The 72089-nt window shown below is 44.8% G+C and overlaps 1 protein-coding gene, 1 long non-coding RNA gene and 1 pseudogene across 2 annotated transcripts in view; 2 read left to right on the top strand and 1 right to left on the bottom strand.

Annotated features, from left to right (window-relative positions):
* Positions 1-972, top strand: part of LOC123064507 (uncharacterized) — a 1104-nt gene extending 132 nt beyond the window's left edge. Inside the window, exons 1-3 of the long non-coding RNA XR_006430719.1 lie at positions 1-94; positions 271-388; positions 495-972. The exon at positions 1-94 is cut by the window's left edge and continues 132 nt beyond it. This is a non-coding gene — a long non-coding RNA (uncharacterized lncRNA). The remainder of the gene's footprint in view (positions 95-270; positions 389-494) is intronic.
* An 8086-nt stretch (positions 973-9058) lies between these two features.
* Positions 9059-10945, bottom strand: LOC123064508 (uncharacterized). The gene has a single exon (XM_044487978.1). The coding sequence runs from the start codon at positions 10700-10702 to the stop codon at positions 9212-9214; it is 1491 nt and encodes a 496-aa protein (XP_044343913.1). The 5' UTR covers positions 10703-10945; the 3' UTR covers positions 9059-9211.
* A 7140-nt stretch (positions 10946-18085) lies between these two features.
* LOC123064509 (receptor like protein 22-like) lies at positions 18086-43745 on the top strand (annotated as a pseudogene).
* Positions 43746-72089: the final 28344 nt, after the last annotated feature.

The following is a 72089-nucleotide window of genomic DNA, read 5'->3' on the forward strand; positions in this document are numbered from 1 at the left end:
CCCCTCATGGTGTACTTCATGGCCAACAACGCTTGCTTGCCTGACCACTTATAGGCACACCAGGACAAGCCCCTCGAGGAGACAGCAGTACCAGGTCTTGCCTTGATCTGATTTCGTTGGCCTGTAGTCAACTTTCTAGCCCAACGATAGATTATTTTTTTCCATTACATTGTTGGTGTTCATATTGTTAACTTCTGCCTCGGTTCGTTGTTGAATTCAGAAATATGGCTTTGGTTCGGATGTTCTTCTGATTGTATGTCTTTCATGCAGGAATAGCAGAGGCCAGCCACTATTTCCTTCGATTGCAGCATCCCTGTACGAGGTTCAGCCATGGCTCCGGGATATATTAGCATCTTTCATGGAGATTCATTGTGCCCCTTCCTTTCATGTATGCATCGAGTACATCTATGCCCTTCTCTCCATATTTTATTGTTTCTGGCCCAATATATTACAACTTAATACTAAACGAGTAACTGTGTTGGTCTGGTACACAGACTCTATTCCAGCAACAAAACCAGTGGAAAAACTTGCAGGGCTGCAAAGCTTGCACACGTATTTTGGTTGGATTCATGGCTGGCCTTTTTACAGTGGATTCAGGGCAGGTAAGTGCATATGGAAGGAAAAAAATGGTACCAAATGTATGCGTTCAAATCATATATCTCTTTTCAATGTTTAATAATCTGCTTCATGATTATTTTTCCAAGAGACATGACTGAACTCAAGCGTTCATTATCTCTGCTGACATGAAGTGACACCTTTTAAGAACACGGTACATATGGAAATGAAGCAAATAGCAGAAATTCTTTGTTGACAAAAGTCCGTATTAATGGCAGCCATCCTTTTGAATAACACTGTTTGCATGTATTAAGCTAAAAAGAAAAGATATACATTATATGTCTTGTTTGTTGGGTTACCCGTTAACATGATGTATCAGGGGTTACTTTTCACAATCATTGTTGTTGCTTTCTTCAATTGTACAGTTTGGGTGTATGTTGTCACTTTTTTGCTATATTTTACAGCTTTGAGAAATCATCATCCCATAATTTGATGCTTCAACTCCAATTCCGATGCCTCGATTAAAATTAAAACATTTTCATTTAGTTTATTAAGTTTCATCCTAAACAATCCCAAATATTATTAATGAAAGTTAATTGCAAGAGTTACATCCTATGCCGTGCTTATTTCTTTACTGCTCATTCTGCATCAACATGCCATGAAGAAATCGTCTGATTGTCCCAATCCCGAAGAAATAAACTCGAGTGCAAGGTTTTGGAAAGATGTTACATAGCCGTCTCCAGATTCAGAACTGCTCATTCTCCATCAAGCAGTGTTACTTCAATTTGTATGTCATTTTTACCCCAATTTCATTCTCTTGAACTATGGCATCCCCGCACCGATTTGCCGCCGCCTCGTGCAAAAAGGAACATTCTGTCTGACCCCTCTACATTTCTACCTTGAAAATGTGATCGGACATTATGAAAAATTATTATTATTCATGATGTAAAGTCCTATCATTTTATTGATAAACTTGATGGGCGCGGCAACGCGCGCCAACAACGATCTAGCACCGATAACGAGTGAGCTTCCTCGTAGTGTTGGGGGCTTTGGGTTTAAGAGTTTAGTTAGGGGAAAGGGGGCTCTCGGCTAAAGTGAATGTAACAATTATTTGTACACTATTGGGATACAACCAGCAAGTGGGCATGCTAAATTTATTTATGGATAGCCAAGTGCATATAGATCAAACCATGGGTGCGCTTGGAGTAGAACTTATTGTTTGAGAACATAACTTCTGCTGCTAATTGTTTATGTTAATCCAATGTGTACAAACATATGGCCACCTTGTTTGTTAGACAATATTGATCTGTGCAATTTATATTACTCATGGTAACTTGAAAGGGATGTGATACTTCGTCACGTGTTGTGTGGAAGGTTTTAACCGCACGAGGCCACTCGAGCTTTCAGGCTTTGAGGATTTTTACCATCGTCACATATGGCCACCAGGCTTTGAGGCTTTTTAGGGCATCTTCAATAGTCATATGATCAGCGTTGGTAATTTAGCCACGTAGGCTATTTTGATGACATGGCATGTAATAATAGTAAAGACTTTTAGACTTGAGCCCGCACCTAAAAACTAGCCCAGATATTGGCAAAAAATGCTCTAGACTTGTCATTTTCGAACTTTTTCCATTTTTGCTTCTTTTTTCGGGCCACGCCTCATATCAGGCTAGAGTTTGGCCCTTTTTTCTCGCCCGTTTACCTAGTTTGAGGTCAACTTCTAGGCACTTTTCCCACGCTGATTTCCCTTTTTCATTCGGACGCGTCTAGCGAGCGGCAGGGCGCTCGTTAGTGCTTCGTAGCGGCTGTCATTTTTATCAAGTTTATGTCCCCATTAAACAAAAAAGGAAAGATTCTTTCTCATCATAAAAAAGGTAGAAAGGACATGCAACGTGTTTTTAATTACGGATTGAAAGACACCCACGTGTAAACACATTAATTTAGAGTTCCTTTTCATTTTAAAATCCATAACTTTTGAACCAAATATCGAAATTAAGATCCGCTTTCATCTTTGAAACCCTTACGACGTGCTCTTCGAAACTAGATCCCGCATGGATATGTTTCGACGAACTAGTCTTTCTGCCAACTAAACATCAATGTATATGCAACTAGACTACATTGCCGCGCCAACTGAGCATATGTGTGTGCCAAATAATCCTGCCAACTAAATATCAATGTATGTGCAACTAGACTACATTGCCGCGCCAACTGAGCATATGTGTGTGTTAATAGTCCTGTCAACTAAACATCAGTATCAGTATGTGTGCAGCTAGACTAGATTGCCGCGCCAACTGAGTATATGTGTGTGTAACTAGTCCTGCCAACTAAATATCAATGTGTGTGCAACTAGACTACGTTGCCGCATCAACTGAGCATATGTGTGTGCCAATAGTCCTGCCAACTAAACGTCAAAATTGCCATGGTTGCTAGACTGCAATATCATAGGAAGTTGAATCATGCAGATCCAGTTGGTTTTGCAAAAAGTTGCATGGTGTAGTACTAAAGTTGCACAATACAGTAGTAAAATTGCATCATATAGCATCAAACTTGGCATAAAAAAAATTCGTTGAAACATACTCGTGCAGCATCTAGTTTCAAAGATCTCGTCGCAAGAGTTCCAACAGTAAAAACAGATCTGAATTCGGACGCGCAGTTTGAAAGATAGAACTTTTTAAAATTTATAACTCCAAAATGAATATGCGTGAATCTGTTCTGTTCGAAATGAAGTAATCAATGTGAACACATTTAATGATAACAGTCACATGCACTAAAAGAAAAGAAAAATTAACAGCCACATGCATGCGAGACGCGGCCGCTCCATTCAATCAAATAGTGCGTATGCACTTTTTAGATTTTAGGTATTCATTTTGGGCCCCATCCTCTGTTTCCCGTTCATGGGCTCCTGAAATGTCCGTTGAGCGGAGGCCGATTTCCAAGCCAGTCGGCCGTCTGTGGGAATACGTTCAAGTTGCAGTCATCCTGGCTCTACTCGCAGGCATTTCCTATTTAGGGCTGAGGCGCCTGTTTGTGTGCATTTTCGCAAACCGGCGCTTGTAGCGCCCCGTGCTGGGCCGGTCCATGTAGGGGTGCCTGAGGTATTTTTTCTATGTTTTCCGAACGCAAATTAATGGAACCAGGGTTCGAACTAGCGAGCACTTGGTTGCGAGGGGATTGCTTAAACCACAAGGCCACGCCCCCGCTAGTCTATAGATTTGTCCTTTTTCTCCTTTTAGTTACGTTCGTCACGTTTGCAAAAGCCCCAGATTTGGGAAGCTTCTACAAGCTTCCCGCAATGGTTTTTTCCGGTTTGCGATTTGCTTTAGGGCGGTTTTATTTTTATTATTTTCTTTTTAAATTTCTTAATTTTTTTCAAAACCGATGAACTTTTGTTAAAACTGATGAACTCTTTTAGTATTCGATGAACTTTTTCTTAAAATAGATGAATTTTTTCAAATTAGATTAATTTTTTTCAGATTTAATGAATATTTTTAACAAAAATCAATGAACTTTTTTCAAATTTCATGAACATTTAAAAAAATTCAATGGACTTTTTTCAAATTCAATGACATTTGTTCAAATTTGATTAACCTTTTAAAAATTCGGTGAACTTTTTTTCAACTTCCTTGAACTATTTTCTATTTCATGAACTTTTTCAAATCCGTGAACTTTTCTTAAATCGGTGACCTTTTGAAAATTCCATGAACTTTCAACTCCGTGAACTTTTTCCTCAAATGAGTAAACTTTTTTCAATTTTACGTGAACCCTTTTGATGACGTGTACATTTTTTTAAGAAACTCGTGAACTTCTTTCTTATTGTTCGTGAGCTTTTCTTTTTCTAGAACAGCGCATCATCAATTGTTTCTTCTGCTTTCTGCGGCACAATTGTTTAGTTCTACCTCGTAGCTCTACTTGTTAGCCCGCTCGTGCGGCAATACCAAGGCGCGAGTTTGAATCCTTGTTGTAGCAATTTTTGTTAGTCTTTTTATCGCTGGCGCATCGCCGTACTGGCCGGCTATAGATAGTAGGGTAGATGGTCCTGCCGGTGCTGTTTGAGTGGTGCAGGCTTTCTTCTCCATCTCGTCGAGGCCCCTTGGGTCTAAGCCGATGAGCGTCCGACATTCAATCATCGCTGATCCGTCGATTCTGTGTATGGTCGTGGATGCGAGAGCTACGGCCTTGCTATGGAGCTTTCGTCCTTCCTTTCTGTCTTCACTTCGATGAGGTTGTTATGTCCTCGTTGTGTCGTTCGAGGTGGTGTTGCGTTGCTCCGATGGTTTTCTGCTGGGTGGTGTTGCGACCTATAAGGGGTGTAAGGTGTTCATTTCTGGTGATGGTCCTGCCGGCAATGGCTTTCTCGCTGGTCCTTTGGACTGACGTTCTTTGACTTCCGGTCTGCTATGATGGTTCGCCAACAAACATGTGGAACGGCAAGGGCAGCGGCGTGCCAGTGACGTGGCTAGAGAGTGCATCAGTATTTCCCCAAAGAGGAAGGGATGATGCAGTACAACTATGGTAAGTATTTCTCTCAGTTGTGAAAACCAAGGTATCAATCCAGTAGGAGAACCAAGCAACACTATGTAGATGGTACCTGCACACAAAGAACAAATACTTGCAACCCAACGTGTAAGAGGGGTTGTCAATCCCTCCACGGTAAAAAGATAGATACATTTGTATGAGTTTGGATAAATAGATCTTGATAAAACGCAAAATAAAATAAGTAAAGAAAAAGTGCAAGAAGATATTTTTGGGTTTTTGGAAATATAGATCTGAAAACAAATATGGCAAATGATAGATCGGAGTAATGCAATAAGTACGATGACATGATGTAGACAAGATCTATTCATGTAAGAATAGACCCCATCTTTTTATCCTTAACGATACATGTGTGCCTCACTACCCCTTCTGTCACTAGGTGAAGACACCGCAAGATCGAACCCATCACGAAGCACCTCTTCCCATTGCAAGAAAAATCAATCTAGTTGGCCTAACTGGGAAGAAATAAGAGGCTATAAATAATCATGCATATAAGAGATCAAAGAAGACTCAAATAATATTCATGGATAAAAAATATGATCATAAACTCGAACTTCATCGAATCCCAACAAACACACCGCAAAAAGTCATTACATCAAAGATCTCCAAGAGACCATTGTATTGAGAATCAAAAAAAGAGAAGAAGCGTCTAGCTACTGCCTACAGACCCGTAGGTCTATGGTGAACTACTCACGCATCATCGGAGGAGCACCAATGAGGACGATGAACCCCTATGTGATTGTGTTCCTCTCCAGCGGAGTGCCGAAATAGGGCTCTAGATTGGATCTCGTGGTTCTGGAACTTGCGGCGGCTGGAATTGTGTTTCATTGACTTCCTTAGGGTTTATGGAAATATGGGTATTTATAGAGCTGAGAGCCAGTGTAGGAGACCCCCGTGGGCCCTACAACCCATTAGGGCGCGTCGTGATGTCTTGTGGGCCCCACAGGCCTCACCCCAGGTGCTTCCTTGGCTCCCAAGTTGTCTTCTGGTCCAAAAAAATCTCCAAAAAATTTTGTTGTGTTTAGACTCTGTTTGGTAGGGATATTCTGCTAAGTAAAAAAAAACTGGCACTGGGCACTATGTCAATAGGTTAGTCTCAAAACATGATATAAATTTGCTATAAAATGAATATAAAATATCCAAGATTGATAATATAACATCATGGAACAAGCAAAAATTATAGATACGTTGAAGACGTATTAGCCAGCGACTCACTCCGGCGATGGCGAGGGTATTTTCTGTTCTTTGTAAGGTGCTGCTTATAACTGGCTAGAGTTATTAATAGATATGAGGGTCTTTTCGCAAGAACACATAAGAAGACATTGTTAGAGCATCAACATGCGCGGTCACCAAATTTGGCCTTTCAAACGCCCGTCACGAAAAGATCACCAACGGATCTTCAAAACTTTGAAAAAGTTCACATATCGACACGAAACGACGGGCAATTTTAAATTAGATTGCCCGACGCCTCGCCGACATGTCGATTGTCACCAACCTCTCTCTCGCCCCTTGCCGCTCGTACCTCTGACGCAGGTGTCCTCGACCGGCCCGGCGCTTGCATGGGCACGAGCACCCAACCATGCCGTGGATGCCCTCCGGAGATGGATGAGTAGTGGCGGGTGGGGTGGGGGTACTTGGACTAAAGCAGAGTGGGTGGCGCCGGTGTTGCATGCCGGACGGGAGGGCCTGACAACATCGCCTGCACTGCAACGGCGGGAGAAGGTGGACGGGGCGTCGCTCCGCGAGTTGCAGACGTGATCTAGCCCGAACCGGCTCAATGCGATGTGACCGTGTCGATATCGCTTTCACCGCCGCAGAAGCTGGAGCTGCTACGGTCATCCGCCATGGATTAGATTAGGAGAGGCGACGGATTGGGAAGATGAGTGGACGGAGAAAGTGGAGTGGACTGATCGGACTGTGGATATATGTGAGGTCGGTGCTGAGCCGGGCTAACGTGACGGACGCGCCCGAGCCGCTTCATATCAGCCCTACATTAGGGTTGGATATGAGGGGTGTCAGACAGCCCAGGCGTTTCAGGACAGTATTGAGGCGCCTGGGTCGGTTGGTTTTTGTTTACCGTTCGGGCCATCTGGCTGTTTGAGAGGGGTTTGAGGCGCTTGATTGTAGATGCTCTTATGGTAGCAGCTATGCTAAGCATCGTCTGTGTTTTCTTACTGAGACCTGATATCTACTCCCTCGCTCTTAAAATATGTGTTGTGAGTATTGTTATGATAGTCGGACGGTGGGCGCTAGCCCCTGACGCAGCCCACCACCACCACGAGATCTAGCGCGCGGCGCGGGGCGTGCAGGGGGGAGAGGGCTGGCAAGCAGAGGCCTAAGCGCGAGGAAACAGATTCGGCCGCCGGCGGGCTTTGCCCGGCTATGTCTACCGCAAGGGAAGTGGCGAGGGGTGGTGGTGGAGGCGGCGGCTGCAGGGTCCTGGTGAAATGAAATTCATTCTTCTCGAAGAAAGAAATGACTTGCGACTAGTTTGGAACAAAGTATGAGAACATGTAAACTGTATTTATTGCTAGTGGTATGGAAAGAAACAAATGGAAGAAGAGGGCGACTAAACAGGAACCGTAAAAGAGAACTGAAATACAGGTAGCCAAACGACACAAATGCCCCTTGAGTCATTTTAGCACCTTTCTATTCAATCTATCAGTAAAGCAGGAAGGTGGTTACACTGCACAAGCGTCATATTACAAGATCCGTAAGATCACTATCTAAAGTGAAAGCAAATGTTATAATAGCATATAAGATCAGATAGGCACTCGGCTTTCCTTCCTCCCGGGCGAGTTAAAAGTTCATGAATTGTTTAAAAAATTGTTCACGTATGTAAAAAAGGTTTGCAAACTAAAAAAATATATTTGTGAATTTATGAATGTTAAACAATATTTTGGGAACTCACAAATTTTTACAAATGCATATTGTGAATTTCCAAAATTATTACACAATTTATTAATATTTATGAAATTTTAAGAATATTTTTAGAATTTTAAAAATATTCATGAATTCTCAAAAGTATTATAGAATTTGTTTTCTAGAGATTTAATAAGGCATTAGAGAAGTTAAATTTGAAAAAAATGTAAAATAATTTGAAGTAACGATAATTAAATTTTCAAAAATTTAAAACATTGGATGTTAGTCGATTTTAAAAATATTTCTCAGTTTTAAATATTCAGGAATTGTAAAATATGAGCAGGATTTTAAAATTGTTAATGAGTTTTAAAATGTTCAAATTTTAAAAAATGTCCATGAGATTAAATATTCTCTATAACTATAATCTTATTGATTTTTTTCTTGTAATTTAGGTATAAGTAATACTTATAAAATATTACAAAATTTGAAAAATATTATGGAATTTTAAAATGTTCACAAATCTTAGAAAAAATCTAGACTGTTAAATAAAGAAACAGAAAATGAAATGTAAATAAAAGAGATAAAATAAAAAATAAAAATTGTTTAAACTGACAAAGACAAACAAGGAAGAAGAAAAACCGGGTGAAAAAAAAACAGTTTTCTGTATACTTGGGACAAGGCAGTCCGATGTGGCCTGGCGCTTCTCCTGCTCTGCGCTCCACACCGACATCTCAGGGTTGCTGCGGTGTGGCTGTGCTGCTCCTCTCTCCCGTCCCCTCAGGGAACTTGCCCTGCTCTCACCGCTTCCCCATAGCTCACGCACATTTTAAAATTCATGGATTTTACTCATTTTTTTTTCATTTCATGTACTCTACTTTAATAAATTATTTCCTCAAGAAAATACTTGAAATAAGTTATGGTTGGGCCCATTGTCTAGATGCAAAGTCCTGGTGAAATGAAATTCTTTCTTCTCAAAGAAATAAATGCCTTGTGACTAGTTTGGAACAAAGTATGAGAGCAGCATGTATTTATCGATTGTAGGAAAAGAAACAAATCGAAGAAGAGGGCGAGTAAACAGGAACCGGAAAACAGAACTGAAATACAGGTAGCCAAACGCCACAAATGCCCCTTGAGTCATTTTAGCACCTTTCTATTCAATATATCTTAAAAGCAGGAAGGTGGTTACACTGTACAAGCGTCATATTACAAGATCAGTATGATCACTATCTAAAGTGGAAGCAAAATGTTAAAGTATATAAGATCAGATAGGCACTCGACGTTTCTTCCTCCCGGACAAGTTAGCACTTTCAGGTAGATTTTGAACAGAACTTGCAACAAAGTGCTCAAACCTTGTGTAAGGGGGTATCCTTGATTCCCATGACAACAGACTGAACTCCCCTTTTGGTCTGTTATTCGGGTTTACCAACAGTTCTCCAAGTGTCACGGTTTCCTTCTTCATCGGAATATTATTAGTCAATCTGTTGCCGGTATCAGTACAGTTTGCGATGCGAACCGCAGATGACGGATGCAAAGCAAAGTCGGTTATGTCCACCGGATGACCTTGTTCAAACAGCAGATATGGATATACACCATGCTCGGATAGGTTCTTCTGAATCACTCGTCTTGTTTTGCCCAACACGCAAAGCCAGAACTGAACATCGAGATTCCTTCTCAACACATCCGCGAACGCATTTGTCGTGACGAGTGACCCTCCTGGCTGAAAGATCTTCGCAAATTCTTCCGCGATTCGCCCTAGCTGCGGGTGATCTGACGGGTCTGCACTGCCAAACGTGAGTGTCTTGAAGAGGTACCAAAACTCCTCATAGGAGAGGTTACTGAGATAAATTGGCTTAACTGTTCCAAATCTGGCTAGCCTTTGAAGCTTACTTATGATGATCACCCTGCTTCCCTTGCCCATTCTTTTTACAAAGGAGTAAAACTTTGTCCAGTCCTCCTCATCTACATCTGAAACAAACTCAACGACCACCAAAAATCTACTCCCTGACATGGTCCTTCCATGCTCAATGATTCTCAGGAGACTATCTCCATTCAAGTGCAAAATTGAAGCGAAATGCGAGCGGACCGTCTCGTTGTCGCAGGCATGAGCAACCAGCGTTTTCTTTCCGACTGCGACGCCACCAATGATCGGTAGCACGGCCGGAGAATCACCGGGAGGGTCATGTTGCAGTAAGAAGCTCAAGAGGTGCTGCTTCTCTACGTGTCGGCCAAACATGAAGTGGTCCGTGTAAAGGTAGGCATCATAAGGCCTGCGAGACATCCGTTCACATCCGCCCAGAAGCACAACAAATTCTGCCATGTTTGCCACAACAATCTCTAAGCTTCTCAAGGCACCGTGTAACTCCAGGTGAATGGATCTGCCCTTCCCTCTAAACTCGGTTCTTCGAGGACGCTTGAAAGGGAAGGATAAATATGAGACGCTGGATGAGTCGCTAACCTCGTCGATGGTACCGCTGTCAAGTAGTTGTTGGAAATTGAAGGCGTCCAGCACATGATGGCCTTGGTACATGGCCTCTGTGAGCATCTTGAGCTGCATCAGCATCCCGGAGCTGGAGATGCATCGTCGATCCGCCTCCTCGATGACGGTGCGAGCCCTAATCAGGAGATGTTGCAGCTTCTCCACCAGGTTCTCCTCCTCTAATTGTGTGTGGCTATGGGACTGATACTTGTTCATCAGGAAGGAGATGAACCGGCTCACAAGCTCACTTGTAACCGCAGAAATGGCGACCTCCATGGCGATGGAGTTGATTGTTGACGCGGAAAGCGATGGGGAAGCTCGGCTTTTCGATCAGTTTGGTCGTGATGAGTGCACAAGCTGCTTGCTTCCTCAAATTGGCCTCTGCCACTGGACACACAAGTCTCCATCCGTGACATCAAGGGTCACACCGGACGGCACTTTTTTCAACACTAAAGGAATCCTAGTATATTTGACGTGGGCACGCCAACTACGACGATATATATCCATAGAATTCAGCGTTGTTCAAACACACTCGTTCTCCCTCTGTTTAACAACATGCCTTTCTCATATGCAAATATTAGTGGTAACATTTTATTTATACTAATTAGAGGCTATTTCAAATCACCATGGTAACTCGTTAATTTAGAAAAGGCTTGATGATTCAGATGCGGCGATTTGGCTCTCGGGTCCTGGTGCTCTAGTGGATGATGAACAGTAAAATTTTAAAAAAAATGAATCCGAATTTTTTGAACATGCAAGATGCTTGAATGTGTGATGCACATGCCAATTTTTGGCGGCGTTTGGACATTTGAGTAGCTCTCAGAAAAAAATCAGACATGTATGAAAGTTTTAAAAAATGCACTGTTTGGAGCTCATTTTGTCTTTTTTGCCTCGAACTCCTCGAATGTCATTTATCCACGAAATTTAGCACGCACCTGGTGCACTCAATTTTTTCTTGGCAGAAAATTATGGTAAATCTTGTTTGCCGCTATAAGCGTGGAGGCGCACACACCCACAGCAAACAGATTTAGGTAGTGGTCTGGCCCGTGTCGGAGGGTACGGTTGAACTCCCCACCTGATTTTTTAAAGATTCTAGAATGTTGTGCGTGCGGTTTTCCTTTTCTGTTCTATGTTTTTCTTCCTGTTCTTTCTGGTTTTTCCTTCTTTTTTTCCTTTTTCCTTTTTTGTTTCCTCTTTAATTTTTCATGTTAAAACATTAGTTTTTAAAAAAATTGCAGCATTTTTTGAAAGTCATGAACATTTTCAATCCACAAATTTCTAAAATCTATAAAAAATTATGTTCACTGGGATTTTTTGGATTCATTATTTTTTTTAAACTCATGAGTATTTTTTAAAATACTTGATTTTTTTATATTTCACGAAGGCAACATAGCAATAGCAGCCAAACCTGGTCAGAAAACAAATGAGCGCTAGATCGACAGATGAGCGAGTGAACCAGACCGACCGACTGAATGGACTTTATAGCGAACCAGTGTGATACAGCGACAGTTGGGCGTCTAAAGCATCGAATAGGAGCTCCCTAAAACTAGCTCCCTAAAGCATCGAATAGGAGCTCCCTAGCGTCAGTGACTAGGTTTGTAATTCCTGCTATTTCCCCTCGCATTCGTTATCGTTTTCGGCTTCTAGAGGCGGTGGTAACTATAGATCAACGTTCAGAGTTCAATTTAGTTTTCATCTATGTTTAATTCTTGTGTTTTGGCGGCAAAATCTTGATGGTTGAGATGGTGTCGTACAGAATAAAGTCGCATGGTTCTTTCCCCGTCCTGGTATGGTTGTTATGGAGGATGCGACCTACACACGGGAGTTTGTAGTGTTTTGGTCTCGCATATCAATGGTCCCCTTGTGGATATTTATTCAGTGCTTCGACCTATCTTGATCGTGGTGGCGGCAATAGTATTGTCAAGCATGCTCTTGTCACTGGGTATGTTGAATCGTTCTTTTGTGCTCCTAGTCTTCTCCCCCGACATTATGGAAACAAAGCAGCAGTTCGACAATTTGTCTTGGGTGTGTCCCTGGCCACAATGTGTTCAACGATTTTAGGTTCTCATCTGCTGGGTGGGCGTCTCATGTGTCTCTTTGAAACCTTTGATGTTAGCCCAGGTTGTGCAGTGTTGGTCTTTTGCAGTTTCTTTACTAGATGGATGAAGAGAAGTCAAAGATGTAAGAGATGGATAAACTTGACAATATTTTCACATCCAAAGGAAAGCTAGCCTAGTCCGTATGATTGCGTGCCCAGGATCCAAACCAAACGGATCAAACAAGATCAGCAAGATCAAAAACATTATGCATGATTTTTCCCTCTAGACTTTTAGATTCGAAGACCTAGACAAAAGGGACGCTACCTGATCCTGGCGGTTGTATCTAACATCTTGTCTCTCTCATGTAATATGGTGCTACAATGGTTTGAGTGGTAATATATTTTGGTGGGGAAAGTCCCCCCTCCCCTTTGACCGTTAAAAATGCCTAGTGGTTTTCTTTTTTCATATTTTCCAACAAGTTCAAAATATTTTATTGAACATTTTTTCATTTCAAAACTCTTTTTAAAAATTCAGATTTTTTATTTTGTAAACTTTTTAAAAGTCTTGCTGGAGTCGGTTCTTGAAAACAAAAATGGTCGGCCCAACATAATATATGGGCAACCATAGCTGGCCAAGCAAGTCATGCTTTGCCTTTCGACCCAGAAGCATGCGTGTCCAGCACGTTACATGCCCGACCCAGCACAGGTTACCATGTCTGGCCCGCGACATGCCTGGGGTCGTGCTTGGGCCTCAAGGTGGGGCACGTGTGAAATATTTTTGATACGTTGACCCAGAAATAGCCCAAAAGCCTCAAAATAGCCCGAATTGGCCCAAAAGCAAGCGGACCGGTGGCACACTTGCCAGCCGTTTAGACCATGTGTCGTGCCTAGGCCTTAAGGCGAGGCCTGTTTAGCTCATGCCTCTGGTGTCATGTCGTTCCTGGCCCGTTTAAGGGTGGCTCGTGCTAGCCCATGGGCATATTTCACACTCCCTCTGATCCATAAAATGCCTTGTTTGAACTAACCTTAGTTTAAAATTGCGACGCTTATTTTGGATCAGAGGGAGTACTTTAGTTTGAAATTGTATCGAGAAAATCAAACCTTTTTTTATGGTACCCAAAAACTCAACTAAGCTCACCTCTTTATGGATTTTGATATATATTTTTTAGAATACTTTAGGGATTTTGATGTGGGGCTTAAAGATCCCAGTACCCAAAAGGTCGTACCGCCCGTTCAGCCTGCTCTTCTTCCCTGTTTCTCGAGTCTCGAACCCTCAGGATTCGATCATGGGACCTCCGGGATAACACAACGCGTCTACCAACTAGGTTAGCTATCATTTCGTTACAAACAACAGGGGCACGCCACAAGAGTAAAAAAAATATTTCGGTTTTCGATCATGGGACCCCCGGGATAACACAACGCGTCTACCAACTAGGTTAGCTATCTTCCGGTTTTCAATGGTTTCCTTTTTTCGTTTTTTACTCTTTTCTTTCACCATTTTCTTCTGTTTTATTCAATTTTCTTCAGGTGTTTTTATTTTTATTTTCGTTTTTTTCTTGTCTATTTTTTATCATTCTTTTTCATTTGTTTCTTCGGTTTTATTTTTCATTTTATTTGTTCTTTTGGTTTATTTTGTTTCTTTTTCACTTTCATTTATTTTGGTTTTCTTTGTTTCTTTTGCTTTTCATTCTACATTTTTTATATGTCAACAACATTTTTCTATTACACGTTTAACCTTTTTCAATACGAATTTAAAATTTTCTAATACATGGTCAACATTTTTCTATACATATTTAAAAAAAATCAATGCTTGATTAACATTTTCAAAATACACAATTACCATATTTTGAATACATGGTCAACATTTTTCCTATGCACACTTATAATATTTTTCAAATCCTTGATTAACATTTTCTGATACATGGTCAACATTTTTTGTATGCACATTTTTACATTTTTTAAATGCAACATTAACATTTTTATAACACATGGTCAAAAAAAATTATAAAAACATTTAACGTTTTTCAAATACTAGTTGAACACTTTTCAAAATGCTTGATTAACATTTATATATATATATGATAAAAGAGAATCATCATTGTTTTTGTTACATGGTCACCATTTTTTCTATATATATTTAACATTTTTCAAGTACTTTTTCAAATGCTTGACTAACATTTTTATATACGTGAGCAAATTTGTTTCATCATCTTTGTAATATATGGTCAACATTTTCTCTATCAACATTTAACATTTTCGAAACGTTTGCTTAACATTTTTCAAACACTGGTTTAACATTTTTTCAAATGCTTGTTTATTTTTTAAATAAATAATCAAATTGTGCACAGTGCGCCATTTGCCATAACCTATCTGGGAAAGGCGGAGTGATCTTTGGAAGGAGTAATACTTAATTAGTGATTTTTGATGTTGTTTGGCCTAGATGGTTTGACATATCCTAAAAAAAGAGAGTTGTGAACTGGTGAGCTACTTACAGCCCAGTGACCACTATTACCCCGTTGGGTAGTAAAGGCCCCATTGGCTGGGCCTCCTCGGCCTCCCTGCGGCACGGTGCGTGTGCTGTTCTGAGCTCTGACGCCGCTCAGCCTTGCTGCGGTGCGGCGGGGCAGATCCTCACTACCGTCTCCCGAGCCGCCAGCTGCTTCGCCACATGCAGCTCAGCGCACTCGCTATCTGAGCTTCCGTCCTAGGCGAGGCCGTTGCTTCGCGACGGCGGCGTTGCGCGTTGCGTCGCCGAAGTATAAGTAGCAATTTCACGGATTTGATGCTATCTGAATGACTGAATGTGTCTACATAGAGATAGAGCAGAGTCCCAATTATGCAGAACCCATCCAACACACACCCAATGGTGACTATTCTGCATAATCTGATGCCTGTGACACACGTACTTCAATAGGGATATGACTAGTCTCGTGCTCGTTTGCCGGAGCCTGTATCAATCAACGATATTTATAGTTACGGCAGCAAGCTGCTGCCCCTGCAATTAATCTATTCCGAATCATGCATCCAGATGGTAATCTTCCGAAGAATAATACCGAATCAAGATTACCTAGAGGTGGCACTCCCTTCACACTTCTGATAAAATAATCTCTACTCCCTCCGTTCCTAAATATTAGTATTTTTAGAGATTCAAATATGGACTATATATGGAGCAAAATGAGTGAGGACTACATTATCTTGGACGACACTGACATAGACAGTGATGCAAATGATGACAGTGATGACGAATACGTAGACGAAGCTAGAGTAGATATTATGGAGTCTTTCACCGATCAAAATTTCTAGACGACCACCATGTTACTAGTAGTATTCTTCCCAGTAGTTAGCACTGATCGATTTTTAATTGGAGTTTAGATCGTTTGTGTGAATCTTGTTTGATATTGAATGAAGTGAATTGATTGCATTTGCCTCATGTGCATATGGGTAGTGAAATCTCTCTTAGACCTTATTCTATTCTATTTTCTCACTCATCTAACCCATCAGATGCCTCCGAGACGTGACACCGGATTCGTGTTCCCACCGGAGCTCACTCAGCTGATCCATCAGCAGAATGCCTTAATGCAAATGTTAGTCCGGAATCAAAATCAGAACCAAGGCAAAAAAACAACAACAACCCACCGCCACCACCTCCTGTTGACAACCTAGCCCATTTTCTGAGGTTGAATCCGCCGATGTTCTCTAGCAGCACCGAGCCAATTGTTGCAGATGATTGGCTCTGCAAAATTGGGAGAGAGCTGACCACTGCAGGATGCACAGATGCGGAGAGAGTGCGCTTTGCCGCGCATCAGCTTGATGGACCCGCAGCATCTTGGTGGGAGAATTTCACCACCACTTATCCCATTGCTACAGTTACATGGGATCAGTTTCAGCAGGCATTCCGCACCGCACATGTTTCAGCTGGAGCTATGAGTACGAAGAAGTGTGAGTTTCGCAACTTGCGCCAAGGGAGTCGTGTAGTGGGACAGTATGTGGATGAATTCAGCAAGTTAGCACACTATGCCCCGGATGATGTGGCCACGGATGCCGCGAAATAGGAGAAGTTTCTTGAGGGACTCAATGATGAGCTAAGCATGTAGTTGATGGTGGCAATTTTCAATAACTAACAGGAGTTGGTAGACAGGGCCCTCATGATAGAAGGCAAGCAACAACAAATTGAAAATCGCAAGAGGAAGTATGGACAGGGGAGGTACACTTCTGAAGCTCAGCAGAAGCCCCGCTATTCCCCATACTCGGGAGGACATACTCATAACCATAGAGGCCATAACCATGGAAGACATACGCACAATGGAGAAAGTTCACACGACCACAGTGGCCCTAAGAATGACAATGGAAATGGAGGAAGCAACAGTCAGAAACGTTCCAACCCCGCGACACCCGCCAAGAAGGATTTGAGTCACATTACTTGTTTCAAGTGCGGAAAGACTGGACACTACGCCACTGAATGTTCTCAAGCCAAGAATGAAAACGATAATGGAAGTTCTGGAAAAAAGTCCAACCTCTTCACCAGAGGTCAGGTGAACCACGTCAGTGTGGAGGCCGTTGCTTCGCGACGGCGGCGTTGCGCGTCAGGTGGTGCTGGGAGGTAGCGTGCGGCGTCCCGCGGCTGACGGAGGTGCCTGCACCGCCGGGGAGTTGAGCCATGGACCGACTCGCCGTCCCAGTCAGGCCGCCCAGTCGCCGACTGGTTTGTTTGTGTTACTTATCTGCCCCCGTGGTTTCACAGTTTCTAGCTTCTTGTGCTCAGGTCAGTACGTACTGTTCACCTTATAAATGTGTGCTCCCTCATTCCATTTATAATCCCGGATTATATGTTTCGTAATCGCTCGGTCGCTTATCTGTTCTGTTTGCTGCATTCTTTGACTGGTAGACGAATTGAAGGACAAGTAGCAGTTTTGCAGATCTGATTTTATCTGAATGACTGAATGTGTCTTTCTACATAGCGTCTCAAGAGAAGTCTATAATTATGTGTACTGTAGAACCCATCCAAAGCACACACACAATTTTGATCGGATCCCAAGGGTGACTATTTGGCATAATGTGATGCCCGTGGCACACGTCGTAAATAGGACATGACAAGTAGCACGTGTACTTATCAATCAACCATATTTATAGCTACGGCAACATGCTGCTGATGCTGCGGCAATTAACCTGCAACACTCGATGTTGGCCGACTGGTCGCTACTCACAAATCACAATCCAGTGCCTCTTGGACAGTGAACTGAGTTCCTTCCTCCCTCGCACAATTTCGCTACAATAATTTTTGCAATAACCATTACGAAAATTCACTAGCTGGTGTGTATGTCTGGTGGCACGTATGGCAACTGTCCAAGCGAAAAATCTACAAGGGTAACCATTACGCGCAACCCGTCTCACACGTCATTACAACTTTTCCTCCCTATCCCATTCCATCCATTGGACGACTTCAGGGAAGACCCGCTTTAAGCTTGAATTAAATAACTCCTGATAAATCCGTCGCCACCTTATTTCTGAACCTCTTGTTTTTTATTTTGGCTCTGAACAATCCCTCTATAAAAGGCCTTGCAGCGATCCTGCCTTTCCTCTAAGAAAGAAAACAAACAATTGATTTGCTTTGTTTGGGACCAATGGCTTTGATTTGCCGGGTACTACCAGCCTTTCTTGTGGTGCTCGCAGCACTCGCCACCCCCTCCAACTCCCACGGTGACGGTAAACTCACTCTCCCATGCCATCCAGACCAGGCTGCAACCCTCCTCCAACTAAAGAAATCCTTCTCATTCCTCCGTTACCCCAACCCCCTTGAGTCATGGCAGGATGGTACCGACTGTTGTCTTTGGGAAGGTGTCGGCTGCAGCAATTCCTCGGGCCGTGTCACTGCTTTGGAACTCGGTGGGTGTGGCTTGTGTAGTCAGGGCCTTGACCCTGCAATCTTCGACCTCACCTCGCTCCAAGTACTTGACCTTAGCATGAACAATTTTGGCCCGTACAGTCTCCCGGCAAATGGGTTTGAGAGGCTCGCTTCGCTCACCCACCTCAACCTCTCCTATTCAGGCTTCGTTGGCCAAATACCTACTGGCATCGGCAAACTTGCCAACCTTATCTCCTTGGATCTTTCTAATAACTATGGTTCCGGTTCCGAGGATTCTTTTTGTAGCCATGTTACAAAAACCCATGATTTTTTTCAGACCGAGCTGGAGGTACTGAACTTTGAGATCTTAGTGGCTAACCTCAGCAGTCTGAGAGAGCTCTACCTTGATGAAGTGGATATGTCTAGCAGCAGAGACTGGTGCCATGCTCTTGCTAAATCTCTTCCCCATCTCCGAGTTCTTAGCTTGAGTTTTTGTGGCCTCAGCGGCCCTATCTGTCCATCCCTCTCAGCCCTCCACTCTCTAACCATGATCAATCTTGAAGGGAACTTTGATATACCTGCTCCTTTTCCAGTGTTGTTCATGGATTTTCTCAATTTAAGTGTGTTCCAACTTGCTGGGACAAATCTCCAAGGTTGGTTTCCTCGTAGAACCTTCCAATCGAGAACACTACGGTTCTTGATTTATCCTTTAACGAGAATCTCTCAGGGCACATGCCCAACTTCTCCAACACAAGTTCTTTAGAGACAATGATGCTAGATGGGACCAATTTGTCCTTTGGAAAAACAGGCTCTTTTAGCAATTTCAAGTCTTTGCAAACGTTAAGCCTTGATGTGAATTTTGCTTTTATGGAGCATCAATCTTCACTCGGTATTCACAAGTCTTTACGACATCTGGAACTCACCCTGACAGACTCGACAAAAGATTTGGGGCTAATTTTGTCATCGATCGGAGACCTGCAGAACTTGGCAAGCTTAGAACTGAGAGGATGGAACTTCTCTTGGAAATCTTTTTCTTCAGTAGCCAAACTCAAGAACTTGAGAAGCCTGTCAATGTATTACTGCAGTTTCACCAAGCCATCACTGCCGGCAATTGGTAATCTAGTAAATTTGAGAAGCTTGGTGATTCATCAGTGCGAATTGAATGGTCCAATGCCATCTGCAATTGGCAACCTCGCAGACTTGGAAAGCTTGGAAATAACTGATTATGATTTCTTAGGGCCAATACCATCTGCAATTGGCAATCTCAGAAGCTTGAAAAGCTTGGAAATTAATGCTCATGGTTTATTAGGTCCAATACCATCTTCAATTGGCAACCTTAGTAGCTTGATAAGTTTGGCAATTTCTACTTCTGAGTTTTCTGGGCCAATGCCACCTGCAATATGCAATCTTAGTAATTTGGAGGCTTTGGAGATGAGCAATTCTGGGTTTTCTGGGCCAATACCCTATGCAGTTGGACTACTCAAGAAATTGACATCACTACGGCTTCAAGAGTCTAGCTTTTCTGGAAGCATACCGGATTCAATATTTAATTTGACTCGCCTAATTGAGTTAGATCTTTCATTTAATCTTCTTAGTGGTAAGACTATTTTCTATATTCTTATAATGATTACTTGAGAACATGTTTTTTTAATTTTATTCTACAAAAAAGATCCTACAGTTTCTAGTACTAAAATACACACCATCTTTCCATATATATCGCAAGATTCGCAACCACAATACTTAATGACACTGCATATTCCTTAGTAAATGTATGCTTTATTTTCCGAGTTTAATGTTCATTGGTTACTTGACTATTCACCATTGCTTTAGGAGACAAATAAATTTGACTGAGCAATAATAAGCAGGCATCCAGTAAAGGTATGATGGTAATCTTCCGATCAATTATACAGAATCAAGAATAGCTAGAGGAGGCATTCCCTTTGCACTTCTGATAAGATAATTTCTGTGTCCATTGTGAGATAGGAATTCAGCGCGGAAACGCCACTCTTTAAAAACCAAGTCATATAGGACTTTATGTTGTAGTCTTGTTTCAAAATATAAGACCTGAAATTCAATTAGACTCCTGCTGTTTGCCCTTAGTTTCATTATTTTGCAAGGAACTTGTTCTCCATCGTATTTCCATGTTATTTTGAAGAGGGGTTGTATAGTCATTTATTTGTGTTCTCTTGGTTTTGCAACTTAATTCCTATGTTAGTCAAGTGGCGGCTTGAGAAAATTATAAGGGAGGCTAGCGAAAAAAGTTGTGGTGAAATAATGATATATTTTTTGGAAAATGCACTCAAGTAAGTTTTGAGTGCACAGACTATGTCTATCATAAATACAACCTTGAGATCTATGAGTATTATTGTCAGATCTTACATTTACCATAATATGTAAAAATTGCTTGGTATGTTTCATAAATTAAATCCTCTCAGGTTGTTATAGTGTAGGCAGCATGTCCCGAGGTTCAATCTCTTTGCTCATGGGATGTGTTTCGAATCTTGGATGCCGTTGCTCCTGATTGATAAGGGCCACCTTCTCATACTAGCGCCCTACTTCGTTAGTGTAGGCAGCATGTCCCGAGGTTCAATCTCTTTGCTCATTTGGTGTAGTGTTCTAGACTTTTTGATGACATGGAAGAGAGATGATTAAGTGAGAGAATAGAGCCTTCCCTCGATGAAGTGCTGATGCCTTCATGTGCTCAGTGTTATGAAGAGGGAATGAACATTAATAAGTACTAGCGATAACACTTAAGGAGATCACTCATTGTATGTGATGTTTCCTCTTGTGGCATCCATAGGTGAACACTGAATGACATTGAGTGTGTGTGGTAACATAACTATTTATCGGTGAGATCAGCAAATGTGCTCCTAGTAATTGTACAATGGCTGACACAGTTATTTGAAATTGTTGGAGGCCCGAGGTGCACAATACTCTGCCAAAACTCAGTTATATATTACTATTTTCTATATGAGCTGTCGCTAGAGTGTACTCCCTCTGGTCATTTTTAGTCTACATATAAGTTTTGTCCGAAGGCAAAGTATCACTACTTTGACCAAACTTATAGAAAAAAATGTCAACATTCATAATGCTAAATCAACATTGTTAGGTTCATTGCGAAATGTAGTTTCATAGTATATATATCTGATATAGTTGTTGATATTTTTTAGGCAAATTTTAGGATGGTCCCTCTTACCTCCCCTTTTTACATGAGAGGTAAAAGTACATAATAGATCTGAGCCATTGGTTTGATTAAGTAGTGATCTAATTAATTCCTACCTTCTTACCTTCCATGTGAAAAGTGGGGGTAAGAGGGAGCGTGTCAAGTAACTCTTTTTAATATAAATTTAGTCAAACTTGAAAGTTTGACTTGACACAAATGATGTTGATAATATTTTGTTTTTGCGTGTGGATTGTACATTTCCTTGGGAGACAAAGAAAAGACAACGATAGTGTGAGACACAAGATTTATTGTGGTTTGTAGTCCTGTTGTGCCCTTCACTGGTAACAGTGGCATAATCCTAAAGCACACACACAGACACACAAAAAGGTACAAAGAGATTAGTACATTTTGAAGAAAATAGTTGAGTTTTAGTTCACTAGACATGTATTTGAAACACTGGGAAGAAGTACCACTCGGGTAATATTTCCAGAGGAGTTGCAAACGGATCTGCCGGCTCACCAATCATTGATGGCTCGAGAACCGCTAAACCTACATTACATGCAATAGTACCTAGAATTACTACTAGAAAAATATATAAAATATTGTTGGACCATGCGGGTTCCCCGTAATAATTATGTCCCATCCCTTTAGCTAATTTAGCTAGGGCCTAGATTTAGCTCTTAATACAGGATCATTTAAGTCTGGTTTCTTTTTTATTGGGGCTCACGTACATGAGGCCTGCTCCGGTGCTCCCCCTAACCTAATTTCAGAGGGGTATTTTTGTCCCCGCGAATTTGTTTTTTTCCTAGCCCGTCGTAGCCCAGATCCAAGCCCTGTCTAGCCCTATATAACCCAGACCGTATACGTACAGTACCCTGGTCCGAAAAAGAAAACATCACACGACCCCACGTCCACGTAAGACCTGCCGAATCCAATCATTCACGCGAGCAGCTCCATCAATCTCGCGAGCATTGACGCAGCTCCATAAGTCACGTAGTAGATCTCCACCGGCCGGCGGCTATCTCGTCGCCGGCGATCTCGTCGGACAGCGGGCGCGACAACGTCGTGAATCTCCAACGATCGCGCACAGGTATCGCATCCCGCGTCCCCCCTCTAGTCTCGCTCGCGGCAACATCGAACGAACTGCCGCCGCGCCAGTGGCAGTGGTTAACCTAGCGGAGCGGGTAACCTAGCTACCCGACGGCGCATGCGATCGTGGATCTTGTTCCGGTAGTGCTGCTCCTCGTGATCTGGGTTCACGTAGCGTCGGTTGCCGTCGGCTGTGCGCACCATGTGGATTGTTAATTGATGTGGCGGCTAACCTAGGTATCCGGCGGCAGAGGTAATCACAGATCTAGCTAGGTTTTGAGATCGTGCAGTTCCTCGCGATTGAAAGTGATCTCGACGGGTGTCGTGGCCATCTTCCTTACTAAGTTTGGCAGATCTGAACGGCCTCAGTTGTGGTTGTTTACATAACATCCGTGATCATGTGCTATGTGTTTTATATTTCATCATTGATAATGTTTGCACATGTGATGATACATATTATTGGTTGTAGGAAATGGCGGACGAGGAGTTAACTGATATCATGGTAGACATGGAGTTTGGAGAACTGATGAAAGACTGGATAGAAGATTGGTCAGATGATGAAAATTCAGATCGTGAAGATCGGTCAGAGAATGGGAACGAATGGGACGATCTTAATGTGCGTGCCATTGTCATTTTGTAATTTTTTGGTGGCATCCGACAACATTAAATCTTTGTGTTGAAAATTTATAGATGGATGAGCTTGATGATATCAGGAAAACAACTCGGAGCTCTCGAATGAAGATTACATTAGTCAGGTACGTAAGTGAAACATTTTGTTGGCATGCAAATTGAATTTCTTCTGGAACATTATATGATAAGTAATTATGTATTTGTGTTGTATTTTTCAGTTCATTTCCGAATGTCATAATGCGTACGACTATTACGGTGAATCCGACGTGGAGACAGGCCTTAACGACAAATCATTAGATGCACCTAGTTCTGGGGAGTCCGAGTCGTCGGTCATCATGAGTGAGGTATGTGTGTAATCAATGTTCTATGGATGTAAGTAATGTTAAACCATACAAAACAGTTTTCATGGCTATGTTTTGATTGTGTAGGTGACAGAAGATGGTGGGGTAATGAATGTTCAAGATACAGCCAGTGCAGATGACAAGAGGGATATGTTCATGCAGATAATGGACATGACTTTTATGACTCATGGTGCTGCGTATGATTTCTACAACAGCTATGCTAGAGCTAATGGTTTCAACATTAGGAAGAATAAGGTCAGGTATACCAAAACCGAGGCACATCTTATGCGTTATAGAAAGTTTGTTTGTTCCAGACAAGGGAAACGTGACAGCAAGTTGCTAACCGAGGAAGGGCACAGCCGTAGGCTCATAGCCGAGACACGCTGCTTTTGCGAAGCACACCTGACTATCAAGCTTGACCAAAAGCGTGGGGTTTGGTATGTTGCAAGTTTTGAGGACAAGCATAGCCATATGTTGGCAGGACCGGACGAGGTACCTTTTCTTTGGTCCCACAGAAAAATCAAAGAGTTTCAGAAGCATGAGATAATGTCCATGGGAGCTGCAGGGATTAGAATTCACGACATGATGGATTGCCTCATCAGCAAACATGTATGGTATGGCGGTGTTGGTTTTACCAGGCGTGAAATATACAACCTTTGTGCCAGGGAGAAGAGGAAGCTGCTTTCAAAAGGTGATGCTGCCACAGCCATAGGCATCATGGCTAGTAGGAAACAGAGGGATCCTAGCTTCTTTTTCGAGTACATGCTAGATAAGGAAGGACACTTGAATAAGATGTTCTGGTGTGACTCCCAGTCTCGTCATGACTATGAGGACTTTGGCGACGTGCTTGTATTTGACAGCACGTACAAGATGAACCGCTATGGTATGCCATTCATACCTTTTGTTGGTCTTAACAATCACCGGAAGACCACTGTTTTTGGTTGTGCCATAGTTTCAGACGAGACCGAACAGACATACGTGTGGCTGCTGTAGACTTTTTTGAGGTCCATGTGTCAAAAGATGCCGAAGAGTGTAATCACAGACGCCGACGCTACGATGATCAAGGCAATTCGCGAAGTCTTGCCAGACGTGTGGCACCGTATATGTACATGGCATATAGAAAAAAATATGAAGATTCACCTCAGTCCCAAGTCCTTGAAGGAGTTCGGAACCCTTCTGTACTACAGCACGTCCACGACCACGTTTGAGGAGAGATGGCACACGTTTACCAAAAGATGGCAGTCGGAAAAAACAGTAACATGGTTGAGACGGATGTATAAGAAGAGGAGACTGTGGGCCGCGGCTTATCTGACAGAGGGGTTTTGGCTTGGCATGAAAAGCAACCAGCGGAGTGAAAGCCTAAACTCATGCCTTCACCTCCACCTAGACGGTGAAATGACCCTGGTGGATATGATTTTGCATTATGAGAACGCCGTTGTACGTATCCGTGAAAACGAGGCGCGAGATGACTGCACGGCCTCACAGAGTTTACCGGTGCCTGTTACTAGCTCGAGGGAACTTGAGATAGCTGCTTCTCACGTCTTCACTCCAGCAAACTTCTATATGTTGCAAGATGATCTTAGAAAAATTGATGGCATGGAGATTGTAGAAATTAAGCTGGAAGACGGATCACAACAGTACATCATGGCCTGAAAGAATAACCGGAATAGCCGTTTTTGGGTGGAGTATACAGTAGTAAATTCCGCAGAACCTATATGGTGCAGCTGCAGAAGAATGATTCGAAAGGGTCTACCTTGCAAACACATATTCCATGTACTGAAGTACTTGAACATATCTGAAATACCAAAGTGTTTAGTTCTTGTTTGGTTCACGAAACAAGCAAGGTTGGGACTGCCCGCGAGGCGCACAAGCGATCTGTTGGGATATGGTTGGACTGGGGCAGAGGAAAGAATGAAATATAGCCAGGTCAGTGTGTTAGCTTCAGAAGCTATGCATGCGGCATGCAAACACCCAGCTTTGTGGGATCAGTTACAGGATAGTTTGAAGGTTGTGATAGCTAAGAGTCATGAGTATGATCTGCTACAGGAAAATTTGAACAACAATATAAATGACTTCAGTAAGTGTGCAGTTGAATATGTAGACGATGGTGAAGGCAACATGGTCGCAGTTAAAGATCCTATGAAAGTGTCTAGCAAAGGTGCAACAAAGGTAGATGAGAACCGCCCTGTCTCGAAAAATGGTAGACCACTCTCTTTTGATGAGTTGAAAACCCGGTGCGGCGCTTGCAAATTGCTAGGACACACTAAACGTAGCAAGAAATGCAAACTAAATCAGAAGTAAGTGTTTGTATGCATTCTGGATTATTGAAAAAATTATCATTCATTAACTTATCTTGTCTTCTATGATGTGCAGAACAGTGGAGAAGGAAGAAGTGTAGAACACTTGCTTCAATTTTTTACGGATAAATCGAGTGAACATGGCAGTATATCCTTTTCACATTATGGCATCAATTTTAGTTCGATGTTTAACATCGTTTTTGGATCCTATACATATCTTCTATACCTAAATAGATAGCCCCCACTACTAGATTTGTCATCACCTCAATTATTTACAGCCTTCCGATCAAAATTGTGTGGCATCAAGGAATCATGCATGTGCTCATAAGTTACTTTTTGCATTAATGTAAATTATGCCACCTCATTGGTCATGCATGTCTTATTTTCCCAACGCATGCATGCATTTTTTGCATTAACCTATCAACTCAAAGAACGCCACTTCATCAATCATGTCTTCTATTTATGGGGATTTTTTCTCTCTTTTATACATCATTTTGCCACACACACTTCTTTTAAGTTTTATCATTTTTAACATGTAAAACTCTTACATTTAATTTCATTGGTTTTAAGCACTAATTTATGGATTGGTTTTAACACGGTTCCCGCAGCAACGCGTGGGGCATCATCTAGTTGTAGCAACTCTATCGACACTTTGTTTAGTGGGAGTGTCAAATTTTTACATCTCTAAATAAACAACAAAATCTGACCTAAATAAATTAGCTATAAATTAGAAAGCATATTGTACATTTCCCCTCCCCACGTCCTAACTGCCATTAAATCACCTAACTTACCACTCCCCACCACACATTCACCCACCTACCTCGCACGCCGGTTCGAACTCCCCTTATCCCCACCTACAGTAGATCGAGAAAACCCCCGCCGGCGACCGCTGCAGCCGCCTCCATGGAGAAAAGCCTCGGCTGACAGAGAGCGATGATGAAGCTCGCCGGTGATGACGAGGGGTGGCGCGCCCAGTTGGCGGAGGTGTGCGGCTGGTTCCCCAGCACGGAGATGTTGGTCAACCACGCGCGTGGCCTCGTCAAAGTCCTCACCGACGCCGAGAAGAAGCGCGCCTTCCCCTACGACTGCGGCGTCCCGCCGGCTCTCCTCCTCGTCTAGGCAATGCGAGAGGCCATGCTGAGCGACTCCCCTGTTCAGCGTGCAAGGTGGTGGATGTACCACTTCACCACCATGACGCTGCGGCCAGATCCAGCACGCGTCGCGTCGATGGCGGAGCGCATCGACGTCGAGCTCGCTATCCCTGCGCCTGTGAGCCCGGACTACCAGGTCCGCCACGTGCCGAAGCCAGTCCTGCCGTTGGGCTCTGACGTCGTGGAGGACGACGTGGACGAGGTACTGCTCATCCCTGATGACCCTGAGGAGGGCGAGGAGGACGCCGTGTAGATGGTAGCGCCGGTTGCCGTCGAGGGTGTCAAAACAATGCTCATCGACGTCGAGCTCCTTCCCCTGCACCCTGACATAGTGAAGGTGGAAAAAGAGGAGGTGGCTCAGGATCAGGTGGCGCCGGCGGTGGTCAAGAAGAAGGCTTCTCCGTGTGTGGTGCGCCGCTCACGCCGCCTCAAATTTCTGAAGAAGTGAAGATGGGCACAGTTGCTGAAGGAGGATGAAGCTGCTGGTTATCTTTAGTTAGGTATGCTGTTATATGTTTCAGCATATAAGTTAACATTATTTTGGGTTTGATGTTGGTTAGGTATGCTTTTATATGTAAGCATATAAGTAATGCAATCGGTACGGTTTGATCGGGTTCTTTGTGGCTGAAGAACTGAATATCTACTGCTCACCCTAAGTGCCAAGTTCAGTTAAATTTCTGAATATTGAATATGTATTGTTGCTTTGCTTCAGTGTTGCATGGAAGCTACTAGATGTTGCTCCTATGTTGCAACAAGACAATGTACTAGTAAAGCAGTAGTGTTGCTAGGTGATGTGCCCATGTGCATCACATACCAAATATAGAACATGCCAAAAGTGCATTGTCTGTGAAATACAGGACATGCCAAAAGTGCATTATCTGCCAAATATAGAACATGCCAAAAGTGCACTGTCTACCAATCATTATGGCCCCATGCTATTTATGCTGCAATCTCTGTTACACTTTGCCCATAAACTGAATAGCAAATAATTTAGCATCATTTCATCATGTCAATTACAATGATGTCAATAACTTTATGAACAATCTACTTGCTAACTATGACAGCAATCATAATGCCAAGCAGGCCAAGATATAGAAGACCTCCAAATCCTAAAATCCTATCCCTATACAGCAATATCTCCTTGTGCATCTTAACCATTGCCCTCTTTTCTTTCTCATTCCTTTTAATTTCAGCTTCATATTCTGTAATCTTAGTCTCCAGTTTCTTGTTCTTCATGGCAAGATACTTAATGACTGACTTTGCTTTGCTATCCCACTCCCCATCAACCCATTCAACATACTCAGAAGTGATATCATCCTAAATAAATCATGGGCAATTCAAGTCATTTTATAACTGAACTTGTCGCTGCAAGCGTTAAACACTGAACTTTTTTGCAGCTTGACCGCAATAGCAGTACTAGTTTGAAGATCATGCTCAGTACACTAACCTCAAACACATATCCCCCGAGTGCGCTGCCAAAATTGTCTGCATCTATGTAGACACGGGCACTAGGAGTTTCCTGATGACCACATAGATGGAGCTTGTCATGGCCACAGGTGATGAATTATGGGCGATAATGCTGGGATGTAAAGAACAACGGTAAAGAACTTACCTTTTTGCCACCAAAGTGTAGCACTGAAGAAATCCTAGCCGTGGGTTCTCCCGGCCCGCCGCCGCCCACGAAACCCCTGTCCCCTGTTCCACTAGATCCGCCGCCGCTGCCTCCTGTGCCACTGAATCCGGCCCACCTGCTTGCAGGACCCAGGGTTCGACCTAACTTGCGGTCGCCACCGCTCTTCTCGCCGCAGCCGCCGCCGCCCGATGCCCAGCTCGCTGTCATGCTTTCGCCATCGAGATTTGGAGGCGCAAATAGAGAGGGAGGCTAGGGATTTGGAAAGGGAAACGAGAAAAGGGGAAAGATCGATGTGAACCTGGCAAAATGGGCTGGTGTAGCGCTGCCGGGAAGATAGCCCCGCCTGTGGGGCCCCCTCACGTGGTTAGATGGGCCGTGTCTGGCATTATGGTGAGTACATAAAAAGTTAATTATACATATAATAAAAAAACGACGGGTTTGTAGAACAAACTAGAAAAACATGATGCCTGATAACACACGATAGAGCCAACGAGCTGACATGACTAATTTTGATGAGTGTAATATTACATTTTGGCTTGATATATTTACTTATCTACCATGACTACTTTTCATAATAATGTGATGAGGGGAAATTACTGGGAGATTATGCAAGATGATGACATGCAGATAGCTAAGGCAGAATGCTAAGCTTGGTAGAGTTTAAAAAAAGGTTAAGATTGTGAAATTTTTAATATGAAACTTACTAGAGCACTTGAAGAGAAAAATAGAATATTATAAAAAATTGGAGAAGGAGAAAAATATTAAGCAAGAACAGTTGATAAGTGAAGCCGTGAAAAATACAATTATAAAAAATTGGAGAAGGAGAAAAATATTAAGCAAGAACAATTGATAAGTGAAGCCAAAACTTTATTGGTACGACCAAATTGTCTTCTCCGAGCGAATTTTATGACCGAATTGTCTTGTACGAGCAAATTGTCTGACAGAAACATACACATGCATGTGCCCTGTTTATTACATAAAATGATAGAACCCCTAAGATAATCATGCCGTCGAAACCTTCGACCGGACTAAATCCAAACCACTAAAACTTCAATCTTGCATGCCGCATGGATTCTTCAGGCGCGCCTTTTGCTTGTGATTTCGCGAATTTTGTTCTTCACACACTCCATCGTGTTTGAAGGTGACATAATCAACTCTGCGACGAAACGTCTTCTCCTTGCGTCAACGGTGGCCTGCGAAAAATGACATAAAGGTTACATGAACCGAAGTTGCTACACCACCATAGTAGCTAGTCTACAAACGAAAATAACACCATACCTGTGTAAATTTGCGGGTGATTTTGTCCCCGTCCCAATGTTCTAGACATTCTGTGAGATAAAGGCCACAAGAGTTCCTGGTACATATGCAGACATCAGCGGTGGGCAATACAAAAATGTGTGTTGTTGTTTGATTGTGCATGATGTCCTATTAACTCACCCATCCTCTTGCTGGGGTATGTCATACTCCTTGATAGGCCACTTACTTACGTCCGGATATTTCCCTGGTGTAATAAGATTTGCCTGACGCATATCGTGTGCTATAGCCATTCGCTATAAAGAGGATAGTGTTAAAGAACAATCATAAACAATATGTAAGAGCAATGATACAAATGTTGGTTACATTACTAGTGCTTTAACAGTCCTCTCAGTCAGGTCCAGAGGATAGAGCGAATCGAGAACTTGGAATTCTTTCTTGATCATGTGCATGACCATGGTCATCTAGTGGCTATTGTCGATATTCAACGCGATAAACGTCTACAGTGCAAAAAACCATTACGTAGCAAAAGAAATACTTGATGAACTATCCTGTAGTGATGAATCACAAACATTACGTATCTTATCACGCACAGTATACTCTTTCGTGACTCTATTAACTGCCCCAGCTTTGGTCAGAGCACTATCCATGTTGCAGCTAGATGGCAATGGATCGTCATTTGCGATAGCACGATCTACAAGGAATTTGGACCTCCACGCTGGACAAAGGTAACGATCATGACCAACACGCAGCTCCAAATGTCCCATATAAGCATCAATAACCTGCATAGAATATCAGCGCATTACATGTTGAGAGTTGAGACATAGATTTTTGAGCATTTTAAAAATAGGACATGGAAGTAGTACTTACATCGTCCGACAGCCATCTATGGCCTAATACCGGTAGAATCCTTTCGGAAGTCAGAGTTATGCCACGGCCTTTACTGTAGTAAGTTTTTTTGTTCTTGTTCTTCTCAGTGCTAGCAGCTAACTCGACAAATGAAACAACAACATCAATTATTTCCGGCGTCAACTCATCTGCCACAACCTTCGGCACATTATTGTTCGAAAATAGAGTTGCATGAAATAATATGAACGTCAACAATGGTGATCATATGCATTGGTAGTAAATAAAAAAATTAAGAATGTTAGTTACGATACCTCTAGTAGCAGTACTAGTACCAGAGGCTCTCTGACCACGGCTGGTACGCCTGCCGGGCTTGTCAAGTGCGAAGGGGGATTCAAATTTCTTGGGAACGGTGCGCTTCCGCTTACCGGACATAACCTCGTCATCCTTATCGATTGTTGCACCCTTTTTTCCATTCGCCTTAGCCATGAACTTGCTGACAGAAGATGGACAAATGTCTATGTCTGATGAAGGTGCTACAGTAGAAGTACCAACCACCCAAGGGTTTTCCGGTGTAGCCCCACATACATCATTACGCTTAAAAGGTGAAGCTTCGTTGTGTCCATTCAGCTTTGGTGGGGTTTTCTGTTTCGAAAACTAAATCGTGTGAACATTTCTGGACGAAAAAAATTAAACGAGAAAATTATAGACAGAAAGATAAATACATAGTACCTCAGGGACGGTTTTATGGTCGGGAAGCAGTATATCAGGTTGCGTCATGTCAATGATCGGGTGTCCATCACTGTCCATGTCTTCCTTGTACACGAATTCCTTCTTTTCATATGGACCATTCTTGAACGAATCCACTTCGTCCGGATCATTCTCCGTGGATGGCACGGCAGCAGCCGGCTTGTACATGACACCTGCTTTGTTCAACTTCTCCAACAACCTCTTCAATAGAAATATAAACTTAGTAATGGTAGCATGGTTTAAAACAGCAAACATACTCTAAACTATAAAGTTTGGGTGTGACACCTCAGCAACTATATCAGGGATTTGCCTCATCTCGGTGTGTATGAAGTCCATGCACCGCTTCAGTACAAGCTCCATCAAATCTTCCGACAATGCGGCTGTCGTCGACTTCTTTGCGTTTCCAGTTGCAGGCTTGGTTTTTGGCTTCATGGTAGGCGCATTATTTGGGATGTCGGGCTCCTGAGCCCTATACTCCTGGGTGATATTATTTTCGATCTACATGCGATATTGAAGTACATGTGATGAATAAAAAATAAATAGTATTAAGTTACAAAACATTTAAGAAAGACGAAACACAATGACTTACCCTTACGTTACCACGGCCACGCCCATTATCAAAGTCGAACCTATCTCTCCTAGTGGCTGCACCTTCTGTCCAGTTCCTCATAAGAGATTGTATGGACAAGTTGGGATTATAGGCGCATTCGCCTTGGACCGGTTGCACCTTCTCCCAGTACAAGTACTACAAAAAAATATAAGGATTTAGAGTTAGTAAAATACATCACATAAAATTGCAATGATATGATAATTGACATTATGCAACACGTCTGATATGTGTACCTGCAAGAGAGCCAAATTGCCTTTCGGCCATTGGCGCAGGTGTTTGCCTTTCTTCACTATGCGAAGGCAATCAAGGAGAACACGCATGGTGAAGGCATTCCAGTTAATCTTTGAAATATGTTTCACATCGTAGACCAAAGCGTCGTACTGCTTTGGCACAATCTTGCTCGACATGGGAGCAATAATTATTCCTAACAGGACCAACACTACTTTGCGAAGGAAATCGTCGTCGGTGGCTTTACTTTTAATTATGTCCTCAATGAGATTATCTATCACTATGTTTTCTGATGTCTTACTGAGAAATTGTGGCGGCACCCGCTCCTTCATGTCCTCGCCTTCTTCAGTCAGAATATCCGAAGCGGACAGTCCTTGGTTCTCGAGGTTAAAGATGCACTCGACGTCGACCGCACCGAGAGTCACCTCCCCAACCTGCTCTTGTATAATGAATCTGCCCGTGCTGGCCTGAAAATTCTCAATCATATACCTAATCAGCAGGGTACGCATCTTAATAGATGGTATCTGCAGCATGCTGCGCAATGATGTATCAGCCACTCTAGCGCGTTGACCGCTCGATAGATCTGCAACAAGCTTGCACCATTTCTCCACTGCGCATACTATTTCTCCATTCAGCTCGTCCATCCTGTTGAAAGAAAATATATAACTTCGTGACATTAGCTAGCACTAAAGCAAAAATAACAATAGGCATGCAAAAATATAAAACTTTCTGGCAGTAGCTAACACTAATGCAAAAATAACACTAATGGAAATACGAAACTATCACCATGTATACTGCAACATGCAGCCAAGTGTGTGCTGACATGAGGCAATAAAAAATAACTACAATTGGTAATTGAATTTACTTGCATCTGATCAAGTTCTTTGAGTATCATATAAATTATATAATCAATAAAATTAATATGGTAAACTGTTACTTATTCGTCTGGTTGTCTTACTAACAGGGTGACAAATTGTTCAGCTGTAAATAAACTAGAGTCTATAGCAATGGTACCTATTTGAGGTTCATCAACATCTAATGTTAATAACTCTTTAATGTTTTATGTGCACAATATTATAATTGGATCGTGTGACAAAAATATAATTGGATCTTGTGACAAAAAATGTATTGCGTCATGCATCTAGTCCAGTTCATACTAGTTGAAATTATGTGGTAAAGCTAAGTCCATCAAAGCAACGAGAAGGAGGAAGTAGCTTGCTTTGAAGGCGCGAGGGAAAGAGGACAATTTACTTGATCTGTCGACGAAGATGAAAGAAGTCGGCGATGCGTTCTCAACTTAGTTCGTCGAGGTCGGCCTGCACGTGCGGACGGCCTTGATCTTCTCGGGGTTTTTGTGGCGTGTGGGATGCGGCGGACGGAGCTGTCGACGCCTCGCCGGCAGGAGTCGATCTAGTCGACGACATGTGCGAGGAAGAGGAGATTATATACGAGGTCGACGCCTAGGTAGTCGTAACTTCCCTGTGGCCAATGTCGCGATCTATATTTTCCTCCGTTGAAGCGAGGCTGAACGTGCTCCTCAATCGTAGGGATTAGGAACATATGGATTAGCACGATCCCAGAATTATGTAAAAGAATGGCAAGTACTCCCGTGATCGATGTGCGTGTGATCGATGTGCATGGAAAGCGCATCGTTGTGGGCTCCACAATATGGATCCGACACTTATTTGCGGTCTGGGCCGGCCCACCTACCTGCATTGTTTCTTCCCTCAAAATAAATATCATTGGTTCATCCCTAAAAAAAACTCTTTGTGACACGTATTAGTTATTGTATACTTGTATATGTTCAACAATATTTATAGTATCTGTATCATTTCTACAATATTATACATGCATCGAGTGTCGGAAATGAACGATACTTGTCATGCATGCATGCCATGGTCATCGTAGGTTACGGCTTAAGTTTGGGATCATTTCGTGAGATCATAAAGAATAATAGATACAGGGTATCAAACCTATAGAGTTTTTGCTTCAAAGGTACTTCGATCGAGATATTGGACATAGAATGCCACTCTTTAAAAAGGAAAAAAATGTTACGCATAAACCACTTTCAGACTTGCCCTCCGGTAGACCCGAATGGTCCTGCTTGTACATGGTGCATGTGGAAGCATGCATGAGATGACCCCAACTTTTGGGAGCATGTGGGCTTGGCCAATGTGGTCCCCCAGGCAAGGTGTGCACGAATTCGGACACAAAACACACGTTGCGTCACGTGGGGGCAGTGTTGTAGGGTTTTGTCGCCATAAAACCCTAGAAATTGCATCGAGTGTCGCATACGGACGATACTTGTCATGCATGCAAGCCATGGTCATCGTAGGGTATGCATGAAGTTTGGGATCATTTGGTGGGACCGTCAACGAAAACCAATTTCAGACCTGACCTCTAGCAGACCCGAATGGTCCTGCCTGTACATGGTGCATGTGGAAGCATGCATGAGATGACCCCAACTTTTGGGAGCATGTGGGCTTGGCCAATGTGGTCCCCCAGGCAAGATGTGCACGAATTCGGACACAAAACGCACGTTGCGTCACGTGGGGGCAGTGTTGTAGGGTTTTGTCGCCAGAAAACCCTAGAAATTGCATCGAGTGTCGCATACGGACGATACTTGTCATGCATGCAAGCCATGGTCATTGTAGGGTATGCATGAAGTTTGGGATCATTTGCTGGGACCGTCAACGAAAACCAATTTCAGACCTGACCTCCGGCAGACCCGAATGGTCCTGCTTGTACATGGTGCATGTGGAAGCATACATGAGATGACCCCAACTTTTGGGAGCTTGTGGTCTTGGCCAATGTGGTCCCCCAGGCAAGGTGTGCACGAATTCGGACACAAAACGCACGTTGCGTCACGTGGGGGTAGTGTTGTAGGGTTTTGTACTCGGAAAACGCTAGAAAATGCATGGAGTGTCGCAAATGAACGATACTTGTCATGCATGCATGCATGCCATGGTCATCGTAGGGTATGCATGAAGTTTGGGACCATTTGGTGGGACCGTCAAGGAAAACCAATTTCAGACCTGATCTCCAGCAGACCCGAATGGTCCTGCTTGTACATAGTGCATGTGGGGGCATGCATGAGATGACCCCAACTTTTGGGAGCATGTGAGCATGGCCAATTTGCCCCCCCCCCTAGGCAAGGTGTGCACGAGTTCAGACACAAAACACACGTTGCGTCACGTGGGGGCAGTGTTGTAGGGTTTTGTCGCCGGAAAAACCCTAGAAAAAGCATCGAGTTTTGGAAATGAACGAAACTCGTCATGCATGCTTGCCATGGTCATCGTAGGGTGTGCATACAGTTTGGAAGTATCAAACAGAAAATAAAATTTATAATTTGGAATGAAGAATTGAAGTAATGAAGAAGTGCAATAGAACATAATATATTATCTTACATTTTGGAAATATTTCGAATATAAAGAAGAGAACAAATATTAGAATGAAGAAGTGAAATAAAACAGAACATTTTATCTTACAAACTAAAAATATTTCAAAAATAATAAAGATAAGAAATATTAGAATTAACAATTAAAATAGAACACGCCATTTTAGTTTATATTTCGTAAATATTATCAATATACAAAAGAGAACGAACAAATGCAATAAAACACAACATAATTTGGCTTATTTTTAAAATTTTAGTAAACACTTTTACAAATAATATAGAAAAAAGAGATTTGATTTTAAATATTAGAAATATAAACAAGAAAAGAAACAAAGAAAATAGAAAACATATCAGCGCGCGGGTAAGGCTGCCCTGGGCCAGCCCGCCAGAATTGGGCCCAAGGCGGAGCAGCGTAGGGCACATCGCAGCGCATAGCCGTTGGGTGGTGGGAGTTTAGTCCCACCTCGCCAAGCGAGAGAGCACCTCACCGGTTTATATACCCGGCTGCAACTCCCCTCACAAGCTCCTATCAATTGCAGGCAGTACATTGCCTAACTCTCGTACCCTCTGCCCCGTGGGGCCTACTAGTAGCAGAGATATTCTGCACCACGGGCCTGCATCCTGGCCCATGCACAGCAGGGTTCCTAGTCGTATGCAGGCCGTGGAGTATGAATTCTCCTGCTCTTGTAGGTGGGCACTTTTTTTGGCATATTGCCATGTGTATTGATCTTCAAATCACACACTAAATTATACACATGCTCACTTGCATTCAATACACAATTTTTATTTGTAATACATGACAAGTTAATGTTTTGACCTTCAAGTCATCTAATTAATTTTTTTGAAATTGTTTGATTTTTTTATTAATTTATAATGCCTTCTAGACTGATTGGTCAAAACATCGGTCTATACCTCAGGGGAGCATTGTAAAAAATTCTTTTTCCAAATTTTCTTTCATAGCCATGATTGGCATCACACACTAAATTATAAACATGCTCACTTGCGTTCAATACACATATTTTTTTTTGCATATATGACAAGTTAATGTTTTGACCTTCAAGTCATCTAATAAATTATTTTGAAATTGTTTGAATTTTTTATTAATTTATAATGCCCTCTAGACTGACTGGTCAAAACATCGGTCTATACCTCAGGGGGGCATTGTAAAAAATTCTTTTTCCAAATTTTCTTTCATAGCCATGATTGGCACATGTGGGTCACCATGTTCAAGAAAGTTTGTGTGATTTGGAGGTGGTGGGAAAAATCACATTTTTTTCAAAAACTAGCTTAAGTTAGACCAAATGGCCCCTCCGGAATGCGGTCATTTTTTCGACCACCTCTAAATGACCTCAACTTTTGCACACATGATCTATTGCACAAACAAAGGTGGGTTCCAAAGGCTTTATATTTTTTTGAATTTTCTATTAGTTTATAATGCCCTCTAGACTGACTGGTCAAAACATCGGTCTATACCTCACGGGGGCATTGTAAAAAATTCTTTTTCTGAATTTTCTTTCATAGCCATGATTGGCACATGTGGGTCACCATGTTCAAGAAAGTTTGTATGATCTGGGGGTGGTGGGAAAAATCACATTTTTCCAAAAACTGGCTTAAGTTAGACCAAATGGCCCCTTCGGAATGCGGTCATTTTTTCGACCACCTCCAAATGACCTTAACTTTTGCACACATGATCTATTGCACAAACAAAGGTGGGTTCCAAAGGCTTTATATTTTTTTGAATTTTCTATTAATTTATAATGCCCTGTAGACTGACTGGTCAAAACATCGGCCTATACCTCAGGGGGGTATTGTAAAAAATTCTTTTTCCAAATTTTCTTTCATAGCCATGATTGGCACATGTGGGTCACCATGTTCAAGAAAGTTTGTGTGATTTGGAGGTGGTGGGAAAAATCACATTTTTCCAAAAACTGGCTTAAGTTAGACCAAATGGCCCCTCCGGAATGCGGTCATTTTTTCGACCACCTCCAAATGACCTCGACTTTTGCACACATGATCTATTGCACAAACAAAGGTGGGTTCAAAAGGTTTTATATTTTTTTGAATTTTTTATTAATTTATAATGCCCTCTAGACTGACTGGTCAAAACATCGGTCTATACCTCAGGGGGGCATTGTAAAAAATTCTTTTTCCAAATTTTCTTTCATAGCCATGATTGGCACATGTGGGTCACCATGTTCAAGAAAGTTTGTGTGATTTGGAGGTGGTGGGAAAAATCACATTTTTTCAAGAACATTTGGGTCACAATTTTTGAATTTTATGAAATGAAGGAATATGTGCTTAGTTATTGGAATATTTGATCATATGGTGGAGTATTTGCTATTTTTGCTTACTCAAATGAAGGAAAGATGTCATATGTGTCGACGAACAATTTCCACTTACTGCACGAAAAAACATTAATTTACTTAACTCAAAGTTTTACATTTGGTCAATTTTGCTTATGGGCAGAGCATGTTGCACATGGCCACATCCTGGGAATTTATTGCACCATTGCCACAACATGTTCCACATGGCCGCAGCATGGGAAGTGTTTGCAGCATGCCTGATCAGTGAAGCAACACTGATGCGGCATGTCTGATCATTGCAGCAGCTAAATTGAAGCAAATCATACATCTAAGGAACCATAATGGCAAATTTAAGGGACACAAATATAGATAGAAATATATACTACTACCATAGATAGCAGCATCCACACAGCACACTTGCTGATGCAGACCACTACCATATTAGATATGTTTCGACCGCACATCACAGTACTGCACTTAGATAAAGTTCATACTAAATTACCACCACAAGTTTCCACCATCAGAATACCACACAAAGTTCACCAAAAGGACTGAGCCTTCCTACATCATACGACAACGAGGGTCTAGGGCAACTACACGTCAGGGTTTCAGGACCTTGTGGAGGGCAGAATGCTGAGCCCTGATCTTGTAGTCATGACTGGCGATGGATGTAGCCCGACAATGCTCCATCAGATGCTCCAGCAACCCAGACCTGGGCTTGGGCCTGCTGCAGTAGGGGCATCGGTACTTGTCAGCCCTCCAGTTGTAGTACCTAGCAGCTCCTTGGGCCCTGATCTTCACCACATCCTTCTATTCAAAGGACTCGACATTCCCCTCGACCACATCATCTCTAGATTGATACTGCACACATTAATGACTGACATTAATACATTATGCATTCAAATGCTATAAACATCTAACACTAAGTCAATGCACAAATAACATTTCAGCTAGGCCTTACCTCGTACGGCTCATCCTCATCACTGTCATAAGGGTAGTAGCCAGATGAGTCCCACTTCCTCTTCTGGCCAACAAGATCCTCCTTTTGCTATATTGTCAACCAAGCAAGTCATTTACAAGGAATATAATTGCACTTCAAATAATGTCATGCCAAACAAGTTGATTTTGCATAATGATGGAAAGCTCCTAACTATATTTCATACACTATATATGAAGCTATATACATACTAAACAATTAGCTTATGAAAATACAAGTTCATTCATATGGACATAGAATTTCAGTTTTTGCTTTTGAACATGCATATGAAGGTATAAATGAATATCATTCCTCTCTTATTAACCCATGATATAGCAGTTTTTGACAGACAATGCAAATAGGACCTTTATATATAACTTCACAAACATGTCAGATTTTCATTTCATTTGTAAATCTTAATAAATATTTAGTTCAGAGCAGTTCTCAATGATCACTCATAAGTCAGAATAAATGAAATGGTGAAGCCTAACTCCTACATCTAATTAAAATACCTTAACTCCAGCATCTAATTAAAAAACACTAACTCCTAGATCCACTGGAACATTGAATCACAAAATTTACGTACATATATCATTGGATACAAATGAATCCACTACAAATAACACTAACTAATACATCTAATTAAAATATCATAACTCTTACTTCTACTACATCATTTAGTCACACCATTTAATTACATTTATCTCTGCCTATAAATGAATCCAATACAATAGAAACCTAAGTAAACATCTAATTAAGAAACACTAACTAGTACATCTACTACATCATTCAATCACAGAATCTATATAACTGTCTATAAATGAATAATACAAATAACCCTAAACTAACCAACTAATTAAAAAAACATAACTACTACATCTACTGGATTATTCAATCATACATCCTACATATAACTGGCTATAAATGAATCCAATACAAGAAAACCCTAAGTAAACATCTAATTAAAAAACCCTAACTACTACATCTACTAGATGATTCAATCACAGATTCTGTATATATCTGTCTATAATTGAATCCAATACAAATAAACCTTAAAAACCATAACTACTACATCTACTGGATGTGATTCAATCACAAATTCTACTTATCACTGGCTCTAATTGAATCCAGTACAAAAAATTCCCAACTAAACATGTAATTAAGAAACCCTAACTAGTACATCTACTGCATGTGATTCAATCACAGATACAACATATCTGTGGCTCTAATTGAATCCAATACAAAAAATCCCCAACTTAACATCTCATTAAAAAAACCTAACTACTTGATCTACTGGATGATTCAATCACAGAATCGAAACTTAACCTTCACTATAAATCAATCAAACATCTATAAACCCTAACTATCAGAAGGGGATGCAGCAACTAGCAACTACAAAAAACACTAACACCCAAAAGTACTGCTTAACGGGGGTAACAGCAACGGAGGGGACTGCTGGCAAGGATTACCTGCAGGTCTACGTGCTCGCCGCCGGCCTCCGCAGGTCCATCAGACGAGCCGCTCGACGCTGTCACGCCAAGCACCGGCACGGCTGAGTCCGCCACGGCGGAGTCCGCCACGGCCACCTTCTTATCCTCCAGATCCGCCGCCGCGCGACCGATCCAACGCGTGGGGATGCAGCAGCTCCTGCACCCGCGCCGCCGACGAGGGTCTGCACAGCATCTGCCACGGTCTCCGCACCCGTCTTCTGCAGATCTCCGCCCGCGACGGCGGCTTCGCGACGGCCTTGCTCCATCCGAGCCAGAAGCAAGCAGGAGAAGAGAGGGAGGCGGCGGTGGTGAGCGAGCAGGTGGGGTGGCCGGTGAGGGAGACGATGAGGCAGAGTAGAGAGGAGGGAGAGGGAGGCGATTTGGGGGAAATGGGGTGGGCGATGCGGCCGATGCCCGTTCCCCTCCTCTTATACTAGGGGGCTTTTTCTGGAAACTACCCACGAACACGTGCACGCGCACGACCGCGGGGAAACGCAACCGCCAGCGTATAATACACGTACACGCCCGGCGTACAATATACCATGGGCCGGCGCGGGCTCATACAGGGCTCTACGACTGGTCTACGCGCGCTATACACCCACCTGAAATGACCATGGTGCCCCTCATTACGAACCGCCATCGACGCATCTGGACCGTTCTTGTGTTTTTCCCACTTGCGTTCAGCCCGGGAGGGAGCACCGGAGCAGAAATGCACGTACATGTCTTCGGCATATGTCTAACAAATATTGGGCTTGACTTGCCAGTAAATGTTTACCAGTTTCTAACTGGTAAACACCCTCTAAGCTTCCTTCTACTGCATTTTTCTGTTGCACTTGACTTCTTTCCGCTGCACCTTTTTCCATACGTTCATGCTAGATTCTACTGCATCTCTCCAACTTTCTACTGCAGTTACCTCCTTGCTACATCATAAAATTGCATTGGAGTAGAAAGATGCAATGTTGTAGAAAAAACATTCATCCAAATCTTAAAAAATAAACTCGCACTCATTAGCAATACTCTAAACATTCAAGATAAACATTCGCTCTTCTTTTCACGGACTGTTACCGAAAAAGGCTTTCGCGCCGCTTTATATATAAAGCAAAGATCAACCACAACCCAAGTACAAACGCATCCCAAGACAACACACGCACACACCCAAGGCGGGATACATAGGCGCTAAGCGCAGCAACACCACCGCTAAAATTACAAGAGCAATCGGGGTTCTGCCATTTGTCTGTATTATTCTCTTGAACTAAAGTTTTTTTAAACCATGTATGTATGCATAGTGGTACACTTCGCAGGAACAAAGTTCTAGTTAACTATTTACTATAAGTATATATTATATGTTAGTCAAATTGGTATGCCAGAGTATGTAACGTCTTTACTCTTTCTGCAGGGGAAATTCCAACATCTGTTTTCACTATTCCAACATTGCAACGCTTAGATATTAGCTTCAACCAGCTCTCTGGCTCTGTACAAGAATTCGACGCAACATCTTCACACTTGGTGTCAGTGGACCTAAGAGTAAATAAATTGACAGGAAATATTCCCAAGTCGTTCTTTCAACTCACAAGTTTGGCATATCTTGATATTGGTTGGAATAACTTAGCGGGTTTGGTAGATCTTTCTTCATTTTGGAGGTTATGAAATCTCGCTCACTTGGGCCTTTCCAATAACAATCTGTCAGTCATGGACATGGTTGGAGAAGGTAACAACTCCCCATCTACCTATATCCCTCCAGTTACTTGGTTAGAATTAGCAGGTTGCAGTTTAACAAGATTCCCAAGTTCATTGGCACACCTTAACCAAATGTCTTACTTGGACCTGTCATGCAATAGAATCAGTGGGGCTATTCCAAAGTGGATATGGGTGACATGGAGTAGTAGCCTTGCATATTTGAATCTTTCACACAACATGCTCAACAGTATGCAACTTAATTCATATGTTCTCCCTTTTGATCGGTTGGAAGTTCTTGATCTCAGCTCCAATCAGCTTCAGGGGCAGATTCCTATGCCAAGCCCCCCTGCAGCTATCTTACGTTATTCAAACAACAGTTTCTCTTCAATTCTTCGAAACTTCACTCTCTATCTTGGGAATGAGTTCAGAATTTCTAAAAACAATATTAGTGGGCATATACCTAACTCAGTTTGTGATTCCAGTATCAGCCTCCTTGACCTATCATTTAACAACTTCAGTGGGTGGATACCACCCTGTCTAATAGAAGATGGTTACATGAGCGCGTTGATTTTGCGGGAGAATCAATTTGAAGGTGTGTTGCCTAACAACATCAAAGACCAATGCCAGCTTCTTACGTTAGACTTGAACAACAATAAGATTGTAGGGCAGCTTCCAAGGACACTTACCAAGTGTTTGCAGTTGGAGTTCCTTGACTGTGGAAATAACCACATGGCTGATACTTTTCCATCATGGCTTGGGAAGCTTCCCGAACTTTGGGTCCTTGTCTTGAGATCCAACCAATTCTATGGCTCGATGGGTGGTGATCTTCACAGAGTTTACAAATATGGAGAATACTTCTCTAGCTTGCAGATTCTTGATCTTGCCTCGAACAAATTTTCTGGCAAATTGAGTCCAAAATGGTTTGAGGGGTTGAAATCAATGATGGCAGAGTCCAATACCACAGGTGAAATTGTCATAGCTGACAATGGGACATTGACATTCTATCAAGATACTGTGGCGATAACATATAAAAGCATCTATAGGTCATTTGTTAAGATCCTGACTACTTTGACCGTAATTGACCTTTCAAATAACTCATTTGAGGGAACCATTCCTGAATCACTTGGGAGACTTGTTTCACTACTTGCACTAAACATGTCAGGCAATGCCTTCACCGGTGATATTCCGCGGGAATTTGGCAGGATGAGTCAGCTAGAAGCACTAGACCTGTCCCAGAACCAGCTTTCTGGTGATATTCCAGAGGCGCTAACAAATCTCACCTTTCTTGGTTTCTTGAACTTGTCCAACAACCAGTTGGTGGGAAGGATACCTTGGTCAGGTCAGTTTTTTGGGACGTCCCAAAACAGTTCATTTGAAGGGAATCTGGGTCTGTGTGGACCGCCACTGTCCAACCCATGCGACATTGCACCCGCTCCTCGAAGTGTGGCGCATGGGGAGAAGTCCTCCCATGTGGACGTCATCTTGTTTCTCTTTGTCGGGCTGGGCTTTGGCATTGGATTTGCAGCTGCCATCCTGATGAGATGGGGTCGGATCGGCGAATGGTTTGTGAAATCTGCAAGAGCTTTGAGGACTTGATCTGAACACTGGAGATTGCTTCAACCGTTGCTGCTAGTGATGTGTGTGCAGTGCCTTTATGTATTATTAAGCCTTTGCTACGTCATATCTTCTGTATCGCGTAGTTATCTGTAAGGATATTACATCTCCAGGTTTCACATCTTGTAATGTATGTTATTCTCTAGGTTAAACATCTTGGAATGTATCTCCTATCATCTCCAGGTTTAAACGTGCTGTTTAGGTTTAACTTGGAGGCAAATGTTGTAATAAGTTTGTAATCTTCTTAGTCGACAATAATAAACAACACGCGGCCTGAGAATGGTTATACGCTTTGCCAACACATCTGATTTCCTTTATACGACTAGCTTCTTGTGGCAACGTCTTCTGTCTGAAACATAGTTCGTTCTTTGTTTCAGTTACCGCAGTGAACGTATGAAACTGACCATCATTTTGCAGAACTCTTTCTGTATATCCTTTTTTTTTTGGAACGGAGGCTCAAGAAGAGCCCGGCTTTGAATTAACAAAGTCATCAACCGGCCAGGATTACAACCACTGCATTACAAACTCGAACAAAACAAAAAGACAAAATACGACAAGATACAAGGGTGCTGGAAGGCAACTCTCAAAACCTCACACACTACAGCTAGAAGATAGCACATGATAAGCATAAGCTGAAGCACGCAGGGGCCCTCGTCCACCCAAGGCTCACCAGGGAAGAAGAAATGGGGCTCCGGGAAGCGCCCGCTGTCGAGGATAGGCTATGACGACACCAAACACCAAAGCCCTGGAACAACATCACCAACCATTCCCACTGTCGAAAGAGTCCCCTGCCTCCTCGCCTGGCTCGAAAGGCGCCGAACAGTCGACATATGGGGTGTTCACCCTAGAACATGGACGGAAGGATGCAACCAGAAGGAGTAGGAACAGAGCACACCCTACATGACTAAGAAACTTCACCAGAAACACCGCATCACCGCTGCCCACTGACGATCCTCTAGAGAGGAAAAAGATGCCGGTCAGACAACAACAGGGTGTCCAGGAAGGACGGAGCAACGAGGAGGCAGGACCAAGGCCGAGGAATGACGCTCCGGCACTCACAACTTGCACAACTGTAGCCGCCGGAGGAGGGGAACCCGATCCCCTCCTGGCCAGAGGCCGCCGTACCAAGCTGTCACCAGTTGCAGAGAGAGCACCAGAAGAAACCCGAACACTGCCGGACCTGCCAAGCTGCCGCCGCCGCCACATGGGGCACACAGTCGCAGCCGCCCGACAACCACCACACCGCAGTGCCCACAATCCAAAAAGCATCCAAGGCGACGACTTCAAGAAGCAAACGGAGCCAAGGGCACTGTCGCCGCCCAACAAAGTTCGAGCTTTCACCCGGGAGGCTAGGGGAAGGGGAGGGTGGAGCAAAAGACCTGGATGGCGCCTACAAGAAGGGGAGCGGCGTCTATGGACGCCGCCGCCATGGATTTCTCCCGGTCAAGGCTCCACACCACCAACACCACATCCATCTCCAGGCACCGGAGAACCAAGTCGATCCCGACCAGATCTGAAGGGGTGGAGCACGCAGGGCAGCAGAAGGGGGAATGGGCGGCCAAATCCGGAGCCGAAGAGGCCAGAAGCCCCACCGCCGGTGCTGCGGATCTCGTCTGCCGGGGAGCTTGCTGCCCGCGCAGCCAACCCACCGGACCACACCCGCGCCACCACCAGCCGAGGAGACGGTGGCGCCTCACCGAACGAGGCCGCCGCCCCGGATTCCGACGCCCCCCGTTGGAGAAACGGAGCAGCAGAGGCCCCGCCGCCACCTTCCTTGGCGACGCCCCGGGCTTGCCCGACGGATGCCTCTGCTGGCGGCGAGGAGGGAGGGGAGGAAGGGGGAGGCGGCGAGATCTAGGATTGTCGCCCTCGAGCCGCCCGAGAGGGGCGACGCGAGGGAGGGGGTGGGGGGATTTTCTGTATATCCTTAAAAAAGTATTTATGATTTATTTTGACTGCAGAGCCTCCAGCCCCAAAGCACAGCTCCCTGTAGTTTTGTTTATGATTTATGTTTCAAACTTCTTGATTGCACATGATCCATTATAATTAAGTTATTTCAAACCTCGAGCTTATGTTTTGAACCTGCTCCGTCAGTTTTCACAAATGCAACAGCTTTCTTTCTTACAAAAATTCGGTACTGCGAGTAAAATCTTTTCTAATATAGGTACAAAACTAATTTTTTTATTTCTATTTTTTGCCAAACTTTTATTTTTATGTTTTATTTTTTCGTTATTAATACCAAGACATTATTCCAATTCATGAATATTTTTAAAGTCCACGTTTTCGAAAATTCATGTATATTTTTAAAATCCATGAACATTTTTATAATTTGCGTACATTTGTAATAAAATCTTCAACATTTTTATTAAATTTGGGTTTTTCTTTTAAATGTTAATCTGTTTTAAAATTCATGGATATTTAAAATTTTGGAAAATTTTCTATATTTTTTGACCGTGTTTTAATTTTAAATTCCATTTTTTTTTCAGAAAGTTCTTAAATTCTTGCAGTAGTCAATTTTTGGGGAGAAAAGAGGTCATCCCAACGGGCGATATAGGCCACGGGGGTGCGCCTTTGTTGCCTATCCAGCACGGTACAATCCTCAAAAAAATATAATGTGGAACAAGCGCCCCCCGCCGGCGCTCTCACCATTCTATGCAAGATAGGGGACTCGTGCAACCCTGTAGCGTTCTGTAACGATAGACTTGTAGCTAAACTCACTATCAAAAACATTATGCATGATTTTCCCCTCAAGATTGCAATATTTTACTGAAATTCTTTTATTTGCGAAATATTTTTATAATTCACATATATTTTTTATATTGTAAAGTTTGAAAAAAAAATCTATCTGTAGTCGGTTTTTGGGAAAAGCCGGTCGACCCAACATATGATATGGGCAACTACTGCTGGAGAAATAGGTCTTGGAGAGCGTCTCTTCGGTGCCTTATGCGCCACTAGAGCGACAAACAGCTCAAACGGCCCCGCTCATGGGCCAGCCCAACCAACAGGCGAGCCATCGCTCGTCATGCATGGTTTTCTTCAGTTCTCTCGTCATACGCTTTCTAGTTGACTGGTCGCAGTTGACCGGTTGAAAATTAATATTTAAAAAATGGAATTTTGAAAAATGTTCAAGAATTCTAAAAAATGACAGGTTTTAAAAGTTCGTGGAGTTGAAAATTTTCTAGAATTTTAAAAATAAACTATTATAGAAATAAAATAACTTTAAAATTTGAACAAAATTTTGGAAGAGTTCATGAAATTAGAAAAGTTTTGCACCTAAAATTGAACAATATTGAGGGAATTTGGAAAAATTCGCAGATTTGAGAAAAGTTCATTAATTTGATAAAAGCTCAACGCTTGGAAAGTTCATAAATAAAAAAAGTTCACAATAATAATAATAATAAATTCATGAATTTGAAAGAAAACATAAAAAATAGAAGAAGTTCATAGAGTTTGAAAATAAAACGTTCACGTATATGAAAAAAGATTGTAGGATTTTTAAAATAGAGTTCATGGATGAAAAAATGCCGTTTATTTGTAAAATAAAGTTCCAAATTTCAGAACAAGTTCATCAGTTTTGAAAAAAAAGTGAACGAATTCGGGAAAATTTTGAGAGATTTCAAAAAGAATGTGAGGAAATGAAGTTCACCACCTTAACAAACTTGAAGAAATTGGAACAGTTCATGGATGTCGAAAAGTCCTTAATTTGAAGAATGTTTTGAATTTTTAAAAAGTTCATGCATTTTGAAAAGAAAAGTAAACTAAAAGCAACGATGAAAAATAAAGAAAAAGGAAAAAGAAAAAATAAAATAAATTGAAAAGGAAAAACCATACAAAAAATAGTACAGAAAAAACTAAAGAAAAAAACAAAAAAAAAACAGGAACAACTCTCTCGCGCTGCAACCTTATATGGGCCGGCCTCTGCAGAATGCCTTCGGGCGCCAGTTAACGAAATGCACGTTAGCTGGCACAGAAGGCGCCGAATAGGAATTGGGTAGTTCATGCTTCGCCTGTTAGCCCAGAAGCATGCGTGTCCGACACATTACATGCCCGACCCAGCGTGGGGCTAAATGGGCCTTGGATTGCACTTCCTTTGTCGGCGCTCAGAGGCACTGCCTCCATGATGCGCGCGGCGAAGCTGCCTTCACTCAGAGGTCCTACCATGGATCGATTCGCCGCCCCTCGTCATTGCGCAGGTCAGGAGGGGCTTGGCTGATCTCATTCTGTGTGTTGGACGATCCTTTGAGTTCGAGATGTTTCACCTTCGCTCAACCGTGTGTACTTGTGGTGCCTACATGATTCGTTACCTCACTAGTTGGGATGTTATCTTGCCAGTGTTATGTTTACTTGATTGTATCTGGATGGATTCAGGAGAACATGGAGATTGACAGAATTCTTTGGTCAATACCCAAGCATTGAGGTTCTACATAATCCATGGGGGGTTTACATAGAAATAAAACGATTCGCCATCTGCATTTCATAAACTTGGCCATTCATAGAGCAATCCGCGTGTCAGTTAGCGGTTGAAGCGTTCGACATATATATAGTGATGACAATATCACTGTATAGTTTGTAGTAAGAAACAATGTTGTTTGATTATCTGTTCAAAATAATATTCTTAAGTAAATATTTTAATTTAAACCTGTACCGAAAAAATTCTTTTTCTAGTCACCACTTCTTGTAGGGAGTTTGACTGATGTGGGGGCATATATAACATCAAAGGCCCAATGCCCAGATCCTTCGTTCGAGCTTTTTTGATTCCAATGTCTCGCCTGATCCGTCGTATTATTGTTATCCTTATTAACAAAAAGGTCTGTGCGTTGCAACAGGAGAAAAAAAATAGTCTATTTTTTTATTAGTACGTAGTATAGATCCAGTTCGACTCGTGATGATTCGGTAGGACAAATTGGCATCCTCACCAGTGCCGCGTTACCTGATTGCACACATAAACAATTAATGCCTAGTCTTGCTTGAGGAAGTACCGTCAAACAACCAATCAAAGCTACGTGTTGGTACTCCAATTAACCTGCACCACTACACGCTGCACAGTTGTGCTCAGTCATCACGCACATATAGTACAAGTCTTGTTTAGCAGGAGCTTTTTGTCTTGAACCGTTGCATTATTATTCCGAAGATTTGAGTCTTGACGGGAAAAAATTATATGAGATCAGGTCTCACGGATTAGCAGGTGAGACCCATCCTGATGAATGACACGTGACATTCACAAATCATAAAGCATTTACCCCACCCACACCTAAAATCAGAAGGGGAAGAGATTAGATGATTTGTCATTTATGAATGCCACATGTCATCCATCGGGACGGGTCTCACCTGAGTCTTGACCGTAGACCAGTGGAAAACTTCAAGTCATATGACTTCTGCAAAAACTATTTGTTGGACCAATCACATGTATGCATGAGCCTCAAATCATTAAATTTAAATACAACCCCTAAAAAACAATGCATTGTGGTATTAGTTGTGTTTTAAATTTTTATACCTTCTAGAATAATGTCCACCCATCATTTTCACGTAGAAAAACGCGCGCTAGCTCTCGACCTTCCCATGAAAACCGTCAAAGCCATGAACAAGATCATCTGTGCTTTCCTATGGTGTGGCAAAGCAAATGCGAATGGAGGACATTGCTCCGTTGCGTGGGAGACGGTGTGCACACCCAAGTGGGCTGGTGGTTTGGGAATTCCCAACCTGGCTTGGCTCAACACCGCAACGCTTGCACGATGGCCATGGCTACAGCGTGTGGATGAGGAACGATCTTGGAAGGATTTTAGGATCGATGTGCCTAAGGGCATCTTCAGCCGTTGGCCCTCCAGGAGGGGCAAAAAACCGCCTCCTGGGGGCGCACCGGCGCTAAACCGCGCACTGGGGGCGTGATGTCCCCCAGTCGCGGCGCCCACGGTTAGTCAAAAACTCAAACACGGCGCAAAAATGACTCAAATTTAACGCAAACATCGGCGAGTTCATTTAAACTTAAACATATTTTAAGAAAAAAAGAAAAAAAAACTACGCGGGCTACCCCCGCCGTCTCCCTCGCCGCCCGCCCACGCGGTTCTACATGCCGAGGAGGCGGTAGAACCGCGTGTAGTCACCGCTGTCGTCGTCATCACCGTCGTCGTTGTCGTCGCCGCCTTCGCCGTCCCTGCTGCATCCCTCCCCCGGTTGGCGCGGCGGGTTGGACGGTCCGGGGGCGTCGTCGTCGTCGCTGTCGAGGACCACGACGCCGTGCTCGTCCTCGCGCCCACGCTTGCGGGCGGCGATCTCCTCCAGGGCCCGGCGCTGCCGGACCATCTCGTCGCGGAGGTAGTCGTCCCGCGCCCACCGCATGGCGTCCTCGTCGGAGAAGCCGCGCCGGGCTATCTCCTCGTACTCCGCGGGGAGGACGGACTCCGGCTTGGGCTCGGCGAGGACGAAGCGGCCGGTTGGTGGAGAGGCGTTGGCGCCGCCGGAGCTGCGGGTGCGCGCGCTGACCGGCGTGTCCTGGGGCTCCGGCTTGACAGGGTGGAGGCAGGGCGAGCCGCCGGACGAGGAGGAGGACCCCCGGTCTCCATGCGCCTCGGGGTCCATAAGCTTCCCCGGCGGCGTGAGAAGGAAGGGGGAGCGGGGTACTCCAGGCGCGGCGTGTTGCCGCCCTTGATGTGCTCGAGGACAGCCTCCAACGTGCGCCCGGGCACGCCCCACCACAGACGCCGGCCGGCGGCGTTGAGCCTGCCGGAGGGCACGACGCCGTTGGTGGCCTCGAGCTGCTCGGCCTGACGGCGGCGGAAGTACGGTTCTCAGAGCGGGCTGTCGGGGGCGTACCGTGGCGCCTCCCTCGCCGCACGCGGCAGGTTCGAGCGGATGCGTGTGATCTCCGCACGCCGTGCCGCGCCGGTCGGTACCGGGGGCACCGGCACGCCGCCCGCGCTGATCCTCCACGTCCCGGGCACCCGCATGTCCGGCGGGACCGGGTACTCGGCCTCGTAAAGGAGGCGAGCCTCGTCTTCGTGAAGATGGCGGCGGCCGAAGCCGTTCGCCGCCGCGCCGTTGCCTGGGAAGCGCTCGGCCATGGCTGTGAACTGGGGACGGCGAAAGAGAGGAGAGGAGAGGGAGGAAACGACGGCGGCGGGAGAGTGTGAGTCGCCGAGTGCGCCGGGGCACTTCATATATAGGCCAAGGCGTGCGTGTCACCGTGTGTACGCGTGGCGGGCGAGGGAGGGCGAGGGACGCGCGTCGTCCGGTCTTCACTGCGCCGCCCATGAGGCATCAATGGTGCAGGCTGACCGGCGCGGCAGCGCGGCAGCTTTGGTATTGATTCGCCGCGGGAAACGAGGCGATGAGGACGACGAAGGGCCGAGAAGAGAGCCGTGTCGCTGACGCGGCGGGTCCGCGGCTTTTTCGCGCCAAAACAGTTCGCCCGGCGCCCCCCAGTGCGCCGGGTTCGGGCTGGGTCCACCGGCGTTGTTTTCGGCCCAAGCCGGCGAAAATCGGACTCCTGAAGGCGCGACTGGATCGTTTTTTCAGCGCCGGCGCGAAAAAAACACCTAAGAAGGCCTTCCTGGGAGCGCGGCTGAAGATGCCCTAAGGCATTCTGTTTTGTGCGGCTACTCGAGCTACGGTTGGTGATGGGTCACAGATCATTTTTTGGGAGGGCCGTCGGATGGACGGAATGCGTGTGCAAGATGTAGCGCCACTAATATATGCTGCAGTCCCATGGCGAGCACGGGAAGGCAGGAGGCTCGATGATGCTTTGTTGACAGGTGCGCCCAAATCGAGGCTTTGCAGTAGTAGTAGTATTTGCACTTGTGGCAACAGCTTCAAGTGGGTCCAGCTGAGGGCTGGAACGCCAGACATCCTTTCTTGAGCGTGGGAAAAGAATGGGTCATTACTCAGTCTGATCGGAATATGCCGCCAAGTTCGCTGGAAGAGAGGTCGTGCCGACCACGAACTTCACATGGAAGTCGAGTTCTCTGCTTCGATGTCACCCTCAAAAACCGGTGTTGGACTTCGGACCGGCTCGCTCGGACTCGGAGGGGCCTACCCCGTCATGACGCCTGTCCATTTTTTGCACATGAGGAAGAAACAATCGAGCACATACTGCTGATGTGTGTCTTTGCAAGGACCATTTGGCGGACTCTATGCACGACCACTGCAAAACCAGAATGGACGCCGACGGCGCAAGATAAACTAGCTGATTGGTGTGCAAGCAAACCCAAGGAGCTACGGGCCTTCGCCAGGCTATAGATTTGGGAATTATGAAAGCATAGGAATTCCATAGTCTTTGAGGGTGTCACCCCCTCGCTTTATATTGTCATCAGGAGAATGAGAATTGCAGATGAAGGAACATCATGGCATCACGCACGACGTCTCAAGGGTGACTGGGACAGGTAGCGGCGGAGCTCTACTGGTGGGTGAGACGTGAGTAGTATCATGTATGCATCTATAGTGGACTCATGTGCTTTATGCTTAGGGTGTGGCATTGGTTCATGTACTCGTTTATGCTGTAACATCAACTGTGGACTGGAGTTTGTACCCATCTCCTTTTTATATAATATGATACGCACACTCCGAGAAAAAAAGTGCTTACTCTAGGTCGCGGCTGGCAAATCCTTTTTTGGAACTTAATGCTGCCCGCATCCATCTCCCAACTAGCTCTACTAGCAAAGCTTGCTACAGTATGCAGCATCATAGTACGTTGGTAGATAAAAAAGATAAGCCGCCTATTGATGGCTGTTGTTAGGCTGCCATTTTGGTCTCTCACCCCATCAATGTATAAATGTTGCGAGTGGTTGAGTAGAACTATAGAAGGAAGTGACTTAACGACACTAAACGGGACATGGTCCCAGAGTGAATGATTTAGATTGAACTGGGAGCTACGAGTGGAGTTAGTGCATACATCTTCAGTTCCGTTCGCAGCATTAAAGCAAAAGAAACAAGGACATAGTATTCGTAAATCACTGTTCTAACTTTATAATATGTTGGATCAAGCATTAAATTAAAAGAAAGAAATACACATAGTACTAGGACAATGATGTACTCCGTCTCAAAATTCTTGTCTTAAATTTGTCTAAATACGTATATGCATCTATAGTGGACTCATGTGCTTTATGCTTAGGGTGTGGCATTGGTTCATGTACTCGTTTATGCTGTAACATCAACTGTGGACTGGAGTTTGTACCCATCTCCTTTTTATATAATATGATACGCACACTCCGAGAAAAAAAGTGCTTACTCTAGGTCGCGGCTGACAAATCCTTTTTTGGAACTTAATGCTGCCCGCATCCATCTCCCAACTAGCTCTACTAGCAAAGCTTGCTACAGTATGCAGCATCATAGTACGTTGGTAGATAAAAAGATAAGCCGCCTATTGATGGCTGTTGTTAGGCTGCCATTTTGGTCTCTCACCCCATCAATGTATAAATGTTGCGAGTGGTTGAGTAGAACTATAGAAGGAAGTGACTTAACGACACTAAACGGGACATGGTCCCAGAGTGAATGATTTAGATTGAACTGGGAGCTACGAGTGGAGTTAGTGCATACATCTTCAGTTCCGTTCGCAGCATTAAAGCAAAAGAAACAAGGACATAGTATTCGTAAATCACTGTTCTAACTTTATAATATGTTGGATCAAGCATTAAATTAAAAGAAAGAAATACACATAGTACTAGGACAATGATGTACTCCGTCTCAAAATTCTTGTCTTAAATTTGTCTAAATACGTATATGCATCTATAGTGGACTCATGTGCTTTATGCTTAGGGTGTGGCATTGGTTCATGTACTCGTTTATGCTGTAACATCAACTGTGGACTGGAGTTTGTACCCATCTCCTTTTTATATAATATGATACGCACACTCCGAGAAAAAAAGTGCTTACTCTAGGTCGCGGCTGGCAAATCCTTTTTTGGAACTTAATGCTGCCCGCATCCATCTCCCAACTAGCTCTACTAGCAAAGCTTGCTACAGTATGCAGCATCATAGTACGTTGGTAGATAAAAAAGATAAGCCGCCTATTGATGGCTGTTGTTAGGCTGCCATTTTGGTCTCTCACCCCATCAATGTATAAATGTTGCGAGTGGTTGAGTAGAACTATAGAAGGAAGTGACTTAACGACACTAAACGGGACATGGTCCCAGAGTGAATGATTTAGATTAAACTGGGAGCTACGAGTGGAGTTAGTGCATACATCTTCAGTTCCGTTCGCAGCATTAAAGCAAAAGAAACAAGGACATAGTATTCGTAAATCACTGTTCTAACTTTATAATATGTTGGATCAAGCATTAAATTAAAAGAAAGAAATACACATAGTACTAGGACAATGATGTACTCCGTCTCAAAATTCTTGTCTTAAATTTGTCTAAATACGTATATGCATCTATAGTGGACTCATGTGCTTTATGCTTAGGGTGTGGCATTGGTTCATGTACTCGTTTATGCTGTAACATCAACTGTGGACTGGAGTTTGTACCCATCTTCTTTTTATATAATATGATACGCACACTCCGAGAAAAAAAGTGCTTACTCTAGGTCGCGGCTGGCAAACCCTTTTTTGGAACTTAATGCTGCCCGCATCCATCTCCCAACTAGCTCTACTAGCAAAGCTTGCTACAGTATGCAGCATCATAGTACCTTGATAGACAAAAAAGATAAGCCGCCTATTGATGGCTGTTGTTAGGCTGCCATTTTGGTCTCTCACTCCATCAACGTATAAATGTTGCGAGTGGTTGAGTAGAACTATAGAAGGAAGTGACTTAACGACACTAAACGGGACATGGTCCCAGAGTGAATGATTTAGATTGAACTGGGAGCTACGGGTGGAGTTAGTGCATACATCTTCAGTTCCGTTCGCAACATTAAAGCAAAAGAAACAAGGACATAGTATTCGTAAATCACTGTTCTAACTTTATAATTTGTTGGATCAAGCATTAAATTAAAAGAAAGAAATACACATAGTACTAGGACAATGACGTACTCCGTCTCAAAATTCTTGTCTTAAATTTGTCTAAATACGTATATGCATCTATAGTGGACTCATGTGCTTTATGCTTAGGGTGTGGCATTGGTTCATGTACTCGTTTATGCTGTAACATCAACTGTGGACTGGAGTTTGTACCCATCTCCTTTTTATATAATATGATACGCACACTCCGAGAAAAAAAGTGCTTACTCTAGGTCGCGGCTGGCAAACCCTTTTTTGGAACTTAATGCTGCCCGCATCCATCTCCCAACTAGCTCTACTAGCAAAGCTTGCTACAGTATGCAGCATCATAGTACCTTGATAGATAAAAAAGATAAGCCGCCTATTGATGGCTGTTGTTAGGCTGCCATTTTGGTCTCTCACTCCATCAACGTATAAATGTTGCGAGTGGTTGAGTAGAACTATAGAAGGAAGTGACTTAACGACACTAAACGAGACATGGTCCCAGAGTGAATGATTTAGATTGTACTAGGAGCTACGAGTGGAGTTAGTGCATACATCTTCAGTTCCGTTCGCAGCATTAAAGCAAAGGAAACAAGGACATAGTATTCGTAAATCACTGTTCTAACTTTATAATATGTTGGATCAAGCATTAAATTAAAATAAAGAAATACACATAGTACTAGGACAATGATGAACTCCGTCTCAAAATTCTTGTCTTATATTTGTCTAAATACGTATATGCATCTATAGTGGACTCATGTGCTTCATGCTTAGGGTGTGGCATTGGTTCATGTACTCGTTTATGTTGTAACATCAACTGTGGACTGGAGTTTGTACCCATCTCCTTTTTATATAATATGATACACACACTCCGAGAAAAAAAGTGCTTACTCTAGGTCGCGGCTGGCAAACCCTTTTTTGGAACTTAATGCTGCCCGCATCCATCTCCCAAGTAGCTCTACTAGCAAAGCTTGCTACAGTATGCAGCATCATAGTACGTTGGTAGATAAAAAAGATAAGCCGCCTATTGATGGCTGTTGTTAGGCTGCCATTTTGGTCTCTCACTCCATCAATGTATAAATGTTGCGAGTGGTTGAGTAGAACTATAGAAGGAAGTGACTTAACGACACTAAACGGGACATGGTCCCAGAGTGAATGATTTAGATTGTACTAGGAGCTACGAGTGGAGTTAGTGCATACATCTTCAGTTCCTTCGCAACATTAAAGCAAAAGAAACAAGGACATACTATTCGTAAATCACTGTTCTAACTTTGTAATATGTTGGATCAAGCATTAAATTAAAAGAAAGAAAGACACATAGTACTAGGACAATGATGTACTCCATCTCAAAAAATTTGTCTTAGATTTGTCTAAATACGTATATGCATCTATAGTGGACTCGTGTGCTGTATGCTTAGGGTGTGGCATTGGTTGATGCACTCGTTTATGCTCTAACATCAACTGTGGACTGGAGTATGTACCCATCTCCTTTCTATATAATATGATACGCACACTCCGAGAAAAAAATTGCTTACTCTAGATTGCGGCTGGCAAACCCTTTTTCGGAACTTAATGCTGCCCGCATCCATCTCCTAACTAGCTCTACTAGCAAAGCTTGCTACAGTATGCAACATCATAGTACGTGGGTAGATAGAAAAGATAAGCCGCCTATTGATGGCTGTTGTTAGGCTGCCATTTTGGTCTCTCACCCCATCAATGTATAAATGTTGCGAGTGGTTGAGTAGAACTGTAGAAGGAAGTGACTTAACGACACTAAAGGGGACATGGTCCCAGAGTGAACGATTTAGATCGAACCGGGAGCTACGAGTGGAGTTAGTGCATACATCTTCAGTTCCGTTCGCAACATTAAAGCAAAAGAAACAAGGACATACTATTCGTAAATCACTGTTCTAACTTTGTAATATGTTGGATCAAGCATTAAATTAAAAGAAAGAAAGACACATAGTACTAGGACAATGATGTACTCCGTCTCAAAAAAAATTTCTTAGATTTGTCTAAATACGGATGTATTACCAACTTGTAACACCCACGGTGCGGCTATATCTCCCACGTGTTGAGGCACGACTTAGAGGCATAACCACATTGTGGTTTTGTCGCAAGAAGGGTCATCTTTACACAATCCCATGTAATGAACAAGAAAGGGATAAATAGAGTTGGCTTACAATCGCCACTTCACATAATGAACAAATAATTCATACATCATTCAGAGTACGCACATAGGTCCGACTACGGAACCAAAAGAAAAGAAGACAACCCCAAATGCTAGATCCCCGATCGTCCCAACTGGGCTCCACTACTGATCATCAGGAAAAGACACGTAGTAACGACCAAGGACCTCGTCGAACTCCCACTTGAGTTCGGTAGCATCACCTGCACTGGTATCATCGGCACCTGCAACTGTTTGGTATTATCTTGTGAGTCACGAGGACTCAGCAATCTCAAAACCCGTGAGATCAAGACTATTTAAGCTTAAGGGTAGGACAAGGTAATGAGGTGGAGTTGCAGTAATTGATAAGAAAAATATGGTGGCTAAAGGCGAGTATAAGACTAAGAAGAGAAACTACGCAACGGTCGTCATCTAGAAGTTATCAAAAAGTGATCCTGAAGACTACTTACATTCAAACATAACCAAAACCGTGTTCACTTACCGGACTCCGCCGAAAAGAGACCATCACGGCTACACACATGGTTGATGCATTTTAACTAAGTCAAGTGTCAAGTTATCTACAACCGGATATTAACAAATTCCCATCTGCCACATAATCGTGGGCACGGCTCTCGAAAATTTGTACCATGCAGGGGTGTCCCAACATAGCCCATTATAAGCTCTCACGACAAACGAAGGATATTACTTCTCCCAGGAAGACCCGATCAGACTCGGAATCCCGGTTACAAGACATTTCGACAATGGTAAAACAAGACCAGCAAGACTGCCCGAATGTGCCGACAAATCCCGATAGGAGCTGCACATTGAGGGAGTCCTGGATTAAGGGGTCCTCGGACAGACGGACTATATACTTTGGCCGGACTGTTGGACTATGAAGATACAAGATAGAAGACTTCGTCCCGTTTCCGGATGGGACTCTCCTTTGCGTGGAAGGCAAGCTTGGCGATTCAGATATGTAGATTTCCTTCTCTATAACCGACTATGTGTAACCCTAGCCCCCTCCGGTGTCTATATAAACCGGAGGGTTTAGTCCATAGGACTAAGGAAGAACAATCATGATCATAGACTAGCTTTTAGGGTTAGCCTCCTCGATCTCGTGGTAGATCAACTCTTGTAATACTCATATCATCAAGATCAATCAAGCAGGAAGTAGGGTATTACCTCCATAGAGAGGGCCCGAACCTGGGTAAACATCGTGTCCCCCGCCTCCTGTTACCATTAGCCTTAGACGCACAGTTCGGGACCCCCTACCCGAGATCTGCCGGTTTTGACACCAACATTGGTGCTTTCATTGAGAGTTCCACTGTGTCGTCATCATAAGTATTGATGGCCCCTTCAATCATCTATAACAACGCAGTCCAGGGCAAGACTTTTTTCCCTGGACAATTCTTCTTATTCGACGACTTTGTACTGCGGGCCAACTCGCTTGGCCATCTGGAGCAGATCGATAGCTACGCCCCTGGCCACCAGGTCAGGTTTGCAAGTTTGAATTACATTGCCGATGTCCGGGAGACTTAATATTTGACGAATTCGAACCCGTGACATCCGCTCCGTGTAGCTACGATGAACACGACTTAAATCTGTCATCGGACTATGCTCAGGAGACAACACCTGTGACTGTCCTGGCCCTAGATCCAGAACAGATCGCGCCGTCCGCAGACGGGGGGTTGGACCCCATCACGGAAGCCGCATACTCTATGGCGCTCGAGCCGAACACAGATTCAACCTCTAGCGAGGCATGTGCTATTGGATCCTCAGACTCGTCTCCGGATATAGGTTCCAAACCGCGTGTGTCCGCGCCCGTTGAATCTGATTGGGCGCCGATCTTGGAGTTTACCTCCGCGGACATCTTTCAACACTCGCACTTGGGCGACATGTTCAATTCATTAAGATCTCTATCCTTATTAGGAGATTCTTGGCCGAACTATGTCCGGTTTGAGTGGGAAACGGACGACGAAGAACTTCGCCGCCCACCCACCACCCACTTGACAGCCACTGTCGATGACTTGACCGACATGCTTGACTTCGACTCCGAAGACATCGACGGTATGGACGACGATGCGGGATAAGAAGAGGAACCACCGCCCACAGGGCGCTGGACAGCCACCTCGTCATACGACATTTACATGGTGGATACCCCCAAAGAAGGTAATGGCGAGGACAAAAAGGATACAAGTGAGGACAAAACTCCCGAGAAGCAGCCGAAGCGCCGATGTCAGCGGCACCGCTCTAAACAACGCCATGGTAAAAACAGCAATACCGGCAGGGGAGACAATAGCACTCCGGACGATGCCGAAGATAATGAAGACAACCCCGCCCAGCCAGGATTCGAACAGGCCAGACGGGAGGACGGGCAAGCCAGCCCTGGTGAATAGGCCAATAATGAAGACTTAGAGAACTACAACCGCATGTCCCTCTCTGAAGATGAGGTGAGCCTCGGCGATGAAGAATTTACCGTACCAGAGGACCCCATTAAACAGGAGCGCTTTAAGCGCCGGCTCATAGCCACTGCAAAGAGCCTGAAGGAAAAACAGAAGTAGCTTCAAGCTAATCAGGATTTGCTCACTGATAAATGGACAAATGTCCTGGCAGCCAAGGAATACAGACTCGAGGCTTAAACAAAAGCTACCCAAAGCATATGTTGTTACCTCAATTCGACAGCGAAGCACTGGAGCCTAAACTACCAGCGCGGGATATAGCTGACCGACCACCAAGTGGCCGAGACAAATCGACACATCAGCCCGAACACAAGCCCGCCCCGCGTTGCCGAACAAGAACAAACACAAAAGCTCGAGGATATACAAATGACCCGCGACACGACTTGGAAAGGAGAACACGTCAACCTAGATCGATCTACGGATCGCGGGGGCGCGCCCTAGTGCATGACGACGGCCGCCACACCAGGTACAATAAAAACCAAACCGTCCGGGCCGAGTACTGCAGACCAGCTCCATCCGAACTGCGTCGCGACGTAGCCCGACATAGAGGCGCCGCACACCCCCTGTGCTTCACTGATGAAGTAATGGAACATGAGTTCCCAGAAGGGTTTAAACCCGTAAACATCGAATCTATGATGGGACAACAGATCATGCGGTGTGGATTGAAGACTTCCTTCTCCACATTCTATGGCCCACGGTGATGATCTCCACGCCATCAAGTATCTCCCACTAAAACTCAAGGGACCAGCTCGGCACTGGTTGAACAGTCTGCCCGAAAACTCCATTGGCAGTTGGGAGAACCTGGAAGACGCATTTCTTGACAACTTCCAGGGCACTTATGTACGACCACCGGACGCTGATGACTTAAGTCACATAATCCAATAGCCCGGAGAGTCAGCCAGGAAATTCTGGACTTGGTTCTTAACTAAAAAGAACCAAATCGTCGACTGTCCGGATGCCGAAGCCCTAGCGGCCTTTAAGCATAGCATCTGTGATGAATGACTAGCCCGACACCTTGGACAAGAGAAGCAGAAATCCATGGCAGCCCTTACGACGCTCATGACCCGCTTCTGTGCGGGAGAGGATAGCTGGCTAGCACGTAGCAACAACACCTCAAGTAAGCTTGGACATTCCATATCCAGAGAGGACAAAGGCAAACCCCGGTGCAACAAGCACAAACGCCAAAACAACGATGATAGCGCCGAAGACAAAACTTTCAATGCAGGATTCAGCGGCTCTATTACCGGCCAAAGGAAGAAACCATTTAAAAGAAACAATCCGGGCACGTCCAATTTGGATCGCATACTCGACCGTTCATGCCAAATTCACGGCACTCCAGGAACACCAGCTAACCATACCAACAGAGAATGCTGGGTCTTCAAACAGGCCGACAAGTCAAATGCTGACAACAAGGAGAGTGGGTCGCAAAGCGATGACGATGAGGAGGAGCCCCGGTCACCAAAGACAGGAGGGCAAAAGAAGTTCCCTCCGCAAATTAAAATGGTGAATATGATATACGCCACCCACATCCCCAAGCGAGAGCAGAGGCATGTACGTGGGGACGTTTACGCGATGGAGCCAGTCACCCCAAAGTACAACCCATGGTCGTCCGGCTCAATCATCTTTGATAGCAAGGATAATCCAACCAACACCCATCAAGGCAGCTCAACCGCACTAGTCCTCGACCCAATAATTGACGGATTTCGCCTCACGCGAGTCCTCATAGATGGAGGCAGTAGCCTAAACCTGCTTTATCAGGATAGAGTGCACAGGATGGGCATAGATCCTTCAAGGATCAAACCCACTAAAACCACCTTTAAAGGTGTAATACCAGGTGTAGAGGCGTGCAGTATAGGCTCAACCACAGTAGAGGTGGTCTTCGGATCCCCAGATAAATTCAGAAGCGAAGGTTTAATCTTCGACATCGTCCCTTTCCGCAGTGGCTATCACGCACTGCTTGGACGAGACGCACTTGTCCGATTTAATGCGGCGCCGCACTATGCTTCCCTTAAGCTCAAGATGCCTGGCCCACATGGCGTTATAACAGCTAATGGAAACACCGAACGCTCCCGCCATACCGAAGAGCACACCACAGCCCTAACGGCATAAAAACAGAGTGGTCTCTCGCTGTCGGACATTAATTCGATAGCTAAGCTCCCGGACACTGACAAAAGAGTCCGAACTATCTCGCGCACAATAGCTCAGCTTCACTAATAATTTCGGCAATGAACGGCGGCGCAGCCAGGTGGTGTCCCACAATACGGATCAATCGCTGGGGGACACACAAACATTTTTTTGCATTTTATTTTCAGGTTTCACCTTTTTGGCCTAGGTCATCATTAGGCGACCTGGCGACTGGACCTATGAAGGGACGGACTCATCACGGCGGGAGACGGCTCGGACGCGTAGGGGAATCCCTAGATACTTCCCTCAATGATTATCATGCTATTATCTGGGTCCGCATGCAGCTCCCGCCCTGGCCACAGCAGGTTTCGAGGTCACATTCCCCTTTATCGCACTACTTGTATTCATACGCTTTGACGTATTATTCAATTACAAATCTGCAGCTGCATATGAGATTCACTTGTTTTTTTTTCTTTTTATTTTTATTGATATAATTTGTCAATTAGCAGCCGTACACTTTGGTATGCATCAATATGCCAGGGGCTTTACTATACCCATAATACGGCAAACAAGTCCGAACACCTTCGCGGCTGTTCGGCACCCCGAACTTATAGCACTATATGCATCAGCTCCGAATCATGTCTTTGGTCAACTGCTGGGTTTGCCCGGCACTCATGTTTTGCTACCTTACGCTCCGCTATATCGGCTAAGGCGGCACAGGGAGAACTACTGCGATTGTGTCCCGGTTCTTCCGGACGAGCACCTCAGTAGAGAAAACCGAAAACTGACTGTCATGATGCGGCGAGAGCTGGTCGCTATTCGAGAGGTCTCAAAATCCATAAAGATTTCTTCCGCATTATGCGATAATTAATGCAGCATGCGATGGATCGGTTTTTCCGATCAGGTGCTGATAGAGCCCCTAGTCCGGTCTTCTGAGCACTAGGGGTTGCGCCTACTTTTCTTTCGTCAAACTCCTATGGCTAAGTGAGGGTGATAAAGCCATATAGTCTGATTGCTTGGTTCGTTGCGCCGAACACCTCCTTAAAGGACCCAAAACTGGGGTAAAGAGTGTTTGGATTCATCCCGAACACCCCCGTACTTCCTACGTGGGGGCGGAAGCCGACGACTGGCCAACTCTCAGAATTAATAAAACTAACAGCCGCACAGGAGGCAAAATTACTAAAAAAACAAGCACTACATAGTAAACTTGTTTCATATTACAACGCCAGACGACATGAATATTCATGGGTAAATAATGTCCTTGGCACAATGCTCCGCCACAAGGCGGGATCCCTCCAGGACACCTTCGTAGTACAATTCAGGCTTGCGATGCTCCTTCCCTTCGGGTGGTCCTTCGGTCATCAGTTTAACATCGTCCATCTTCGGCCAATGCACTTTGACATAGGCGAAAGCCATTCGAGCACCTTCAATACATACCGACCGCTTGATCATGTCAATCCAAGGACATGCGCTAACCAGCCGCTTAATGAGCCCGAAGTAGCTGCTGGGAATTGCTTTGGCAGGCCATAGCCGAATTATCAACTCTTTCATGGCTAGTTCGGCAACCCTATGCAGCTCGACCAGTTGTTTCAGCTGATCGATAAAGGGCACATGATATTCTGGCGCAAGGTATTGCGACCAGAATAGCTCTCCGTAGAACTCCCGTCTCCGGCTCGATAAAATTGCGCGGCATTAGATATGCCGCGCAGCAAATCCGCAAACGCCCGTGGAGATCCCCGAATTCGGGTTAGCAACAGGAATCTTTCCTTCACATACTTGCTTTGCATAGAAAAAGCCTTACCCGCCGCGATCTTTCTAGTCTCTCAGATTTCCTGGCGGGTGCCTTGGGACTTGTCCCGGGCATCGCGTGCAGCTTGCTAAGCCTTGCCGAGTTCAGATTCTTTATCCAACAAGCTTTGCTCCAAGGTCTCGCACCTCTCCACAACTTCCTGGAGTTCTTGTTGAACATCAGCAACCCTGGCTTTGTGTTTTTCACGATCGGCCAGCTCCTTGGCTGCCCTCTTTTCGGCTGCGGCCACCGCCTTCTTAAGAGCTTCGACTTCAGACGTCGCTCCTGGCGCATAGCACGTCGTTCTTCGTCAAAATCAATCATCGATTGATAATAAATCAAGACAAGTTTTTGCATACCTTGGTTATCTTCCAACTGCTTCTTTACTTGGCCGAGTTCTTCTTCGGCCCGCTCCAGACGCTGCTTCAGTCCGGAGACTTCCGCAGTATGAGAAGCGGCAGTCAACAATGATGCCAGCTTAGATAAAACATGAAAATAAAATAAGGGTGTTGCATGGTCAGTCCCCTACGAGCACATATTCGATCCTTTGTCCGTTTTTTCTTTTCAAACACCGAACATTGTATCAGGGGCTACTATCTATATTATGACACTCTTCAAGCCTCACCACTTACCTCAAAACCTATTAAAAGGATTGTGCAGGCTTTAGTCAGCCCGCTTTCCGCGGACTGAATCTTCTCAATCACCGCACCATAAGGGTGCGGTGTTCTTCAACGATGGAAGCATTATTTAACGCTGCCAACAAAGCATTTGGCACCCTGGCTGGACAGAGATCGCCGGTGGAACAGGCGCACCCGCTTCTGCCAAAGAAGGTTTCCTGCCTGATTCCGGAGCCTTGACGGTCTCCGGCACCGTGTCCGGCTGGGAGTCAATTCGAGCCGACCCCCACCGACAGTACCCGCGGCGGTCCCCTCTCCTGTGTGGTCGGCCGCCGGGATTTGGCCCGCTGGCGCCGCTCGAGCGGTCTTCCCAGCCCCTCCTTGGCCTGGACCCATTAGGGACAACACTTCGGCATTGTCCGCATGTTTGGGGAAGGTGGTCGTCGGGGGAGTTCCGCTGTCCATCGCGTCCGAACCTAGTGAATCCTACTACTCGGTGCGAGACTTGGCCGGGCTACAATATGTGTGGCTCAACACGATCAACATTGAGTGATAATGAGTTCTGATATGTTAATGTATTCGGATTCTGTGTACTCACGATTTAACCAGGGGCTGGACCCTGGGATCCCACTCTAGGCTGCTGTCGGTGGTAGTGGTGGAATCGTCTACGGAGGAGATTTTCCTCCTCTTAGATGACTTGGCCTCCAAGTGTATGGAGGCCGTCCTTTTCTTTCTCCCCTTCGCTGGGGGGATTGCCTTTCCTCCTTTTCCTCATCCTCTTCGGAGGAAGAGCGGGCCTCTGAGTCTTCAAACATTTTGTCCGAGACACCCCCGCGACTAAGGCCGCCCCTGGTCTCTTCGGCTTTCTTCTTAGCTTTCTTCTTAGGCGCCTTGTAAGGCACCGGGACCAGCATCTTCGTTAAGAGTGGGCCGGCTTGTTCTTCTGGCAGCGGGGCCGGACAGTAGATCCGCTCCGCCTTCTTCGTCCAGCCCTGGGAAAATTATCAGAGAATATGTTAAGCATTTTCTTTAAAAATACATGGCTAAAGCGTACGTTCAGTTAAATATCCGAAAACTTACTGAACTTGCGGGACGGGACAGTTTGTACCCGCGGTCCTCGGTGAGTCCAGCCACGATTTGCCGGACTTGAAGAGCACCTTCCAGATATCTTCGTGCGTTGAGCCGAAGAGCTTCGTCCGGGTCTGGTGCTCAGCTGGATCAAATTCCCATAAATTGAAAGCCCTGTGTTGGCATGGGAGAATCCGGCGAACCAACATCACTTGGACCATGTCGACAAGTTTGATGTTCTTATCTCCCATGCTCTTGATACGCGCCTGGAGCACTGCCAGTTCGTCTAGCGAAGACCAGTCTAGGCCCTTCTTGGGCCAGGACGTATGCCACAACGGGGCTCCGGATCAAAATCTGGGAGCCGCGGCCATTTGGCGTCGCGTGGCTCGGTGACGTAGAACCATTGTTTCTTCCACCCTTTGATGGAATCATTAAATGTACCTAATGGCCATGTGACGTTGGGCATCTTGCTCACCATGGCTCCTCCACACTCAGCGTGCTCGCCACCCACCACCTTGGACTTCACGTTGAAAATCTTCAGCCGTAACCCGAAGTGTGGAGGGATGTGGAGGAAGGCCTCGCACACGATGATAAACGTCACTACAAAAAAAAGACACATCCGTGACATTTTGGGCCGAACGAAAAAAAATTCTGTCATACTTATGACACTTCTATGACGATAATTGTGACAAAACCCGGTATCATCATAGATGTGGTGGGCTCCTACTTCTATGACAAAAAATCATGACAGAAAATGGGCTTTTCGTCCTGGGCGGGCCGTTGACGCAGTTGCATGACATTCTTTGGGCCGTCCATGACGGAAAAAACCGTGGTAGAAGCGAGGGCGAGGAAAATTTTGGGGAGTTCCCGGTTACGGTGGGTGATCGGGGGCCGAGCGATGCACGTTTCTCTCGTACACGGTACACGTACGCACGTGTGTGTGAGGCGTTGGGCTCTAACTGAACCCGAGCGAGGCGTCGCCTAACTAAACCCGAGCGATTGCACTGCAGGCTACGCGTTACTGAACCGAGCGATTCCTTCGCTACTGCTGCTAACTAAAGCCGATCGATGCTGCCTCTGGATGAACAATGAGTGTTGCAGGGGGGTTTGGATGAATAGTGAGCGTTGCGGGAGGGGGGAGGGGGGTTGGATGTACACTGAGCGGTGGGGGTGGATGAATAGGATCCGTGGCGTTACCTCTGGATGAACAGGACCCTGATCGATCGCGCCGGTTGGGGCTGGATGAACAGGACCCCGTGGAGGGCTGGATGAACAGGATGACCCCGTGGAGGGCTGGATGAATAGTATCCCATGGAGGGGTGGATGAACAGGAGCCCATGGAGAGGGGTGGTTGAACAGTAGCCGATGGAGTAGCGTGCGGTGGAGGCTGGATGAACAGGAGCCCGTGGATGAACAGTCGCAGGTGGAGGCTGGAGGAGGTCAACGGTGGATGAACAGTAGCCCATGGAGGCTGGAGGAGGTCGACGGTGGAGATGAACAGTATCCTGTGGAGTCCCGTTTTGCGGTACGCCACACCCCTCCTAATGAACAGGACCCCCGTTTCGACCCTAGCGCTCCAACACAAGTCCGTTTCGTCCGTTTTGCGGTACGCCACACCCCTCCCGATCAACAGGACCCCCATTTCGACCATAGGAGGTCCGTTTCCTCCGTTTTGCGGTACGCCAGACCCCTCCCGATGAACATGATCCCATTTCGAACATGGCCGGTCGAACACAAGGCTGTTTCCTCCATTCTGCGGTACGCTAGGCCTTGTTTCCATCGCCTGTTCCGTCAAAGCCCTCCCGATGGACACGACGACGCATTCCGTTCTGACCCAGCCGGTTGGCTCCCCATGAACACGACAATGATGTTGTTTCTATGTTCCGACCCAGCCATGTACATGAGCCCTGGCCGTACGTATATATGCGCGAGTAGGCGTTCGAGACCCCGCCCGTATGTACGCATGTGGCCGTATTTTCTTTCTTGCACCCTGGCCGCTGTACATACGTGTACATGCTACGTGCGCGCCTCTACTACGACACGTGCACGCCTCTACATCGACCAATATATATGTACGCACACATTCACGACCAGAATGACAATGCTACGTACGCTTCGACCAGGTGGGTCCCGACTGTCAAGCACTTCCTTGCGTGCGAAGATGTAGCTGGTGGGTCCCAGCAGTCAGGGGGGCTAATTGTTTTTTTGGCCCAGACGCACTTCCTTGCGTGCGAAGATGTAGCTGGTGGGTCCCAGCAGTCAGGGGGGAAAATTGTTTTTTTGCCCGGACACACTTCCTTGCATGCGAAGATGTAGCTGGTGGGTCCCAGCAGTCAGGGGGGAAACGTTTTTTCGTGAAATATAGTTGCTGTCCGGTGGGTCCCTACTGTCAGGTGGAGGTATCATTATTTTCCGTGTAATAAGGAGGCACTTCCTTGCTACGGCCGTGGACCCAGCTGTCAGCCTCTCCACGTACAGTCCACGTCCGATGGAAGTCGTTCCTTGACCATGTTGACCACGCCACACCGAGAGCACCACGGCGGTGGACGACGGCGAGGCCTAGCAAGGGGACGACGCAGAGCTGGGGAAGATGTGGCAGTGGATGCCCACGCGGAGTGGAGTATGAGGGTTCACTGATTCGGCTGCGGTGTGAGGCTGCCATCGCTGCAGAATAACAGGGGGGTTTGAGTGAGTAGAGGGATGGCCTGGCCAGCGGTGGGAGTAGTATGGGGGCGGTGAGGCCTCCGCGGCAGCACAACCGGCCATGGGAGGCAGGAGCAGGTGGCACGACCGGCGCTGCTTTGGGTGGCTAGAGCAAGAAGACCAGAGGTTGAAGAAGCACTACGGCCGTTGGATGGACATCGTATGGTCACTGAAGTTAGAATTGTTTATATTGACTAAGTTGACAAAGCCCTTGGTTCGCGCCAACTTAGTAGGCCCACAGGTCAGCCTCCGAAACGGTGCGCCCAGATGTCAAGGGGAGGAATCATATTTTGGGCGGCCGAAGCTAAGAATATCCGAGATTGAAGAAGAAGCATGACATCCGTTGGATAGACATCCAACGGCCACTGCTACTAGGGGACGCGTCAACTTGTTTTTTAGGGGACGCGTCAACTTAGTAGGCCCAGAAGTGTGTGGCAGAGAACTTATAGCCCATTTGCGATTTGTAAGAATGTATAACCCATTTTTGAATTCTAATGGAATTTTCTATAGCCCTTTACAGTTTGTTAAAAGTACAACCCATTTTCAAGCTAGGACAATGATTAATAATTTCAACCAACCGTTGAAGACAGAATTCAATAAAATTTCCCACATTTTGATGAGATCCAAAATATTTTTATCCCAAAATTTCTAGTCAGATTAAATACAATTTCAATATAAATTTATATTACGTAAAAATCGAACGAAACATTGCGCTCGCAACAATTAATGAAATTAAAATTTTCAATATCCAAAAATATTATTTTATAAAGTAATTACGTGTTTGGTGCATTTTTTATAGTTACTGCGAAGTTTATATAATTGCATCCCATTTATTATTTCTTAAAGCACATTTTCTTGTGAAGCCTAATGCATCCCTCCTAGGAAAGATTTGCAGCCCAGCGGGGTGGAGAATAACAACTTGACCTTGCCTGGGTATTCCTAAAAAAGTATAATTGGGCTAGACATTTTCAGCTTGAAAAAAAATTAATATCTGGGCTGGATATTTGGTCTGGGCTAGACGGGCCACAGCCTTCCCAGTTAATACCTACAGCGATGTTTTCATTGTTATTCAGAGGAGAAAATTAATATCTGGACTAAACATCAAAAAACTCTGCAGTGCTCACACCTCAAAAACACAAATACTGCGTGAGCTGCTTGGTCCCAGCTGTCGGCCGCTTCTTGTGCAATTCTCTCGTTTATTGACTACATAGGTTGACAATGGAGTGGGACCGTGATGTCAGGAAACCAGGAGGAAGCAAAAAAAATATAGTTTTTATATAATAAGGAGGCACTTGCGTATGCGAGGCTATGGGCCTGGTGGGTCCCTATTGTCATCCTCTCCAAGTAAAGTCATCTCCTCGCCCGCGCGCGCTTTCCGCCCGAAACAGCCAGCGCCGCCTGCCCCGCTTCCCGGTGCAAGCGGTTGCTCCGCCTTCAAACGACACAAGTGTCGTCCGTCCGACCATCTGCCGCACACATTAATGATACGCGGTTGCCGAGGTGGCTACTCCGGCACCACACGTCCGTCCCTCCGCCGCCCACCATTGCTATATAAACTGCCGCAACAGCCATAGCCGCAGTCATCCGCATCCGTTCCCTTTCTCCTATCCACACCACTACTGCCCACCATGGTTTCCTCGCGCTCCAGCGCTCTTTGGGATGGGCGGACAACGGACCACAAGGAGATGGCAGCCATTGCTGCCGACCGGCTGCCGGCAGGCAGCCGGAGGACGACGACGTCCCAATGAAGAACATGGTAGTCGACGATCTGGCGCCAACCCCCTCCTCCTCGCCATCCTCGCCGGTGCATTGACCCATGACCATCAGCGAGGCCTGTGCCCAGCACATGGACATAATGAGGTAGAAGCGTGAGAAGCAGTTCCGGGAGGCGCAGGCCGCCGCCTACAACCACCATCTCCTCCAGGAGCACCTGCAGGTGGAGGAGCAGATCGCCGCGGAGCGGGCGGAGTAGGAGGCGTTGCTCGACTCGTACCGCTCCGCCCGCGAAGGGCCGCCTCGAGCGCTGGCGGTACCGCATGCGGGTGGCGGAGGACGCGACCGCCTACAAAGAGGGTGATGAAGCGGGCGAGGCGCTGTTTGGCGAGACCGAGGACGAGGCAGAGGAAAATGCCGGATCCGACGAGTCCCCGCTCCGCTAGCATCGACGAGGCCCTGCTCCGCCGAGGCCCCGCGACGCCAACAACAAGGCGGATGACACCGCCGGCTCCGCCGAGGCCCCGCCCGCTAACAACGAGGCAGAGGACATCGCAGCTTCAGCCGAGGCCCATCCTGCCGGCAACGAGGGGGAGGATTTCCACCGCTCCGCCGAGGCGCCGCCCGCCGGCAATGAGACAAAGGACATTAACGGCTCCGCCGAGGCCCCGCCCCGCTGCCAACGAGGACACGCCACACAGAAAACGAGGAAGAGTAGAACACGGTAGGTCGCCACCGCTCGTGTCCAATTAAGGCCACCGCTGCTACCCTCCGGTTTAAGCCAAGCTAGGAGGGTTGACCATTGACGTTCGGTTAGCTTCTTGGTGGTGACGTGGAGTCGGAGAGCTGTGTTAGAGAAGAACGCTGCTTGCAGTTGGCTGACTAACACGTGGTCCCAACATGCCACATGTCAGTTACGCAACTGCACTTGCAGTTAAGTCACTGACGCTTGTGTTCGGCTCAGCTGGACATAGGTGGGTAGCTTCGGTTAATTAATTATAGCTCCAGCGCACCCCTTTTTAGTTGAAGAATGTATGAAATGTAATGAAATCCGACATGTTTATACGAAATCCGACCGTGTATGAATGAATTTATTTCGATTAGTTCGAATTCCTGTATCACCAGCATTGGATGAACATGCAAAACAATACGTACTAGCATATTCTCAGGGTGATCACCTCGTTTGCAGCAATTTCACATGTACTCTCTCCGGTCCTTTCTATTCTGCATACAAGTTTTGTTGCAGTCAAAGTATCTCTACTTTGACCAATCTTATAGAAAAAAGTATGCACTTTCACAATGTGCGAAGTAAAAAGGAACAGAAGGATTACAAAGAGTTTGAGCAGCTTTTTCGCATTTCTGTACATTGCAATCAAACACACAGGGCTGACAATTCATAGAGAACGTTCAAAACAATCGATGATTATGCATCTCAGCGACTCACATGTGAGAGGCAATATTTACTTACCAACTAAAGAAAAAAGAAAAAAATGCATGTCTTCTTGCTAAAATCAATGAGCAAAATTTGACAAGGTTGTCCCATTCCAAAATATCAAATGCCTACGATTGTGGAAGGGGCAAGGTTTGCCATCAGTTCGGACATTGACATGGCACCTAGTGCTAAATAAACTAGCTGTTCTTTTTGTGCAGTTCCACCAAAATCAACCAAATTCGCGCGTAGCTTGTATGATTTCACCCTTATATATTGCAAGGCCTTGAACTTATCGACACCTCCTTTCTTGTGGTGGAAATGAATGATTCGATGTATTCATGAACATTTTGTGCAGTTCCCATTGAAATCAAGTTGAGCACCCTTGTTTGCACAAATACAAAAGAAGTGATTAGTATAAAGCAAACTGTACTTTGAATTGACAGTTTAAACAGGCACCTACAAGGTCCATGTAGAGCACACTTTTAGAAAAATGGAACTCGCTAGAAAGAATCCTAGAACAACATTGTACTCGCGCATCACAACAAAAAAAATGGAGATTTGTCAGTCCTTCTAAGCTGAAGTTAGTTTGGTCATGTGGGGAGTAATGTAACCATCCTTCATCTGCTCCTTCTTATGAGAAGATAGACGGGGCTTCTTCATCCTGGCATAATTGGAACTAGTCACTTCACATACTCCATATTCTTCTTCAGAGGAAGATGATCCTGTTGTGCAAAGACAAGAGGACAACTAAATGCTAGCATCCCTATTTGCTTGAAAAAAAGGAAAGGAAATATTTAAAACAACACAGATGAAGCACTTCTCAAAGACAATACCACTTTTTCAGCGGCCCTTGCGGCAGAAGTACAATGCGGCCTCCTCCGGCAAACCACCAATCCAGCGACGACAACCTCAAGCTCCGTCAAGTGAGGGCGGAACACCCCGCAACAGGATCAGCAGGCACGCCAAGAGCACGACTAGCAGTCCGACCTCCGCTCAAATCCCATCAAAGCAGCATTCATGCCACGCGTACACAATTACGCACTCAAAATACCATGGGCACATGCGGAGGCGTAGCAGTGGCTCAGTCAACAGTACTGTATCGCTTCGTAACCTTTCCATTTACCTTTAAGGACATTGCTTTAGTGCAGCTTCTCCAGAAGAGCCGGATTGTCGGACTTACACAGGAGAGGAAACCAAGGAGGCAACAGGCTTTGCACACAGAAGGAAACACCCAGGTGGAATCTATTTACCATCGTTATACCTCCTTTATCTATCTGTACGTAGCCTGCCCTTAGATAGGATATGTCAAATAATCCTATTTATCTCCGCTTAATGCATTCATTGAAAACATACG

The sequence above is a fragment of the Triticum aestivum genome, chromosome 3B, assembly GCF_018294505.1.
Source record: "Triticum aestivum cultivar Chinese Spring chromosome 3B, IWGSC CS RefSeq v2.1, whole genome shotgun sequence".
In the NCBI taxonomy this organism is placed as follows: domain Eukaryota; kingdom Viridiplantae; phylum Streptophyta; class Magnoliopsida; order Poales; family Poaceae; genus Triticum; species Triticum aestivum.

Excerpts from the sequence above, each read along its gene's own strand:
- LOC123064508 (XM_044487978.1), bottom strand. The coding sequence starts at position 10,702 with ATGGAGGTCGCCATTTCTGCGGTTACAAGTGAGCTTGTGAGCCGGTTC.